The sequence below is a fragment of the Armigeres subalbatus genome, unplaced genomic scaffold (genome assembly GCF_024139115.2).
Source record: "Armigeres subalbatus isolate Guangzhou_Male unplaced genomic scaffold, GZ_Asu_2 Contig1293, whole genome shotgun sequence".
Classification (NCBI taxonomy): Eukaryota; Metazoa; Arthropoda; class Insecta; order Diptera; family Culicidae; genus Armigeres; species Armigeres subalbatus.
This window is the reverse complement of record NW_026942060.1, coordinates 88,629-160,717: the sequence shown is the minus strand read 5'-3', so window position 1 is coordinate 160,717 and position 72,089 is coordinate 88,629. Positions and strand designations below refer to the sequence as shown.

The 72,089-nt window shown below is 41.3% G+C and overlaps 1 protein-coding gene and 1 long non-coding RNA gene across 2 annotated transcripts; one reads left to right on the top strand and one right to left on the bottom strand.

Moving 5' to 3' along the window:
• The first annotated feature begins 29,348 nt into the window (after positions 1–29,348).
• LOC134202589 (putative uncharacterized protein DDB_G0271606) lies at positions 29,349–57,891 on the top strand. Its single transcript, XM_062677606.1, has 6 exons — positions 29,349–29,397; positions 29,590–29,685; positions 30,043–30,151; positions 30,274–30,284; positions 31,813–33,789; positions 55,409–57,891. Exons 1-6 carry the CDS (start codon positions 29,349–29,351, stop codon positions 55,411–55,413), a joined length of 2,247 nt encoding a protein of 748 aa, XP_062533590.1. The 3' UTR covers positions 55,414–57,891.
• Positions 50,473–51,296, bottom strand: LOC134202593 (uncharacterized). The gene is made up of 4 exons (XR_009977272.1): positions 51,148–51,296; positions 50,933–51,038; positions 50,737–50,834; positions 50,473–50,649 (listed from the first exon to the last, which is right to left on the bottom strand). It is a non-coding gene; the product is annotated as an uncharacterized LOC134202593 (long non-coding RNA).
• Positions 57,892–72,089: the final 14,198 nt, after the last annotated feature.

Genomic DNA, 72,089 nt, shown 5'->3' with positions numbered 1-72,089 from the left:
GCAAAAAATAGTTTCAAGAGATAATTTCAAAAGACAAATGCGAAAAAGCGATGGAGTGGGATTATTGATTTCCCATGCAAGGGATTTTATGAATACAAGTGGGAAATAATCTGCAATAACAAGAATCTGAACAAGGAAAGAACATTAATAAAATGTAATTTTCATTATTTCCAATATGGTTGGCGCATGAGAAGAAATGTCAAATTTTATCAATTCGCAGTCCTTTTTCGATCAAAATTGTGTTTAATGACGCTAAAAGTAGCATCACACCTCGGGAAACTTTTCCATTGATTTTGCTCCCATGTGCTCATGTCTGTTGTACAGGTCGGACGCTTGGGGATCTCCGCCGGATTGTATTTTAAAACTGGTCGAATTGCTTTTTATATACATAAAAATGAATTTCTGTCTGTCTGAACCTTATAGGCTCGGAAACTACTGAACCGATCGGCATGAAAATTTGTATGCAGAGGTTCTTGGGGCCGGGAAAGGTTCTTAAGATGGTTCGAGACCCCTCCCCGCTTTGGAAAGGAAGGCTCTAATACAAATGAAACTGAAATTTCTGCATAACTAGAGAACTAATCAGAGAATAAATCGCTTTTAGGCGAAACGAAGTTCGTCGGGTCGGCTAGTTTTTCATATAGGAGTCACATAAATCTCGTCTACACACATGGAAGCGAAATTTGCAGTTCTCCCTCGGTTTGAAACTGTCGTGAACTCGATTTTGTTCAGTATAAATTATTTTTTCATGCGGTCGTTTTTTTTACAGTGGATGATTTCGTAACATTCAGAATAATTCAGAAAGACTTCGGAAAGAATCAAATGATTAAAAAATGTGTGTGTGTTTGTAGATTGTTGTTTGGTACGGCGGCGAACTCTATTCGATCCGAGCGTCTTGTGGAGTCCAAAGTACGTATGATGTCCAGCCACTATGCATCTCCGAATTTCTCTGCTGGTATCATTTTCGGCAGTCACCAGTGAGCCCAAGTACACAAATTCTTCTACCACCTCGATTTCGTCACCACCGATGCAAACTCGCGGTGGGCGGCTCACATTGTCTTCTCTTGAACCTCTTCCTATCATGTACTTCGTCTTCGACGTGTTGATGACTAGTCCGATCCGCTTGGCTTCCCTCTTCAATCTGATGTAGGCTTCCTCCATCTTCTCAAAGTTACGTGCCATAATATCTTGACGGACTTCGTGAAAATTTTACCACTCGTGTTAATCGCTGCTCTTCGTATTACCCCGTCCAAAGCGATGTTGAATAGCAGACACGAAAGACCATTACCTTGCCGTAACCCTCAGCGGGTTTCGAAGGGACTCGAGAATGCCCCTGAAACTCGAACTACGCACATCACCCGATCCATCGTCGCTTTGATCAACCGTGTCAGTTTATCCGGAAATCCGTGTTCGTGCATTAGCTGCCATAGCTGGTCCCGATCGATTGTATCATATGCGGCTTTGAAGTCGATGAATAGATGATGTGTGGGTACGTTGTATTCGCGGCATTTCTGCAGTACTTGGCGAATGGCGAACACCTGGACCGTGGTGGAGCGTTCGCCCATAAAACCCGCCTGGTGCTGCCCCACAAACTCCATTGCAATTGGTGCTAGTCGACGGCATAAAATTTCGGAGAGTACCTTGTAGGCGGCGTTCAGCAATGTGATTGCGCGGTAGTTGCTACAATCCGGCTTATCGCCCTTTTTGTAGATGGGACACACGACACCTTCCATCCACTACTACGGCAAAACTTCCTCCTCCCAAATCTTGGTAATGACCCAGTGCAGCGCTCTAGTCAGTGCCTCACCACCGTGTTTAAATAGCTCTCCTGGTAGTTGGTCAACCCCAGGGGCTTTGTTGTTCTTCAGCCGGCCAATCTCCTCCTGAATTTCGTGGAGATCCGAAGCCGGTAAAATTATGCCCTGCGCCCGTTCTCCCACCATCAGGGCACGTGGCCCTTACGTGAACGGTTCAACTTCTCATAGAACTTTCGTGTGTTATTAGCGCGGTACAGTTGCTCCGTCTCTTCAGGTGCACGTACTGTTGGTACGTCTGTGAAGCGTTGCACAGACCGTGCTGCGACTGTGTTTGTTATGTCGTCGTCTTGAACCAGTACTTCATGGTAGGCGCGTTCCAGATCGATCGAGGTGAAAATTCGTTTCCCCTGAAACGCAGGGACTACGTGCCTTAGAAGCGACTGGAGGACCCTTGGTAACTGTGTGATGTTTTACCACGCGTTCTTTCACTGCTGCTTCCAGACATCGATTCTTGAGGTCAACTGCAATGCCCCAAAGATTTCAAGGAAATCGGCATTCATAATTGCTGTACATTCTTCAGCAATCCCAAAACTCCAACAGTAGCGAAGTCACAAACCTAAATCTGTGGCTACGAGCCGAGATTCGTATGTTTTGATGCTTGTTCCATTTACAGCGTGAAGCTGGTAGGAATAATAGAGACATCGTATCCGGTGTCAATCGAGAACTGCCAATTACTGGTGTGGTCATAGATGTGTAGATGGCGACTGTCATAAGGTATCCACTGTGGCCAGTTTAGATGGATGTTTCTTCGCGCGTTTCTTCCGTATACTGGTGATACTAGCAAAACGATTCATTTCATTCTCGACAAATCTGGTAAGCCAAACGGCTACGTGATCCACTAGGCTGCAAACGTCGAACTTCGGCAGTAAGCGGAGTATTCTGATCTTAAAGGGAGCTTAGTTTTCTTCTTCTTCTTATTGGCATTACATCCCTCACTGGGACATTGCCGCCTCGCTGTTTAGTGTTCATTCAGCACTTCCACAGTTATTAACTGTGAGGCTTCTAAGCTAAGTTACCATTTTTGCATTGGTATATCATGAGCCTAGCACGATGATACTATTATGCCCAGGGAAGTCGAGACCATTTCCAAAACCGAAAATTGTCTAGACCGGCACCGAGAATCGAACCCAGCCACCCTCAGCATGGTCTTGCTTTATAGCCGCGCATCTTACCGCTAGGCTAAGGAGCTTAGTTCCAGTCCTGGTATGAGGGCCCAGCAGTCGAAACAGAGACGATTGTGCCAGAATTGGACGAGTCCAACATTTTGTCTGCCATTTCTGCAACTTCCACAAACAGGGGCATCCTCGCTTGCATTCGTGCCAACAGATGTGTTGCGCGCATGTCCCCCGAATCGCAAGCATTCGGTAAGCGTTCCAATTTCCAATCATCCTTGGGTGGAGATTTCAGAACGAGCGATGAAACGATTCTTAACTGTTTCATATTTATTCGCTGCCGGAGAGTTTTGAACCAATGTGGCATATTACGGACTGGTCAGTTTTGCTGACAATATGATATTTTTTTGTTTCATCTGGAACCACTCTGGCTAGCAATAACTGCGCTTCGGTTTGTCCAAACAGGTGCAAATTACATAACCCGATCCTATCGCCAAAAATCTGGAAACCAAAACAGCTATCCCAAGTAACAATTTCAAGACTTCATGGATTTGTTTAGGTTTTTTAACAGTTTTATCACAGCTTTGCTCAATGCTACAGGATTAGCTTCATTGATGCACATAATGGCTATCACCAAAACAGCGCAAAAAAACACAAAATGTCAAATGCCTCATAGGATTATTAGTGGTCTTATAATTATCCTGAGGAGTCTTATGACCAAAATATTTGGCAATATGACGGTTTGACGCGGTTTTCTATAGTTTTACAATGATATTGCGCAAGAACATAATGTTTATTTTTATATTTATGGACTATAGCCGATTAAGTGGCTAAAAATACATTTTCTATGTTATAATGTTTCTACTGATTGTATCCAGAATAATAAAAAACAGAAATCAAGAGAATCATAGACATTCCTAATCGTGCATTCAAATGTTTATTTACACAAAAAAGCATTTTTTTTTTCAATCTCAAACTTCGAACGAAATAAACAAAAATCCGACTTTATAATTTCATAAACCTGATCGACGGTAACAGATTCCAGTAAACATAATTAATTATTTACCACCGCTTTATTACAAATGAATTATATTTATAGTTATGCAGCCATTGATTGTGGCCGTCAGTTGAGACGAAAACTGCCCATAGTGGAGTAGCAGCCATGGTGGTTAAATAAAATTATTTTCAGGCCGCCAATTTTTTTGCGGATTCCACTATTATGTGTTGTCAAAGATGCCGTTTAAAATATTTTTCCGAATATATGAGCACTGGAAATATTTTGAGGATAATCGAAGTTCAACTTATCAGAAAATAAAGCATATCGATCGATATTGCGAACGATATGGCCCAGTCTGACGGCTGTAAAACACAATATTTCGACCGCGCACTGAAAAGAATAGTTTTTCCCACTTGATTTTACCGGAAATTCAGACGCGCACGAAAATTTGATGTATGATTTTTGATGATTTTTTACAATTCTATAAAAAATAAACTCCAGGAATATTTTGCGGGGTCCATAATAGGAAAGAAGAACCTTCCGAAACGGGACATGAAAATCAAATAAAGTGTCGACTATAGGGAAGCAATTTCCTATTATGGACCCCCAGGGGGTCTACTATAGGGCGAATTCAGTTAGACTTTAAAATGTTAATTTCAACGAATAACGTCGTGTATATGAGTGTTTTATGTATGTATCGTGAAGAGGGGATACAGAGCTTGTTGTTAGATATCAAGCAGAATTAATATGTTGAAAATTTCCACTCCTTATGACAGGAAGAGCAAAATTTCGCTACTAGGGGGTCCACTATTGGGCATTTTACCCTACGATAAAACTCAAAATGTTACTTGGGATAGACCGGAACGAGAATCGAACCTGCCATCTCTGGTTTAGCAATCCTACGCCTTTATTCGCAAGCACAACTGGATACTTGTGGATTATTCAATCAAAAATCCAATGACTAATTGTCCATTTTACTAAATTACCTGTTACCGACTAATTATTCTAAAATTATCTTTTCAGCATTCGACTGAATTTTCATCTGACTAAAGGTTAATTTGACCAAATGTCCCTTCGATCAAATGCCTTTCGACTAAACGTCATTAGACGAGCAGTCCCAAATCTATGCCCTCTTGAAACATGTACGTCTGCTAATGACAGATACGATGTCGAGATGAGGATTGAATTGGGAAGCGGTTGAAGGACTGTTGACACTGATCGGACGATCGAAAACAGACTCCTTATTTAACGCATGAAGAAACGGCATTTTTCAAACATCACTAAGAGCTTCGAGGTCTTCGAGGCGTTCTAACACTTTGTAAAAGGTTCTGCGTATGTTTGTCCTCTGTAGAGCCTCCAACAAGGACGTCGTCAAGATATAAACACGTACAGTTCAGTTCGACTAGCATCACATTCAATATTCATCCATCGCATTATATTATTTTTTTTTCAAACTGGTAGGGGCTCTTGTGTGTATAATGTTGATCAGCTTCCGACTTTCTTCATCTACTCGGAGCTGAAAGTAGGTATCCAATGAACCTATGTATATGACCAAATACGGCGCCCAATGCTATCCGATCACCTATTCAGTGTACGTAATAGGAGTAATAATTTCTTCATCCAGCAGCCGGTTCAACTTGTCGTCCATGACGTTTCTGGCGAAACAATTTTGAACCAGTTCTTCTTACATATAATTGCGATGTTGCAGCCGGAATCAAGTTGGAGGTCCCCTGCAACACCATTGTTGATGGTTGTCTCGACATATCGTTTCACATTTTTAGTGTTCCGTCTAAAAACAATTTCTCAATTTCAAACTATAGCTTGTTGTTCATCTTGTAAAAGCCATGGTTGGGCTGAGGTTTCTTCTTTTAACTTTTCGCCCAATGGCGCCTGGCGTTTACCTGCGTTTTAATTGGGCCCAATTAAGGAGCGTCCGTTCAACCGATAACCACCCAAGAGTAAAATTCGACTGTTTCATCCCAGGTGATTGCACTTGAACGGAACTGGAGTGAGCCAATAATTGTGCTCAGCTTACGTCAAGAAAAAAAAAATTCACGTTTGTGTATTGTAGAGGGTGTATCTCGAAAAATGGCACAAACAAAAATCTTCAGATTCTTTTGAAACTTGTATTCAACTATCAACAACTATATTTTTGCAATCGTCGTATCTCCAAAAAGAGAGGCTTTCTATTTCTACTCTCTCTTTTGCCAATAGCTCATCTGTTTTAGCATTTTCAGAAATCCGTAAAAATTAGTACGGCTTGATAAAAATTGAACGAGAAAGCAAACATTCAAAAAAGAGAGTCTCGCTTTTGGACATACGAAGTTTACTTCTCCAGACTTGGGCAAGACATCAATTTTTAATTAACTTTATGACCACGTAACATGTTAGTTCTGCTTCAGAGAGGTTTTAAGCATATTTTGAAAAACACTTTTAGTATGCAGTTTTGCTGCTGGGTATATCCCCATATCCTGGCGCGATGTCAATGTAAAGTTTATCCAAAAAAGCAGGACCTGCTTCGTATTCGGAAGCGAAGAGTTTAAGACCCATCAGTCTTCTGAAATGCTTAGAACGTATTATCGATCATCACATTCTTGACGACTGTTTGGCAAACATACCTCTTCGAGTTAATCATAGGACACTTACCAGTCTGGAAAGTCCCAGCGACTCTTCTACACCAAGGTTGTCTATGACATCGGGAAAGCATTTGCTCGAAAGCAATCGTGCTCGAGGTCGAGGCATTCCACGGGGGCATGTCAGTCGATCCTGAGCGACCATTTCGAAAATATTTGAAACTCTGCACAGTTTTTCAATTTCATCTAAATCGTCATTTTTCGATATCAAATCTTCATATTGAGTCACGACTAACTTTTCAAAAGGGTGTATGTGAAAATGGTTCAAAAATATTTAAAAGCTGCACAGCAAAAACGGAATGTTCGATTGTTATGATTTTTCAGCAAAGTTAGACAACTAAATGGTGATTCTTAAGAAAATGCGCACAGTAAAAAAAAATTTTTTTGCCTTTAAAAATATCATTTTGTCACAAAACTCAAATATCTCAAAACCCTATCTTTTTCGAACGTAAGTTTTTAGGGAAAACGGTCCATTATATTAGCTATCTACCATAAAAATTTGGTGATGGTAAACTAATAAACAAAAAAGTTATGACATTTCAAACATTTCACAATTTTCACATTTAGTAAAAAAAAATTTTTCTGTGTAAGTTATTTCGAGAATTGCAGTTTGATGCAGATTTTATTGTTAAGGGACGTGATTTAAACAAGTTGTTTTCATGATATTTTGATTTAATTATTCATAGCATCTATAAGAAACTTAGACACGATCCAGTGTTGTGATCAAAAGTATTGATAGTGTCATAATTTTCATTGCACGTGACTGGCGAAAATTCTTTTAATAGTGTTGAAACCTGTTGATAATAACGTTGATAGAAACATATCAGAAATGTTATTTTAAGACAAAAGCTGCAAAATCAAAGATTTATATACACGTGTACGTCTATAGTTTACCTGCAAAAAATATACCTCTTAGAGAATAGACTTTATGATCGTTATGATCGGGAGGAAACGGGTATCTTCAACAACAACAAATGCATGATAGGTACATACCATGACAATGCTCACGAAAAAGCAAAAAAATTACTACTACTAAGGTTGTTAAAGATCTTATGGTAATTTTTTTCTTCAGTCAAGCAGATGACACCAAACTAGTCAGTAAAAACTTAAAAGTGATTTTGTTTATTGAAATATTACGAATAACATGAGTAGCCGCTTTCTCAACTGTTGTAGGCCGTTTGATGGAAAAAAGTGTTCAAAAGAGTTACGAAATCTCACCGAAAGCACCATAGATAAACTGAAAGCGACTGGTTATGCTCCAATGTCCACATTGAATACAAATTTACGCATTTGCACGTCCTGCCGTCTAAACGTTGACAAAAGAGCAATCTGTATATCATCGGTTGAGCAGAGCGCAGGAAGTTCGAAAACGACAGCAACTGAGGAATTGCCAGATGTATCGACAACAACTGAGGAATTACCAGAAGTATTAAGTGCTGAGAGCCTTGCCACCGTACCATCAGCGAAATCTGTTTCAACAAATCAATCGGAAGATGAGTGTATCCAAAAGATCAACATCGAACGCTTTAACGAGGGCATAGCTGGGATAAAGTGACTCCGATTAAATGGAGTAAGATGGACTACGTTTATTACCCGGAGAAAAATACCGTGAAATAAACGAAGCTGTACGAAGAAACCTCTTCAAATTAGGGACCTGATGATGTGGAAAATACAGACTACGATGAGGTAATTATAAATATGAAGGAAAGGTTCTCGAATGCAGCCACGACAAGGAAAGAAAAATTATTGATTTTGTCGATGCTGCCAAGTTCGTGGTCTATTCAGGATGCCATTGATGAGTTCAAAACCAATAGAAATACAGTAAAAGAGGCAAAACAATTGAAGAATAACTGTCTTTCAACCAAAAATACTAGGTCTAGTACTGCATTAACAGATGAGACAAAAGAAATAGTAGTTCAATATTTTGAAGATGATGAAGTAAGTCGAGCTATGCCTGGTCAAAAAGATTATGTATCAGTAAAAAAAGAAAAAGTCGAAAGAAAGCGTCAAGCAATCCAAAAACGATTAATGATGACGACTTTGAAAGAAGCGTACACACGCTTCAAGGAAATTCACGATAATATTAAAATAGGTTTTTCCTCATTTGCAAGCCTTCGGCCAAGGCAATGTAAGCTTCTTTCCAATTCAGGAACACATAATGTGTGTGTGCACAACCCATGAGAATATTAATCTTATTTTACATAGTTTGAAAAGAATCAATTTAACAAAGGATATTAAAATGTTAACTGGTAGTCTTTTGTGTGAAAATACAACATCAAATTGCTATCTACGATCTTGTTCGGATTGTCCAGATTCTTCATCATTGGAAAATACTTTATTCGCTGAGTTTGAAGAAAAATATATTGATCAGTTATCATTTGAGCAATGGGTGACCACGGATAGGTGTGACATAGAAACTATTGTAAAACCTGTAGATGAGTTTGTGTCATATTTTTGCTTGAAATTAGAAAGTTTAATCCCTCACGATTTCATTAAAACAGAACAATCCAGCTTTTAAAAATACGAAAAATACATTACAAAATGGTGAATTTTAGTCATTTGTGATTTTTCTGAAAATTACAGCTTTGTATTGCAAGATGAAGTGCAGTCCCATCACTGGAACGTACAACAAGCTACAATTCATCCATTCGTTATTTATTTTAATGGAAGTACGCAAATTGAACACTTAAGTTTTATTATAATTTTCGAAGATTTAAGACACGATTCAGTATCCGTAAACTTGTTCATTGAAAAAATGATTAACTTTTTACGCGTTGATAAGCATAAAGAAGTCAAAAAGATATATTTCATGTCTGATGGAGCAGCGTCGCAGTACAAAAATCGTAAGAATTTTTCGAGCCTATGTCAATTTAAATCAATGTACGGAATTGATGCAGAATGGCATTTTTTTTGCTACATCACATGGCAAAGGTCCTTGTGATGCTATTGAGGAACAATAAAGCGCATGGCCACAAGAGCAAGTTTAGCCAAAGAACGTGAGCATCCAATTAAAACTGCGAAAGAACTGATTGGGCAAATCGTAGAAAAGAAAAAGATTTAACCAAATTATCATTTTGTTTTACTACTACTGAAGAGTACGAAATAAAGGCTTCAGAGCTCAGCGAGCAATTTAATAACGCGAAAACGATCCAAGGAACCCAAAAATTTCACTGTTTCATTCCATTGTCGGAAAATAAAATTAAAGCAAAACTATACTCAAACTGTGCTGATAATAATTCAAAAGTGTTCGATATTTTAAAAATTTGAATAAAATAAATAAAAAATAAGTATTAATAAACTGTTTTCATGATATCATAACCCATACCAAAATTCAAACCCAAAACTCTTAGAGTTTCTATAACAACATTGTGTAACTGCCACATTTAATTTAATACTTAGGATAATATTAATTCATTTTATTTATTTATACATATAATATTTATACATATAATATACATAATATCGATGAATACATAAATATGGAATATCATACAAACAACTTGTTTAACTCACGCAAGGCCCTTAATAATAAAATCAGCATCAAACTATGATTCTTGAAAAAAAAAACACGGAAATTTTTTTGTTTACTATATGTGAAAATTGTGAAATGTTTGAAATGTCATAACTTTTTTGTTTATTAGTTTACCATCACCAAATTTTATGGTAGATAGCTAATATAATGGACCGTTTTCCCTAAAAAATTACGTTTCGAAAAAGATAGGGTTTGAGATATTTGAGTTTTTGTGACAAAATGATATTTTTAAAGGCAAAAATTTTTTTTTACTGTGCACATTTTCTTAAGAATCACCATTTAGTTGTCTAACTTTGCTGAAAAAATCATAACAATCGAACATTCCGTTTTGCTGTGCAGCTTTTAAATATTTTTGAACCATTTTCACATACACCCTTTTGAAAAGTTAGTCGTGACTCAATATGAAGATTTGATATCGAAAAATGACGATTTAGATGAAATTGAAAAACTGTGCAAAGTTTCAACTCAATAGAAAATCATGAATTAAAAATTTTCTTAAATTTTGATGCTGTTGCTTGGAATCGCTCTGGCTTTCTTAGATATTGAGGGTCCTTCTACAACGTGTCTTTCGATGACATATTGGAAGCCGCAAGTTGTCATGGGCTATCTAATATATTAACCAAATAGATTCACCAGATGCTTAAAAACCGAAATCTCTATTCGACATTACGTCAAGCAGCTATTAGGAAATTAAGTGTCTGCAGATGCCCCCAAGGGGGAGTTTTATCTTCACTTTTGTGGAATCTCGTTGCAAATACGCTATTGAAACTACTCAATAATGACGGTTTTCCTAGCTATAGATTTTCCGACGACTATCTAACATTGATAGTGGGTCCGTGTATTACTACTTTATTCGACCTGGTGCAAAATGCTTTTTAAGGTAGAGTTACTACTCCTGGACTTCATATCATAGCTCCGATATTCATCCCACGGAAAACAAAGCAATAAAAACGTATTTGATTTGTTTCTTATTTTTGTGATTTTTTTTTTCAGCAGTGATGAGCACACATGTTAGCAAAAAGCAGCGACAAAATTGGTGTCGTATTTCTTTGTTTCGCGATGAGATGAATATTTGTTCAGTGAGATGGAAAACGGAGCAGTTCCCCTAGAATCCTAGATGAAAGTTGGTGCGTGTTCTTCGACGTGGCCCCACATCTCAAACAAGAAGCCTTTTTTCGTACTTACTGATTATGGGCACTTGATCACTTAGAATCCAGTTATGCAGGAAGGTATCCGCTACTACGCTTACCAAATACTTACTCGAGCAAGGTGTTTGAATAGGAGAAAATTAACCTTAGCCATACTGATTTCAGAAAGTTAAATCCTAGTGTGCCCACTGTAAGCACGCTCAAAGTGGGTGATTCATTGATACTTTACACATTATGTGGGTCCCTGGCCAGTGGCCATTCCTCTATAGGCGAATTCGAGAAGGATCCAGTGGTAGAGTGCGCTGCGAAAGTTTGGGAGAAAAGTCGTCAGAAGCGATTATTTACAAAAGATATTTTAGTTACTAGATAAAGATTGTCGCTGTCGTCGCTGTCCGGAACATCTTTTGCTGGCGAGGATAGGGGAGCTAAATGTCAAAGAAGGAAAATCCATACGATTTGACAGGTATGTACCACACATGTTTCGGACAGCAGAACAAAGGGAACCGAAGCGACAATCTTTATCTAGTAACTAAAATATCTTTTTTATTTACATTCAAAATCAAATTTTCTCCATAAAATTTACTTCACTTTTTGGTATATTGTCTCATGTTTTCCACTGGCAATGGCTTCTTACAGTCTTTAAGCATCTGTTGAAGACAAATCCCACCCAAATAAGCCGCGAATTCAAAATCCGGGAATTCATAACCAAGATTGTGCGGTGGAGGCACTGCAAGCGATGTGTTGTTTAGTCGGAAAAATCATATGCAAGCACCCACCGGATGGAAGCTCATCCCAAAGAAAACAAAATTTTCTTCCAATTTGCGACTATTTCAGCATTCATAAATGATTGGATTAACCAGAAAACGCGAAAACCGTACTCCCTCCGTATGCTGCCAATTTACTTTTTTGACCAACGACACTTTTTTCGTGGTGCCTGTGACGACCACCAGATGTCAAAATGATCGATGAGCTTTACTCAAATTCGCCTATAGCTGGACGAGTTAGCTCGCACTGGAGCATCACATGACTTCATTGGTCCTGAGCCTACTATTCCAATGTCTAAGTGTTGGGTGAAGCTTTCGATTAACTCTTGGGCTGCCACTCAGTACAAACGGTATTGGAGTGGTTTGGATTCATGTCGTCAAATAAAGTAATTTTTCGTCAGGTGTGTGATGAAAATGGGGCTGTGAAAGCAATGGCACAAATCTCCCAAGTTGAGATTAACGTGCCCCTGGAGGCCGAGGTTCTGATATCTGATACTTGTTACTTGAACTGATCCAAACGATAGTTTCGCTGCTCCCACGTGATTTATTGACTAGCTACGGAGATTCACAATGAACGCTTATTCTTATTCGTTGTACAGTGTTGGAAATAAAAAAGTGAAAAAAGCCGTTTCAAATAAATTACGCAGTACAAATTGTAGATTCTACACGTCTAAAACAGTTTCGAGCATCTATATATAAGAACAATCTATTATTTGTATCTCACAACTACTAGTTTACAGTCTATCTAATTTTATTTTTGTGTCTTCGACGTGTATCTGAGATCATGCTGTTGAGGACTTGGAAATAAAATAGTGAACAACACCAGGGATGCCAGACATTTATACAGACATTTGGTCTTGCATACAGACATTATACAGACTTTTGATTGAAGTTACAGATTTTTACAGACATTCGAAAACTTTGGGCTGCCAATAGTTTCCTGTTGTGCTTTCCAATTAAACCATTTTTGGGTTTCAAACAAAATTGTTATGGGGATTTCGTAAGGATTTCTATAAGGTTTCCAAACCGTTTCATTTTGAAATTCCAAGCGGAGCCTTTTAGGCTTCTGAACGGGGTCCCTTTTGTGTTCCAAACAGAATCCTTTTAGAACTCCAAACGGATTTTTTTTTTATTCCTTTCGAAAACCTAGAAAGATTCTATTCAGAAATCCAAATTCAATCCATTCTGAAACCCAAAATGATCCCGTTCGAAAGCCTAAAAGGATTTCATTAAGGTGGCCAAAAGATATCCGTTCGTAGAGATTTTTTGATTTTTTGCGAACTGTGTACGACATCTCTGCCTACTAGGTTTACTAACAGAATCCCTTCGAGTTTCCGAGCGAAATTATTTTGAACTTTCGAAAGGAATTACACTTGGCTTCTCAAAGATATCCTTTTGGGCTTCCAAACAGAATTCTGATGGTATTCTGAACATAGTCATTCTACGATCCCGAACGGAATACTTTTGGTCTTTCGAATGGAATCCTTTTGGACTTTACTTCTAGACTTTCGATTGGAGCGTTCTTGGCTTCTGAGCGGTATCTTTTTCTTCTTATGGACAAGGGATTTCCTACCGAAGCCGTAAAAGGATTTTGCTCGGAACTGCAGAAGGAATCGATTCGAAAACCCAGAAGAGTTCTTTCCGAAAGCCAAAAAGAACTCCGTTCAGAAAACAAAAAAAAAATCACAATTCTTAAATCCAAATAAGTCCTTTCTCTGGGTTTCCGAACGAAATTATTTGGGATTCTGCACGCAAAAAAAAGCGTTCATGAATTCGTGAACTAACAGCCACGGATTCGGGAACATAGTCACGTTCTCTGGAACGTTCTGGAAAACGTGACTGGTGTTCCCGACCCGAATCTATGAATTAAACCACGGTGTATTTTTGCTGGTTTACGAATTCGGGGGTTAGGGGCAAAAGGTCGAAAGACAAAAGGTCGAAAGACAAAAGGTCGAAGGGACAAAAGGTCGAAAAGGACAAAAGGTCGAAAGGGGCAAATGGTCGAAAAGATAAAACGTCGAACGGGACAAAATGTCGAAAGAAAAAAATATCAATAAAATCAAAAAGACGATAGGGACAAACGGGAGTTAGCCTACACAGTTGGCAAAAAATCTGCTCTTTTTTTTCACAATTTTTAACAATTAGATAAAATTCATTCAGTGAGTACAACTAATAGATGGATGTTTGAGTTTTCTAAATGTCACTTCGATTTGTCAAAATGGCGCACGCCGCAAATCAAATACACTGGCGTGTATTTTTAATGCACGCGTCTGCATGGCTGAGGCGTGCACTATTTTGACAGATCAAAGTAACATTTAGGAAACCTAGACATCAATCTATTATTTGCACTCATTGAATGAATTTTATTTAATTGTTAAAAATGATGAACAATAAAAGAGCTTTTTTTTTTGCAAACTGTATAGGACAACTCTGTCTTGTGCAATACAGGTTTTATTTCAACAATCTTTTTTATCTCTAACAGAACCATCTAGATATTCATAAAATTGTTTCATAGTCTGCTGAACGAAATTATTTTGGACTTTACTTCAAAACGGATTCTTTTTAGACTTTTGAAAGGAATTCCGAGTGAATTAGAGTTTTGTTGCTCATTCTGTACAAGGGATTCTTTTGGGATTCCGAAGTTTTGAAAAATTCCGTTTTATTTAGAAGCCAAAAGTATTTTGTTCGAAAGCGCAAAAAGAGCTCCGCTCGGAAGCCCAAAAAAGTTTGAAAGACCCAATGTTCTCCGTTTGTAAACCCAAAAGATGTCCGTTCCAAACGGATTTGTTCCTTATGTGCCTCTCTTTCAAACCAAACTCTTTCGAACTTTCAAACGGAAGTTAGGAAATTGCGTAAATATTATCAGTTTTTTCGACCGTTCGAGTAAGTTGAACAGGAAATTAGTCCAAAAGATCGATATGAGGCTGTTATAAATTGCAAAAACGAGTAAAACCTCTTATCCTTATTTTCTTATTTTTAATTTCATTAACATTAAAAAAAACAGGTCACCAAAAGCCAAAACATCCATAAATCGACTATTAATGATGTTAGAAGAAAATAAACATACACCCGATTCAGTTTTTACACGGATTTTTTTTACACGGTCGTGTAAAAAAAATTCCACACGAAATTTTCGCAAAGTTGCTCCATTTTGCATGATTCGTCGAGAAATCATAAAACTTTTTTTACACGGATTTTCAAATTTTGAACTGAAAACTTTTTTTACACGGAACGCATCCCCCGTGTAAAAAAAGAATCGGGTGTACACAAATATTGCAGAATGATTCAAAGATTCAACTGGGGTCATCACAAAAATAGTAACAACAAATATAACCAAGGGTATCGTGCTGCATTAATCAAATTAAAAGACAAATGTGAACAGGTGTTCGAACAGATTGCTGAATGCATCGCTTAGTATGTGCATATCCTAATTATTCCCGTGGGATGATAAAAGGGGCGCTTATCCTGAGCGTAAGTAGAAAAATTGTACCCAATTGTCCTCGTAAAGTTGGCCTTCAAAGGTGCTTCGAAAAGTAGAAGACTTTGCTCAGGAAGGAAAATATCAATGAAAGCCTAGATGTTACATGAAAGTGTATTCCCAGCCAATTATTAGTTCTGAATAAGTTTTGTTGGGACAGAGCAAGTATGAACTATAAATCCCAAGTGGATGGCAAATACCTCGTTTTTATTAAGCTAAGCGACTGTGGCGAAATATTATTCAAGCAACCGCTAAGCTTGAAGGTGTGGATCCTTTCTGGTGTGGGGATGATTTTACCGCTAAGGAGATAGTAATATCGACAGAATCGATGGTAAAATAATTGGGGAGTCCAAAGCGGAGTTCTACTTCCAAATAAGAACGAGAATTTGGCAGCAATGATCAAATGGATGAATGGGGATGTTCATTTTTCAATATAAAACGACCCAAAACAATATTAAATAACCCAAAAACACACTTTCAAAGTGGCAAAACAATATTTTCACTTCAAAATGACTACAAGTATTCAAAGGGCATCTCCATCACCGGTCCATAACTCCATCGGAAATCCCTGAGCCACGCTGGATGACAGTCTCCTAAAAAAAATAAGGATAACTTTTAATAAGCAGTTCAAACGGCTTAAAACTCTATTCCTGAGGAAATTTTGTGGAACATTTTCCAAAACTATAGATGGCAGAACTGGAGAATCACGGTGGTCGTACAAAGTATTGAGATTTTTCCGATTAATGGGTCGTATGAATAAAAAGTAGTAAGTTTGAGCTTACTACATTTTGAGTAGTAAACGTCACTTGTGAAACATGTTCGTATGAATAAAAGAGATACTCAGGGTGGCCACTCTATTTCCGTTTTCAAATTCCCGGGTTTTTCCCGGTTCAAATTTTGAAACTCTCCCGACTGAGGTATATCGATATGGAAAATGATCCTAGAAGAGTGCATGTTAAGATTTATTCAACAAATTCATCACAGTGTAAAAAAATAGCAGAAACACAGCTGCCATCAAATATCTATCTCAATATTGCCATGATGGCGCATATAAAACATTCTAATAATGCTCTGTAAATGACATAGCTATTCGTTCTAGATTAAATTCCAGAGCTTCAAAAAATTGGAAGGATCAGTACAAGACGAGAAATGTTGAACACAAAATTATTTAACCTTCTTCGGATATTAGAAAAAACTTACGAATAAGATGTTGGGGTCATATTGACCCAGAAATGTAAATGCTTATAAAACAGTCAAATTATAACCGAATTGCAAAGTTTATATACCGTTCGAAAGATAAACTCATCAATTTTGTGGCTATGTGGTGATATGCTGGTTCTGGAGACAATGGCCACCGGGAAACGACTTCCACGGGGACCTTGTCGGTCATATAAGGGGAACATAAAAATCGCTCCATATATGCCATTCGATCGCTAATTCTTCATAGATTCTCTTAAAACGGTAATGTATGGTCCATGAGAGGGCTTCCGATGAAAGTGGCCACTCCTGGTACATGCAAGGTGCCTCCGGGGAATCCGCAGGAGGGGACATTTCCGTTTTAGCATCAAAATATGCCGTGCGGCGGCTCTTTCGTCATGATTTTCTACCAAACAGATGGTTATGCGCTTGAAATCGATAAGTGACCATATTGGCCACTCCTGGTACATGTAAGGTTCCCCCGGGGAACCCGCAGGAAGGGACATTTCCGTTTTAACACCAAAATATACCGTGCGGCGGCTATGTCGTCATGATTTTCCACAAAATATATGATAATGCGCTTGAAATCGCTAAGTGACCACATTGGCCACTCTTGGAGCCTATGAGGTGCTCCCGTGGAACCCGTAAAATGGGACATTTCCGTTTTAACACCAAAATATGTCGTGTGGCGGCTCTTTTATCATGATTTTCCACCAAACAGCGCTTGAAATCGATAAATGATCACATTGGCCACTCCTTGTATATGCAAAGTGCCCCCGGGGAACCCGTAGGAGAGGACATTTCCGTTCTGTCAACAAAATGTGCGGTGCTGCGGCTCTTTCATCATGATTTTCCACAAAATAGATGATTATGCGCTCGAAATCGGTAAGTGACCACATTGCCCACTCTTGGAGCCTATGAGGTGCCCTCGGGGAATCCGTAAAAGAGGACATTTCCGTTTTAACACCAAAATATGCCGTGCGGCAGCTCTTTCGTCATGATTTTCCACAAAATAGATGATTATGCGCTTGAAATCGATAATTGACCACATTGGCCGCTCTGGGAGTCTACCAGGGGCCCCCAGGGAACCCGTAGAATGGGATATCACCGTTTTAACACCGAAATATGCCGAGCGGCGACACTTTCGGTGTGCTTTCCCACCAAAGAGATGGTTATTCGCTCGAAATCAATAAGTGATCACATTGACCACTCTTGAACCACATTGGCTACATTTGAAACCTATGAGGCTCCTTCGGAGAGCACGTAGAAGATGACATTTCCGTTTAACACCGAAATATGTCGTGCGGCGGCTCTTTCGTCATGATTTTCCACAAAATAGATGATTATGCGCTTGAAATCGATGAGTGACCACATTGGCCACTCTTGGAACCAATGAGATGCCCACGGGGAACCCGTAGATGGTGACATTTCCGTTTTTATACAGAAATGAATAAGTGACCAAATACACGTAAACGTGTGCATTACTCCATTTGATGCTGGGTACCTTGCGTGAAAGCGGCGTGCAAGCAGCGTGAAAAAACTTTACGTGGACATCGGCCCTTAAAGACATGCCGTGCAGCGGCTCTTTCACTATAATTTTCCATCAAATAGTTGGTAATGCTCTTGAAATCTAATATCAACCCGGGGGAACCCCAGGCCCAATTTCGGTAATTGTGGAGTGCTTCCACACTGATATTCTTCCCTCCCCCTTTATACGGGAGCTTGGCAGAAGGAAGGTCGTGTGATATGTGCCATCACAAATATTGCCCTCCGCTCGCTTTCAAATCGACTTCTATAAAAAACATTCTTCATGCCTGCCGTATCCTAACGGAACTATCAATTCTATACTTTCGCCTCTAATTCTATCATGAACATGTACGTCCAAGTTTGGAAGATGATATTAGCATTTCCATATCAGATTAATCTTGTTTTTTTCTATCAAATAGGTCATTCATTCTGAACTTAATATCTACAACCTACAAGGTACCCGCAGGAGTCTCACAGAAAGAGAGATTTTTTTATATCAAAATGTTGCGTTTTCATATCATTGTCCACGGCGATCGGTGAAAACCTCAAACTTCTATGAGTCGATATTGAAGGGACCATCGACTAATGGTAATATCGAGATGCGGAATAGAAAATCCTTGGAGAGCTGTTCGAAGGAATCATCACAGTAGCCCAGAACCTATTTTTTTATTTGACTCAGTATACTCAATTTCAAATGAAGAACAATTTCAAGCGCATAACCAACTTTTTGAAGACTTGTGGCCAGGGTAGACAATGATAGACGAAGATAGAGCTGCCACAAGCGGCACAGTACATTTAATATAAGCATGAAAATGTCCTCTCCTACGGGTTCGCAGGGCATCTCAAAGGTTCCAAGAGTAGACAATATCACTAATCAACTCCAAGCACATGACCATCTGTTTGGTAGAAAATAACAAAGAAAGAGCCACCGCACGGCATATTTTGGTCTTAAAATGGAAATGTACTCTTCTACCCAGGGCTCCTGGGGCACCTCATAGGTCTCTAAGGGTGGACAATATGTCAATAATCGATTTCGAGGGCACCTATTTGGAGGAAAATCACGACGAAAGAGCCGCCGCATGACATATGTTGATGTAAAAATGGAAATGCCATCTTCTACATGTTCTTCGAGGGAGCCTCATAGGTTTCAAATGTAGCCAATGTGGTCACTTATCGATTTCGAGCGCACGTCCATCTGTTCGTTGGGAAAACACCAAAAGAGCCGCCGCACGGCTTATATTGGTGTAAAAATGGAAATGTCCCCTTCTACGGGTTCCCTGGGGCCCCCTCATAGGTTCCAGGCGTTGCCAATGTGGTCACTTATCGATTTCAAGCGCATAATCATCTATTTTGTGGAAAATCATGACGAAAGAGACGCCGCACGGCATATTTTGGTGCTAAAACGGAAATGTCCTCTCATACGGAATACCCGGGGGCACCTTGCTTGTACCAGGAGTGGCCAATGTGGTCATTTATCGATTTCAAGCGCAATATCATCTATTTGGTGGAGAATCATGACAAAAGAGCCGCCGCACGGCATATTTTGGTGCTAAAACGGAAATGTCCCCTCCTGCGGGTTTCCCTGGGGGCACCTTGTATGTACCAGGAGTGGCCAATGTGGTCTTTCATCGATTTCAAGCGCATTATCATCTATTTTGTGGAAAATCATGACGACAGAGCTGCCGCACGGTATATTTTGGTGCAAAAAAGGGAATGTCCCCTCCTGCGGGTTCCCCGGGGGCACCATGCATGTACCAGGAGTGGCCAATGTGGTCACTTATCGATTTCAAGCGCATAACCATCTGTTTGGTGGAAAATCCTGATAAAAGAGCCGCCGCACGGCATATTTTGGTGTTAAAACGGAAATGTCCCGTCCTGCGGGTTCCCCGGGGGCACCTTGCATGTACCAGGAGTGGCCAATGTGGTCTTTTATCGATTTCAAGCGCATTATCATCTATTTGGTGGAGAATAATGACAAAAGAGCCGCCGCACGGCATATTTTGGTCCTAAAACGGAAATGTCCCCTCCTGCGGGTTCCCCGGGGCACCTTGCATGTACCAGGAGTGGCCAATGTGGTCTTTCATCGATTTTAAGCGCATTATCATCTATTTTGTGGAATATCATGACAAAAGAGCCGCCGCACGGCATATTTTGGTGCTAAAACGGAAATGTCCCCTCCTGCGGGTTCCCCGGAGGCACCTTGCATGTACCAGGAGTGGCCAATGTGGTCTTTCATCGATTTCAAGCGCATTATCATCTATTTTGTGGAATATCATGACGACAGAGCCGCCGCACGGTATATTTTGGTGCTACCACGGAAATGTCCCCTCCTGCGGATTCCCCGGAGGCACCTTGCATGTACCAGGAGTGGCCAATGTGGTCACTTATCGATTTCAAGCGCAGAACCATCTGATTGGTGGAAAATCATGACAAAAGAGCCGCCGCACGGCATATTTTGGTGCTAAAACGGAAATGTCCCCTCCTGCGGGTTCCCCGGGGGCACCTTGCATGTACCAGGAGTGGCCAATGTGGTCTTTTATCGATTTCAAGCGCAATATCATCTATTTGGTGGAGAATCATGACAAAAGAGCCACCGCGCGGCATATTTTGGTGCTAAAACGGAAATGTCCCCTCCTGCGGGTTCCCCGGAGGCACCTTGCATGTACCAGGAGTGGCCAATGTGGTCTTTCATCGATTTCAAGCGCATTATCATCTATTTTGTGGAATATCATGACGACAGAGCCGCCGCACGGTATATTTTGGTGCTACCACGGAAATGTCCCCTCCTGCGGATTCCCCGGAGGCACCTTGCATGTACCAGGAGTGGCCAATGTGGTCACTTATCGATTTCAAGCGCAGAACCATCTGATTGGTGGAAAATCATGACAAAAGAGCCGCCGCACGGCATATTTTGGTGCTAAAACGGAAATGTCCCCTCCTGCGGGTTCCCCGGGGGCACCTTGCATGTACCAGGAGTGGCCAATGTGGTCTTTTATCGATTTCAAGCGCAATATCATCTATTTGGTGGAGAATCATGACAAAAGAGCCACCGCGCGGCATATTTTGGTGCTAAAACGGAAATGTCCTCTCCTGCGGGTTCCCCGGGGGCACCTTGCATGTACCAGGAGTGGCCAATGTGGTCTTTCATCGATTTCAAGCGCATTATCATCTATTTTGTGGAATATCATGACGACAAAGCCGCCGCACGGTATATTTTGGTGCTACCACGGAAATGTCCCCTCCTGCGGATTCCCCGGAGGCACCTTGCATGTATCAGGAATGGCCAATGTGGTCTTTTATCGATTTCAAGCGCATTATCATCTATTTGGTGGAAAATCATGACAAAAGAGCCGCCACACGGCATCTTTTGGTGCTAAAACGGAAATGTTCCCTCCTGCGGGTTCCCCGGGGGCACCTTGCATGTATCAGGAATGGCCAATGTGGTCTTTTATCGATTTCAAGCGCATAACCATCTGATTGGTGGAAAATCATGACAAAAGAGCCGCCGCACGGCATATTTTGGTGCTAAAACGGAAATGTCCCCTCCTGCGGGTTCCCCGGGGGCACCTTGCATGTACCAGGAGTGGCCAATGTGGTCTTTTATCGATTTCAAGCGCAATATCATCTATTTGGTGGAGAATCATGACAAAAGAGCCGCCGCACGGCATATTTTGGTGTTAAAACGGAAATGTCCCCTCCTGCGGGTTCCCCGGGGGCACCTTGCATGTACCAGGAGTGGCCAATGTGGTCTTTTATCGATTTCAAGCGCAATATCATCTATTTGGTGGAGAATCATGACAAAAGAGCCGTCGCACGGCATATTTTGGTGCTAAAACGGAAATGTCCCCTCCTGCGGGTTCCCCGGGGGCACCTTGCATGTACCAGGAGTGGCCACTTTCGTCGGAAGCCCTCTCATGGACCAAACATTACCGTTTTAAGAGAATCTATGAAGAATTAGCGATCGAATGGCATATATGGAGCGATTTTTATGCTCCCCTTATATGACCGACAAGGTCCCCGTGGAAGTCGTTTCCCGGTGGCCATTGTCTCCAGAACCAGCATATCACCACATAGCCACAAAATTGATGAGTTTATCTTTCGAACGGTATATAAACTTTGCAATTCGGTTATAATTTGACTGTTTTATAAGCATTTACATTTCTGGGTCAATATGACCCCAACATCTTATTCGTAACTTTTTTTGTGGGGTCGTTCCTGTTGCACCTTAAAATACTTTTTTCATGTCAGATGCTTCATTTCCACAAAATATTAAAAGTCAAGAAATTTCAGAACGATCGGAATATCAGGTAAAAAGTTATTCTACTTCGAAGTTTCGTTTTGGGTCATATTGACCCCAACATCTTACTAAGGTTAAGCTCGTTTCACGAAATCCGAGTAAAAACCAACCCCAGGTTGTATACATTCCTCCACTTGAGCTTACATTCCTTCTATCGCATTATTAAACCCTGTTCTAAATGGTATCCTTGAATTTAGCAGCCTGCCATTACAGCTGCTAGTTTAAAGCAATAAAATGATTTTAATATGGTTTGTACAATAGCGGTTTTTTTTCCAAAGTCTCTGACGTCCACTTTTTCAATTCGATTGAGATTATTATGAAGGAGCATATTCTTGAAAAATGACAAATCACGAAACAGAAAACGATAGACAGGTTTACCCTTAAAAAGAGCGAACCTAAAGGCCCAAATGCGAGCCAAAAATTACCGATTTACTGCGGATTTCAATCATATCGTTCATTAAATCACTTCCCATTTTTCGTGGAACTGAAAACATTTATTTTCTGGTACTCGACCATGCACCATGCTTTCATAATACTCTACCATACATAGATTATTACAAATCAAGAATCTTTTGAAACCATCAGAAAAATCCAGGGATTTCCCCCATTCATCATCTTCTTCTTCTTCTTATTGGCATTACATCCCCACACTTGGACAGAGCCGCCTCGCAGCTTAGTGTTCATTAAGCACTTCCACAGTTATTAACTGCGAGGTTTCTAAGCCAAGTTACCATTTTTGCATTCGTATATCATGAGGCTTACACGATGATACTTTTATGCCCAGGGAAGTCGAGACAATTTCCAATCCGAAAATTGCCTAGACCGGCACCGGGAATCGAACCCAGCCACCCTCAGCATGGTCTTGCTTTGTAGCCGCGCATCTTACCGCACGGCTGAAGAGGGGCTCCATTCATACATTTCGCCAATTTTGCTATTTTACGGAAGTGTTTAAATTGGCACGCTGAACATTTTGATTAATAATTTTAATTTCAACTGAATTGCCGGTTACAGTCAAACCTCCATGAGTCGATGTTCTATGACTCGATATCGACTTATGGAAGCAAATTATTCCATATCAAAAAAAAAAATTCTGGGTTACTGTGATGGTCCCTCCAAAGAGCTTTCCTAGAATTTCCTGTTCCACATCTCGATATTTCCATGAGTCGATGGTCCCTTCAATATCGACTCATGGAGGTTTGACTGTATTTTCCGGTTTTTCTCGGTTCTAACAAACTCCCGGTTAATTCCCCGTTCTCCCGGTTTTCGCGGTTCAGTGGCCACCCTGGATACTACATTACACATTTTGAACACACTACAAACAACTGATTCGGTATGAATAAAAGTAGTGTTCACTGCTGATTTATTGTAGTCTTGTTAGACCTGAGGCACGCTGCTTGCAGCCCCCTTTCCTGCCAGTTACATCCTTCACTGGTAAGTGAAGAGCTGAATTCATTTAAAATTTCAAGGAAATAATGAGGAAAAAATAGTGCCAAAACTTTTAGGAAAAACTCAAACTAAAAATTATCCCCCAAAATGCTGTTGAACTTGCTTCGAAATAGTTTTAATTTTAAACATAATGTTGTGTAACAACTTGAGTAACAGTAATAACTGTCGTTTCTGTAGCATGGAATATGACACATCGGAGCATCTACTTTGCAGTTGTGCTGCATTACATAAACGAAGATCCAAATTCTCAAATGGTGCATACATGTTACCTGAAGAGGGTTGGACTGCAAACTCCAAAAGGGTAGTTGATTAATTATATCAATGCCATCTCACCTCACTGGACAAGGACGCGTCAAGATGTCTATAGTTGATTATCATTAATTATTGATTTTCCACCTGATTTGATGCGACATATTAAATAGGGGTTCACCACAAAAGTTTAACTTAGTGGTTTCTTGTTCCAAAAACTTGCCACGAGCTTTTACGAGGTATTTGACATAAATATGAAATGAAAATAAGGTGAGGGAACATTGACATCAAAATACCAAGCGCTGTCCTATGAGCAGCTCCAAGTAGCTCGAAGTTATTCCCATTCCTCTCATGTCCGTTTGTTGACAAAAAATAACGGGCAGGACGGGAACTACTTCGAGCTGCTCATTGGACAGCATTACTCTTTATCGTGCCATTAACCTTGTAATCTGAATAGATTATAACTCACTGCCTAGTAATGAACTTTGAATAAACGATCGTTTTTGTCACTTTTATACTACTGAAAGCAATGACAAAATCATTTCAAATCTAATCCATCGAGTCCCCTCGAGCTCGATGAAACTGATTCGCGATTTTGAAAGAAAGCATCGTGCTTGAGTTTTTCATGCGGAATCGCCTAAATTCTTTCATTTACATAAAAATCCTACGGTGAGTCAATTAGGTGATTTGAAAATGCAAGATTTCGCGCTTGCTTTAAATCGTACTGGGATTTGAGATTTTGAATTTTTGTCAACACTGACTGAAAGTCACTACTTTTTCTGCAACTGAAAGTCACTATTTGGGCTATTTGGTCTCTTTTCTTGTTAAAGTTGGCCACTAAAGTCACTATATTGGGCAACACTGCTTGCTACCAGCTTGTTTATGAGTTTGATACAATCATTGATCCGGACCGCAAAAGAAACGCTTGATTGATTATTTGTAACGAAAGCGATTTGCAAATCCATATTGCCATGATTACCATCTGTAAAATCCATATTGCTATGACCTGCAGTTATTTTTGCGCAAAGAATTTCCCATGGAAATGGAAAAAAGCTGGTTCTCACTTCTTGTGAATCAGAGACTAATTAACTCCAGCATTTATACGATTTCACGAAAGAATAGGAGCAAAAAAATCTGGTTGAAAATGTTAGCGTTGACTCGAACTTGACCAAAAATACGATCGTCGGCAGCCTTACTTCCAAGGAAAATAACATTTAAACTTATAAGAATTGAACAAAAGAGAGTAGGACTCGTTCACCCGCTTGAATAGTTGCGGTTGAGCGTGTTCTTCAGTCATGCTGGAGCTACAAGAATGCTAGCACCGTTAGCACAGACACGAACTTTTGGTAGTCCGTTAGATATTCTTGTGTCGGCAATCCAACCAGAAACCTATTCAATTTTCATTCGAATGGAAAGTTACCGGAGTGGAAAATTCCTTTGCCTAGTGGCTTTCTTCATGACAGTGATGTCATTGTTGGGTGCGTGGAAAACTACTGGGATGGGGTCCTCCCTTCGGGACGAGGTACAGTTGTGAAATCCAATGTAGAGTTCAGTGGAGCGATTGAAAATTTGACTTTTTTCGCTCCCATATTGTAATGTAATGTTATTTTTTTTAAATCCTCATTCGTTCAAGGGATAATTTAGTTGTATTTTGACTCCAGGTAAAGATAAAGCATTGACCTGCTGAATTAAATCATAGCAAATTTAGCACACTAATTAATTTTTCTGAGCATCCCTCCAAAGTATGATTTTTATCATGCATCCCCATGTAGGAAGAAGGCAGACTCCCTTCCCCATCCCCATAAACCTTAATTAGTTAATAAGTTTTGTTTCTATCTTTCCCGTGATTGTCTATTAGGAGCAACATGTGGCATCAAATTACAACAATAGATTACAACATACAATAATTTATTGCAATTTTGGATTTTTATGTAAACAACAATTGTCGTCGTTTGGGCATATCGACTCAAAAAAGTTAAATCCAAATCGATCAATCAATTGTTCATCTAAGTTCCTTATGTACTTGCAATTAGTGACATTATTGCCAAGTTAGTTTTGTTTAGGCTTATAATTTATTCTCAAAAGCCCTAATTGATGTACCTTTCCAAAAATACACTGTGGTCGCGTTTTATGCGGATGGATTTTATCAAATCCACGATCGACCTCTTACTAGTTCCAAAAGTTGCTTAATAGCACCACAACTCAAGGTTTCATTGGATCTAATCATCTAATGGCCAAACACAAGCAAGAACAAGCCGCTTAAAAAGCGATACCATTATATTGTTTATTCTTAGCCAATCATGCAATGCTATTGACTCACAAATTGTCTACGGCTTTTATTTTACGATAAATACTGAATATGGAACAAAATACGTCGATGGTTTAATTACAATTGGACAACCACAAATAAATTAGAACGAGCCTAAATGTTCATTACGACTTTTATTTGCTTCTATCTGTATGAATTGAAATCACTGGAAACATGCAATCTATTTATTTGAAAATTGTATCACCACCAAACACTTTGCAACACTTTTGATATCGATTATAATTATTCACCTTTACCTTTATTTAAGATGTCTTCCATAGTCAAAAATCGTTCTGGAGCACAACCCGCAACGCGCAGTACCCAATCAACTTTTGGGTCTGCCTTGAAACTGAAATACGACCTGACAAGTTGCACCACTGCGATTGAGCAAATCGCGCCACAGAATAAGAAATAATTCACACAACTGGATATCAGAATACTACTTCTTCATTCAGAATTATTCGGCTTTCTATACCAGAATTCGTTCGGATCGGGTGATGGAAATTCGCCTGCAGCTAGGCACCACCTACGTGCGATGACGGTGTTTTCTAGCAGCTTGCAGTTTGTGGGTGGGTGTTTTTGCTTCCTGCCTGCAGGGAAATTCGATGCCGGGTTTGATTCACGAAACTACCTGGAATGTAATAGAAAAAGAGCGTTGTTAAAATATGATTTGAAATTTTATCGTCATCATGCAATTTTAATATTAGTTTTGAAAAACTTTATGCTTCACAAACAGTGTAATTTGAACGCACCCACATTTTTTCACTGGTTTGAGATTATTAACGGAAGCTGTGATCTGCTTCAGACAATAGAAAATGAATCAATCAATCTTCATTTGATACCGCTATCAGAAGATTGCAACGGAAACCCCAATTAGATTTCAAAAATAAGACTATCTGAACGTATTCTTATAGACATCTGTTTGATAGCTAGTCAAGATTCATAACATGAAGCTGTTGGATGATTATTCTCCAATTAAGTTGTCCATTCAATCAGCTTCCATGGCATGCTTCTTGCTGCTGATATATTTGATAAACCACTCAAAAACGCATCCCACTGTCTGACTGTTGAAAATTCAAGTCGTTTGGATCTAAGTTTGCCATGAGAGCGTTAGCTCTTGTATCAATCATACGACCGGTTTATTCCCCAAAAACATGTTTTACACGAATCCAACAAAATAGGAGATAGGATTAGTCTGCCTATTTATATAGCTTCAAAATATAGCAACTTGCACTGCAAGCATGTTTTCTCTGCAAACGTTCACTTCCATTAATTACCACGTCGCCTTCATGATTGCGATGGTGTCCTCTGCGTAATATCCAAGCATACGGAAACTGGTTTTGTAACAAATTGTGAGAAAATTATTAAGCTCTTCTAGTGGAATCTCTTCTGCACTCGTCATAAGACGAGTTAGGTACTGTTCCATTTAATTGAACCACGTTACAGATACTGAATACTGCCTTACATATGAAGTCGAAATAAGTAACTGTTAAAGTTTCAATCAAGTGGTGGAATTAAATGGGATAGTACTAACTCGTCCTACACGTAAAAAAAAACTTTTGTTTATTATGAATATTTTTTGCCAAAGCAGAGTATAAATGATTTGTATAAGAAAAAAACTTATACATTAGCCACATACATTTCAAAACGTATTCTTTTTACTAACTTATGAAATTCATTAGCTTTTTAGTATGGCATCATTCACTAGGTGACCTAATGAAAGGTATTGGCATTTTCGAATGAATTTTTGCCAAAACTTAAAAGATTTTTTTGTTACGTTTATGGCAAATGAACAAATAGTGCTTGTTATCATCAAACCGTTATCCCGGTTATTCCTTATCAATATTAATGAAATATTGGAACAAAGTGTGATTAAAACCGCCGCTTAAACGTCACTTTAATGCTTGCGTTGATAATCGCATGATTCTGGAATCGAAGTAGGCACAGAACAGATGTGCTCCGTATTTCCTTGGAGATCCATTTTCGCGTCATTGGAGCACAACGGACCTTCGTATGGCACAAGTCGACGTAAACAACATTCTATTTTGAGCTTTTTTTCACTTATGGCATTCGCGTGAGAAAAAAAAACAATATTAGCAGATAGAAACCAGTAGGCCACCGCCTTTTGGGAACCCGAGTGCTAATCGTCGCTTCAGACGGCGTCTGTCTGATTGCATCTAACCTTTGTTTATCAGAATTGGGTAACGGTCGACCGAAGCTGTTCTTGGCTCAAAAATAAACATTGAGCCCTTGCGCTAATTGCTTTGTTCACGCGCAACGTTCCTTGGACAACTACCCGTATCGTAGATGTTTTTCTTTTCGGTGCCGACTCTCTTGAAACCGAGAATTGACCTCGTTCCCCGAAATGGAACGTTTTCATGGGGCGATGACCCTGCCTCTGTGCCTGAGCCCCAAATATATCATTATTCTGTCTGAGTTGCACTGGGGGAGACCGGTTTAGGGCACCACACACGGTGCATGGACGCCGTCCTTAATTCAGTCGCTAAGCACGTTTGCAAAGCCACAAAAAGGCTTGTAGACCATTTGATTGTACCTTTATGGAGGCCAATGAAGTAACTCGCGCGTAAAAACCATAATTTGAAAAAATCAACAAAACCATCAAAAACAGTCATCAAGCAAGATAGATAAGACTAACCAAACTGAATCCGCCTTTAAACTGGTTTGCATCGGTAACCATGGTTGCTTGACATGTACCTACCTGGTCTGCCTAAGGCTACTGAGACACGAGCCTTAAAGATCCAGTCCACTGCGCTCTATGCGATACTATTTATGGACTACTGCGCGTAGAGCGGTTTTATTAATAGCTGCTGCCTCTCGGATCGGTAATGAATGTCAATCACAAGTTTTTCATCCACATGTCACGTTCACTCATGGGTTTGTGTAATACTTAAATAGATCTAATATTTTTAAGCTTCAGCTCTCTCCGTTGGTTGAGTTCGTTTAATGTAGTTAGTTTCAAATCCAACTGACCCAATCCCAGTTCAAGGAATGCGATGTATAATTAATGTAGTCAATCGTTATTTTCACTTCCTGCCCTTAAATCTTTTTCTCTGTATCTTCCCTCAGGTAATGAAACTGCGTGCTCCTCGTCAATTGCCGTAATTATGCCGCTCGTGTTTGTGAAATTTGTTAATCATAATCACTGCCGAATGTTAGTGCATGGTATGTCGGGTACTTGAAACTGGGCTTCACAATCCAGTCAAAAAAAAAACATAATAAGCTGCTCTCTGGTCCTAATCCAGATTATGAAGCTTACACCTCCGAGAGAAACTAATCCTCATTTGCCGTCTTATCTCTCTCGTCTTGCACAGCATTCAAGAAAACGAAAGTTGACTCAATCACTGCTCTGTTTCCGGACATTATTTCGATGCATTCCACCTGCCATCACTTATCCATGGCTATCTGGATTGCTCACAACATCATAATCCGAAACAAGCACGTGGAAAGGCGCCCCTCAACCGATGCTGCTGCCGTACCGATTGCTACCCTGCTCGATCTATCACATACTCGCACACACAGCAATCCGTCTGATCGGTTGCCTGTGTCGAATAAGCCGGGAACAAGCTGCTGCTCTGCGTGCCTCTACTCTCATCCTCCCGTGGCCACCCCACCAGCCGGATCACCAAGGGTACTGATAAAAACATGTCAACACCATGAATTTTGTTTATTATCTTCCCGCACAGCCCGATTCCTCCGTTTTTTTGTTTTATTGTATCATTATAACCGAATCTCTCCAATTTTCTCTTATAGCCCGTACTTGAGTGAGTGTTGAAGCTCCCGCCACCGCCTCCCTTCCATCCCTGTCCATTCCAGATATTCGACCAATTAATTACGCCCCTCCCAACCCAACCAACACGCGCACCTCGCGTGGTGCCATTTTCTAATCCTATGCTCACATTATGTTCATTTGCACTATTGTTTGCCCCTCTTATCCGTATCCCGAGAACACCTTTCAATCTCAGTATGCTTTGCGAAAATAAGATTACGGCACACTGGTCGGCTCCGCCTACCTTGCTCATGTCCCGCAGCTTTCATGCGTACCCCCCACACCCTTTATCTCGATAGCTCACTCACCTCCAACACGTGGCTGCATTTCATAACCGAGAGATGAGATTCGTCTTCGTGCCGTGTGTTTATAGAGAAGCAACATAATACGACGAAGTAGCTGCACCCGTTACAGAGACGATGCGGGGACGACCGCAATGACGAAACCTGACCCATATCTCGCGCTGATAACCGTTCGTAACCAGAAAGAAGAAAAAAAAAACAAAAGCGTGCGTGCTGCCATCTATCGAGCACTGAGCATCTACTCAACGTTTCGGCTTTCATAATCATTGATGGACAAAAATTACGCTTTATTGGAATGGTGGAGTGGCACAAGCAAAAACACCATTTGATTCGGCTCCATCTCGCTCCATTTATTGTCATTCGAGTTGAATTTCAGCTGATGCGAGTCAATTTATTGCCCCATCCGGGACAACAGCATATAGTGTGTTTTTTTTGTGTGCGTTGATGGGGAAGAATGCATGGACACGTGTGTGCTTGTTGTTTGTTGCGCTTCTTTCACGGCCCGGGTGGACAACCGAAAAGGGGGGACTTCCGGTCGAGTAAGGGCGCGGCACGAAATGCTTGTCGATGTGAGAGAGAAATGCTACGACCTTTTACCGCTATTACTATGAGAAACGGTACCGGAATCGGCAGCGCTTGAGGTGTTGTTAGGATTCTAATGTTTTCCCGCAAACAATTGAAAATTATATTTTTTTCATTAGATTTCCTGCCTCTTTTATATGATTGGACTTTTAAAGAATCACTAAAGTACGCAAATAACAAGTAACCAACTTAGTATAGAACATAAAATAATTGTTGTTACTTTTGGAGGTCGTTTCGTCGGTGATAACTGAAAACACGTGATTTTGATTGAGGAATGAATGCTGTAAGTGCGCGCACACTGCTGTTTCAATAGTTCAGTGCTGAGCCAAATCTTATTTCTCTTGTGTCAATTAAAAAAATATTCGGAGATTTTATTAAAAAAACAACGATTTGGTACAGCACCTTCAGTAGAGTACAATTAGAACGCTTTATGAGGCTAAAAAAATCGCAAACCAGCATTTGCGGAACTTTTGTTCCACTATTGGCGTTGTATTGGTTTTGTCTATAAATTGGGGTACTTACCTTTAATGGCAATGACTCGTTTGCCTTGCGTTTATATCATAAAACAATTGTTTATTGAGGATAAAAACTTCTTTTTCAGTTTAATACGTTCTTATTTTAGGATTAATCTATGAACAGTCCTACTCCGCCCAGTAATTAATACCTTTCCTTATCTGTTCTTCTTTCTCCTTTTCTATGCTCTTTATCTTCATACCTTAGATCCTTCATCGGTGGGTGACGTCTCTGCTATGCGGAGATCGATGTTCTTCTGGGGTTCACAACAGCAGGCGCAAGCCGTTCAGGATAAGCTAGACACGGGTATGATGCCCCCGCCTGTCCACATCTTGTCGCTTCCAGGGACTCCAAACAGCAGTACGGGTCGTCGGTCTTCGTTGTTAGCCGACCAACTGACCATGTCGTCGCCACCTAGCTTTAAATCCGAACTGCTTGACGAAAGCAGCCGAAGCCCGCTCAATGACGACTCCCTCGAGCGGTTTCCCACGGCGGGTGAAAATACTATGGAAAATAATCAGATAATGTACCGAAGACGAAGCGTTCGGCAACCGAGCATGGACCTGATGGAAGACAGTTCCAGTATGTCTTTGCTCATAAACGAGAACAGTGCAATGGATGTGGGGAACGTGCAGAGCGCGATTGTAGGTTTCCGAAGCGGATTGAATACTCTGATGGAAACGAACGAGATGAGCAACTCATCGACATCCCCGTCGGCATCCGAATTGAAGGTCATGGACCTGTGCATCAAGCAGGACGCACACAAGCTTTCTTCCGCGAGGAATCAAATCGAACATATGATAACCGCATCTAGTGCCCCGCTGGACACTCTAAACCAAGTCGACGGCATGAAGTCTCCTTACAAAGTGGAAGACATGCTGACGGCTTCGATTCAACCGACTGGTCAACAAGTGATAGAATCCACTTTGGCAAGCATCGTCAACAGTCAGCAAGCTGCTGCAGCCATCATGGAACTTGGTGCAGTACTATCGCATCCCAGTAGTAATCCGCCCTCAATGACAACTTCACCTCCAATGATGCAAACCGATATTGTTAGTCCAGGCAATCCCGCCAATCGGACGCCCCCATCCCAGGACGTTATGCTAAACGCCCAACCCCCGATAGCCATCACATCACAAGCTAATCTTGTTCTCGCACCCAGTCCAGGATCCAACGAAGCTAGTCCACATCCTCATTCATCGTTGTCGCCGGAACTCATACTCAACCCAACTGTTTCGCCTACTTCGATGATCTGCTCACCTGTTAACGCAACCGTAGCGGCCACCGCAGCGGCCGCCGTTGCCGCAGCTGCAGCCGTCTCTGAAGGCAAAAACATGTTTACGAACCAAGTTCTAAACAACATGGCCGCCGTAGCTGCCAACATAATCGAATCCCAACCCAAGCAAACCACCCAAGCCGTGCAGGACATCATTCTCAATGCCGCCGCCGAAATCCTAACTTCTCAGGAGCCATCGGTCACCACGCAAAACACCATCAATGCGTTAATTACGATGAATGCGCAGGAAATGATGACCACCTCGTGTCAACCACAAACCCAACACAACCTACTACCTCAGTGCCAACCTACGCCAATGGTTTCGGAATCAATGGCGGAAGCCTTACAACAGCAGCAGCAACACCAAATGGTACAAAACCTCATAACAGAAAGCCTCCAGCAACAACAACAGCAAACCACCGAATCTCTCATGGCAAACTTGGTAAACCAACAACAACAACAACAACAACAGAATCAATCGCAGCAACCGCCATCCGAACAGATGGACATCGGAGGTGCGATTCTACCGCTAACCGTACAACAACCCCTGCAGCAACCGATGGACACCACCGGACCTCTTATGGGCATCAACCCGATGCTCCAACAACAACAACAGACCCAACAGCAGCAACAAACACCGATGATTACGGGTGTGATCATGCAACAACAGCAGCAACAACAAATGCAAACCAATGCACCACCAACGCAACAGGAACAAACGCAACAGCAGCAGCAGCAGCAGCCACCGGCCAACATACCGCAAGAGCTCACCATCATGTCGGACAACGATCTCATCAGCTACATCAACCCGAACGCCTTCGACGGAGGTAAGCGATTGACAATCCCCTTTTGCATAATATTTTAAGTGTATTTTAATATGCATACGGGTGTTACACTTGTCTTGATTCTTATGAAGATGAAAGTGCTTCCAAAAATTAAAACTGCTGTAAAAACAACATTTTTTGACCGATTCTTTCGCAACAACTTGCTTTCCATCCGGATGGATCCCAGTTCTCGATTCGTGCTGGTCAACCCCATTCATTCATTTATTTCGACTCAATGCTAAGCACGGTTACAGAATTATTCCAGATTCCGTTGGGGTCAGTTGCCTTTGGAAAATAGTGATCAATTACAAATTTTAGTCAAAACAGGTCGTGTGACAACTTCATGATTTTACATGTCAATGATAGGGATGATATTCGTAGAGGTCCTGGACCACTTGGGGTTAATACAGTCACATCCGCCACAATCGGGGGGACCTATGGAATGTCCATTTCCTAAATTGAATCAAAACAGGTCGACACCTCAAACTTCATTAGTTTACAAACCAATGCTGGAAATTTTATTTAAGGTTTCCTGGGTTACATTCGGCTATAATCCGGAGGCCCACGGAATGGCCAGTTTGCCAAATTCCGTCAAAACATTCATGATTTCACAAAGCAATGATGAGAATAATATTTTAAGGGTGTTTGAGTCACTTGGGTGCAATCCGGCTATAATCCGGAGAACCTACGGAATGGTCACTTTCCATCTTCTTCTTCAATGGCTCTACCTTCCAACTGGAACTTGGCCTGCTTTTTTTCAGTATTCTATTCACGCAGAGAAATGTTTTTTAAACTCAATGATATTATGTATCCAGTTTTCCGCGAGCGGTAATGGCCGCCACCTTGCCTGCGGGTTAGTCTCTGATTTGACGTTTCTGGAGGTCAACTGCACCCACCATTCAAGCATTTTGATCAATGTGGTATATGAGAAGGCTTGAATTCACTGAATCAGCACCTTCTTATATGCAACATTGGTCAAAATGCTCGGAGCGGTGGGTGCAGTTGACCTCCAGAAAAGTCAAATCAGAGACTGACCCGCAGGCAGGCTGGCGGCCATTACCGCTCGCGGAAAACTGGATAAAAACAACAAAAATAATTATTGTTCCCCCGGCTAATAATTTTATTTGTTGAATTCAACAAAAAATCAGATATGATTAGACGAAAAATATTGTTGTTTCTACAATGTTCCAAAACAGCACACAAAATAAAAATTGTTGAATTTACAATATATTTTTTTGTTTGTACAAAAAAATATTTTTAATTCAAAAAGAAAAATTTTTGCTTTCAACAATATTTTTCTTAAATTCAAAAAAAAATAAATAGTTATAATATATAACTATTATAATCAAAAATTTATTTTCAATGTTATATAAAATTTCTTGTGATTATCATTTATTTTATTTTTGGGTAGGTTTCGTGTGGAAAATAAAATGAGTGCGTGTTGGCTCTTGTTTCGGACGGCAGAACAATCGCGCGATTTGCCGAAATTTTGTGTTTTGCATTGCGCGGCCGGTAATAAAGTTAATTAGTGCAGTGCGAGTTGGCTCTTGTTTCGGACGGCGGAACGATCGCGCGATTTGCCGAAATTTTGAGTTTTGCATTGCGCGGCCGGTAATAAAGTTAATTAGTGCAGTGCGAGTTGGCTCTTGTTTCGGACGGCGGAACGATCGCGCGGTTTGCCGAAATTTTGTGTTTTGCATTGCGCGGCCGGTAATAAAGTTAATTAGTGCAGTGCGAGTTGGCTCTTGTTTCGGACGGCGGAACGATCGCGCGATTTGCCGAAATTTTGTGTTTTGTTTTGTTTTTCCTTAGGACGGTTCGTAAGTATATTGATGAATATATTTTATTATTTTTACAGCATATACTGTTATTGACAAACGCTCTATATTGTCGAATAGAGCTCCCTATTATTCACCTTTCCCACTAACACAAATTTTCCTTCCCGAGACATCTATGAAGGTAGTATGGGTTCCCTGCATCTTCACTAGTAGATGTTGAACTAACATTCCTTCCCTTCCTTCCGTGATTGTAAGGACGTGGCCAGGTATACAACTGCTACTGTATAGGAAAAGGTACTAATCCCAAGTACCAATTTGCGACAATATACAGTAGATTGCTCAATTGAGCATTGTATAGCCACCCACGATTTGTACAATCACATATGCTATGCTATGCTATGCTAGGTTTCGTGTGGAAAATAAAATCACAATAATTATATTTGTATTTTTTTCAAATATTTACTCCACAAACTAGTTACACTGGATTACAGTAGAAACAACAATGAAAATTTTTGAATTGAATATATTTCAGTTTTGATTTTAAAAATAAAATATTTGGGTTTAAAAAATATTTCAATAATTTTATTTTTTAGTTCAAAAAGGTAGATTTTCTCTGCGTGTTAGCATGGGGTTTCCTGTAGCCTTGCGAGCAAATGCGTAGGATTGCCAATCTGGAGATGGCGAGTTCGATTCTCGGTCCGATCTAGAATGTTATGTCCGATCTAGATGTTATATACCAATCGACTCAGCCCGTCGAGCTGAACAAATGTCTGTCTGTCCGTGTGTATGTGTGTGTACAGACGAAAACCGAAAAACATTAGCCACTTTTACATATAGTAATTCTTAACCAATTTTCTCGCAACAAGTTGCATTCGACAGGGGACAAAGCCTTATTGATCGCTATTGATTTGATAGCGATCGACCATTGCGTTCAAAAGCTATTAAGAAAATTGAACCTAACTATATAAGCGCCATATAAGGTTGGTGTCTTGGTTAAATGCGAGAACTCGATTATCCGTAGTGTTGAAAAAAATTTCACTCCGGATAATCGAACCCTCCGGATAATCGAGCCATTTTTTTTGTTGTTGCTGAAAATTTAACTTTTGCTCAAATAATCTTTATTTTGGTTATATGACATCTAATAAAATATCCCGTCATGGATTCTAACTAGAGATCAGCGCCGATCCGAAAATCGTCGGCGGCAACGTTTGTCATAATTTTGGTCGGCGATGGCTTGGCGATTTTTTTATGACGTTCGTAACGTAAATTTTTTTTCAGATTATTTTAAGACATTAACGAGAGAATCCTTTTAATTTCCCCGGAAAAATCTAATGAGCTGTCCCAGATTCTTCCAAGTTTTTCGAATTTTCAACAGGAATTGCTTAAGTTTTCACGGGAATTTCTTTGAAATTTTCACGGTTTAGGAGTTTGCCTATGTCACCGAGCATGCATGCTTCGAAAATTCCAATGGAATTTCAACTGGATTTTTCACGGAATTTCTTTGGATTTCTGCGTGAAATTCCTTATGTTTTTACTTACTTACTTACGGATCCTGTACACCTCCGGTGGTGCAAAGGGCCGACTTGAAAGATCTCCATCCTGAGCGTTGCCCGGCTATCGCTTTAACCTGTTGCCAGGTTAGATTTCGGTCGACTTCTTTTATTTCTTTATTGAGGCTTCGCCGCCATGAGCCTCTGGGTCTGCCTCTGCTGCGATGTCTTGCTGGGTTCCAGTCTAATGCTTGTTTACAGATTTCGTTTCCGCCTCTACGTAGAGTGTGGCCGACCCAGCCCCACTTCCGATCCCGAATTTCTGTTGCTATCGGCCTCTGGTGACAACGACGATGGAGCTCATTGTTTGAGATCCAGTTGTGAGGCCACCAGGCCCGAATTATATACCGCAGGCATCTGTTAATGAACACCTGCAGCCGTTGAGTGTTCTCCACTGATACACACCATGTTTCGCTAGCGTATAACAGCACAGATTTCACGTTAGAGTTGAAAATTCGTATTTTGGTGCGTTCACTTATCTGCCTGTTTTTCCAGATATTTCTTAAACTCGCAAAGGCAGCCCTTGCTTTCTTGATCCGTGCGCCTATGTCGATCTTGGTACCGCCGTCCGACGCCATTTGGCTACCAAGATATTGGAAGCTTTCAACATTCTCCACTGGTTGCCCGGCTACTGTGAAACTGGAAGGAGTCGCCGTGTTTACATCCAACGATTTGGTTTTGTTGACGTTGATGACTAAACCTGCCGAAGAGGAGCGCTCGGCAAGGTCGTTGAGCTTACTCTGCATATCAGAGCGCCGTTGCGCGAGGAGTGCAACGTCATCAGCCAATTCGAAGTCGTTTAGATGCTCCATGGTTATAGGCTGCCATAACAGCCCGCGATTTGGTTCACGGTCAATCGCACCTACCAGAATCTCATCGATTACGATGAAGAACAGTAACGGTGATAGGATACATCCTTGCCTCACACCAGCTACGACCCGGATAGGGTCGGACAGGACCCCATTGTGCAGCACTCTACACGAAAAGGCCTCGTACTGTGCTTCGATGAGGCCGATGATTTTCTCAGGAACTCCCTTGCGTCTCAGGGCGCCCCACATATTCTCGTGATTGAGACGGTCGAAAGCTTTTTCGTAGTCAATGAATACCAAGTAAAGGGACTCTTGGAATTCGTTGACCTGCTCCAGAATGATGCGGAGCGTGACAATATGGTCCACACAGGATCTTCCGGCACGGAATCCGACTTGCTGCCGCCGGAGAGTCGCATCGATCTTCTCCTGAATCCGGGCTAGGATAATTTTGCACAGAACTTTGAGAACGGTACACAGCAACATAATGCCTCGCCAGTTATCGCATACAGTCAGGTCACCCTTTTTGGGCACCTTTACTAAGATACCTTGCATCCAGTCGACCGGGAAAGTTGCGATGAAAGATGTGGTCGATTTGATTTTCTGTAAAGCCGTCACGGGAGACCCACGTGACCTTGTGAACCGGTCGATGAGGGAAGAGCGATCCCCCGATCACCATGTCGTTATTACCACAAAATTCTGCGAACAGCTCTCCGTTTTCGCTCATTTCTCCGAGACCATGGCGTCCCATAATGCGCTCATGGTTCGAGTTGTCGGATCCGATCTTCGCATTGAAGTCGCCCAAACAGATCTTGATATCACCCTTCGGAATTCTATCTACGACGGCATTGAGTTGACTGTAAAAGTTCTCTTTGTCTTGCAGATCGGCAGCATCGGTTGGCGCATAACATTGGATTATAGTAAGGTTTCGGACCCGTGTTCTAAATCTGGCAACGATTATCCTTTCACTTATAGGTTCCCACTTCATAAGCGCAGAGTGTGCCTGAGCGCTTAGTAGGAAGCCAACTCCGCGTTGCCGGGGAGCGTGTTCACCTCGTAAACCAGGAGTATAGCAGAAGTTGTCCCGACGGCGTTCTGTGTTCTCCAAAGTTTGGCCAACGGACTTCACTCAGTCCCAGGATCTCAAGCTTCATGCGGCGTGCCTCATTGGCAAGTTGTGCCAATTTACCCTGCTGGGCTAGGGTTAAAACGTTCCATGTTCCTATTCGTGTCCGTTGTTTCGCGCTAAGAGTCGTCGCCGTAAAATCAGTCCGTATTCTTTCATTATCGGATTCTCGAACAAATTGATGTTTCGGGAACAGTAGGTTGTTGGCCCAAGGTTCCCTATCCACCGGGATGGGGCTGCCATCTTAGGTATAGCTTCCGGGGAATAGCATTTCATACTCAGCCGCTGGATGCCAGAACAGACGCTGTTGGAGCCGCACCTCCTTGGTGGACAGACGCTCGATCAGTCGGGTCAAATTTGTTTAAAGTCCTACCCAACACCAGGACTAGGCTAGTGCGCTTTGAGCGGCACACGGTCGCTTTGATAGGGCCTGCTTGGGGACACATGCAGCTTTTTATAGAAGTTCAACAGAGCCCACTGTCGAACCCCACCACATCCTAGGCAGACCCCATCCTTATGTTGTCTATTAGTAATTCTTCGGAATTTCTACGAGAAATTTTTCCAAAGACGAAGGGTCGTTTAGTTGAAGGTCATTTGACCGAATACAACATGGCCGAATAATACCTTAAGCCGAAAGTTATCTAGCCGAATTCCTTTTGTCCGATACGGTTATTATGTGAAAAATGTTTTGGCGGTACTACCATTTTTTATTTATCATCAGACTAAGGCTGGAGTGGCCTGTGCTGCACATAAAAGACTTCTCCATTCAGCTCGGTTCATGGCTGCACTTCGCTAACCACGCAGTCTGCGGAGGGTCCGCAAGTCGTCCTCCACTTGATCGATCCACCTTGCCCGCTGTGCACCTCGCCTTCTTGTTCCCGTCGGATCTGGCTACGTGCTCGGCCCACCGCAGTCTTCCGATTTTTGCGGTGTGAACGATGGATGGTTCTCCCAACAGCTGATGCAACTCGTGGTTCATTCGCCTCCTCCACGTACCGTCCGCCATCTGCAACCCACCATAGATGGTACGCAACACTTTCCTTTCGAAAACTCCCAGTGCGCGTTGGTCCTCCACGAGCATCGTCCAGGTCTCGTGTCCGTAGAGAACTACCGGTTTATAAGCGTTTTGTAGATAGTCAGTTTGGTACGGCGGCGAACTCTATTCGATCGGAGCGTCTTGCGGAGTCCAAAGTACGTACGATTTCCAGCCACTATGCGTCTCCGAATTTCTCTGCTGGTATCGTTATCGGCGATCACCAGTGAGCCCAAGTACACGAATTCTTCAACCACCTCGATTTCGTCACCACCGATAGAAACTCGTGGTGGGTGGCTCACATTGACCTCTCTTGAGCCTCTTCCTATCATGTACTTCGTCTTCGACGTGTTGATGACTAGTCCAATCCGTTTAGCTTCGCTTTTCAGTCTGATGTAGGCTTCCTCCATCCTCTCAAAGTTACGTGCCATGATATCAATGTCGTCGGCGAAACCAAATAAGTGGACGGACTTCGTGAAAATCGTATCACTCGTGTCAATCCCTGCCCTTCGTATTACTCCCTCCAAAGCGATGTTGAATAGCAGACACGAAAGACCATCACCTTGCCGTAACCCTCTACGGGTTTCGAAGGGACTCGAGAATGCCCCTGAAACTCGAACTACGCACATCACCCGATCCATCGTCGCCTTGATCAACCGTATCAGTTTATCCGGAAATCCGTTTTCGTGCATTAGCTGGCATAGCTGGTCCCGATCGATTGTATCATATGCGGCTTTGAAGTCGATAAATAGATGATGTGTGGGCACGTTGTATTCGCGGCATTTCTGCAATACCTGACGTATGGCGAACACCTGGTCTGTGGTAGAGCGTTCACCCATAAATCCCGCCTGGTACTGCCCCACGAACTCTCTTGCAATTGGTGTTAGTCGACGGCATAAGAGACGGCATGGGAGAGTACCTTGTAGGCGGCGTTCAGCAATGTGATTGCGCGGTAGTTGCTACAATCCAGCTTATCGCCCTTTTTGTAGATGGGACACACGACACCTTCCATCCACTCCTGCGGCAGAACCTCATCCTCCCAAACCTTGGTAATCACCCAGTGCAGCGCTCTAGCCAGTGCTTCACCACCGTGTTTAAACAGCTCTTCTGGTAGTTGATCAACTCCAGGGGCTTTGTTGTTTTTCAGCCGGCCGATCTCCTCCTGGATTTCCTGGAGATTCGGAGCCGGAAGTCGCATGTCCTGCGCGCGTGCTCCTAGGTTCATTACCATACCGCCACCGTTGTCTGCCATATCGCCATTCAGGTGCTCTTCGTAGTGCTGCCGCCACCTTTGGATCACCTCACGCTCGTTCGTAAGAAGGTTCCCGTGGTGTCCTTACACATATCGGGCTGTGGCACGTGGCCCTCACGTGAACGGTTCAACTTCTCATAGAACTTTCGTGCGTTATTAGCGCGGTACAGTTCCTCCGTCTCTTCACGGTCTCGATCTTCCTGCTGGCGCTTTTTCCTCCGGAAAATCGAGTTTTGTCTGTTCCGCGCCCGTTTGTATCGTGCCTCGTTCGCCCTCGTGCGGTGTTGCAGCAATCTCGCCCATGATGCATTCTTCTCCTCAACTAACTGCTCACATTCGCCGTCATACCAGTCGTTTCTCTGATCCGGAGCCACCGTGCCTAGGCGGTACTACCAAACTAGTCATTTGGCCGAAAAAGCCGTATGTCCTAACAGGTCGTTTGGTCGAATAGGCCTCGTCATAGAAAATTCCATTTGACCGAAACGGTAGTTTAGCAGGAAGGTAGTTTGGCCGGTAGTTTGGCCGAAAATGTTATTTGGCTGATCGGATTATACGGCGAAAAATGTCGACCCGTTCAACCAAACGTAATTTTCGATCAAATGAGCTGTCGGAGCAAACGCCAGTCGAATTTCGGATTAATGACATATTCGGCCAAACAACAAACGGCCATTCCCCGTCAAAACATTTGATTTACGCAGGTTAATAATTCTTCGAGATTCCCAAAGGAAATTCTTTGTAACTCACCCGGGTTTTTTTTTGGAATTTGCATTGTTAGTGGCGTCAGTCGTCTGAGCGTATTTGCAAGCCATAGAGTGTGAGTTTGATTTCCGCCTTAGTAAGGAGAAAACATTTCGTGAAGCGGAAAACGATCCACTTGTTCACTAGGTGCTGTGTGAATGTCCTGTCCGTTGTCTAATGATAAGTGCTAAGTATTCAGTCTGTGCGAGCTCTGGTCAAAGATGGTGATGGTGTCGTTTTTTCTTTGAAATTCTACAAAAAGATCTTCTTAATTTTTAAGGACAGCTTTTTCGATTTTGAACGAAAAAATTGTAAGGAATTTTCAAGAAAAATAGCCTTTTTACGAGAAATCCTCTGTAGTTTCAACGGGATTACCATAAACTATCGGCGGCGACGGCGCACACCTCTAACCACCGTGTGGTCCTCCGGGAAATCTGGAGGTTCCAAAAAAAGAAAAAAAAATTTTATCGTTAAGCACCGAAATTTTTCTGATGCATTTGTTTTTATATTGTTGTGGCTTATACATGCTGTGGCCTTCTGAAAATTCCGGAACATCCGTGAAATAAAACAAAAAATAATGAATTTCATCGCGTAGCACCATTTGACATTCTAACTACGGAATTTATTTCATTTGATGTATTCAAACTAAGGCCTCTGCAGTACATAAAATTCGTCTACATTCAGCTCGGTCAGTATTTGCACGTCGCCAACTTTGAAGTCCACGGAGGGACCTCAAATCGAACCACCTTGCTCTCTGCGCACCTCACCTTCTTGCTCCCTACGGCTCCCTATCAGGAACCATTTTCACCGGGTAATTGTCCGACATTCTGAGCATGACATTGTGTATGGATCACCTTGGCCACCGAGTGATTCTTTAGAAAATGAAAATATTCATTTCATAATTAAGGGAAGATTCATTAATTACGTAACGCAAAAAATGGGCATTTTCAATCCCCCCCCCCCCATGTCACACTTTTTGTATGAGGTATCTAAAAAATGTATGGATTGTCACACTTCAGGGAACTCCCCTTTCCTGCCGTAATCTGGAAAAGTGACGTAACAGCCATTTTACGACATGCATGTTTTCCATTTTTCTGTTAAAGAGCTCGATGAGTAGTACTCGTTAACACCATTTTTGGAAAATGGCGTATACGTCACTTTTTCAGATTACGGCAGTCCCCTTCTAAGGATGTTCCCTAAACACAAAGTTTTTTTGTTGTTACTATGCGTACACCAGTTCCAGTGTTTGAACCACCGTTGGCGAAATAACCATTTTTTCATATAAATATTGAGGCTGTTCACAAATTACGAAACGCTGGAAGGATAGGCAGCCGGTCAGACCGTGGGTTACGATTCACAAAACCAATTAAACCTTCCATACAAAAAACGTTACTAGGAGGAGGATAGATGTTCAAAATCGTCAAATTTAGCGTTACGTAATTTGTGAACGATTCCATTCCGGATATTCCGGAGCACCATTTGGTTGCATGCTGTCAATGCTGTACTCAGAATGTACATTCGAATGCTTAAGAAAATATCGGTGCTTTGAATTGAAATTCATAAATTGGCCATTTTAATGAATGTTCTTGATTTCCGTTCCCTAAGGGTTCTGTCACAAAATACGTAACACTGAATTTGATAATTTTGATACCCCACTCTCCCTCTGGGTTGCGTTTTTTTTATGGAAGGTTCAATTTTTTGTACGAACCGTAACACTTGGTCTGACTTCCTCCCTCCCCCTAAAGCGTTACGTAATTTGTGAAGAGTCCCTTAGGAAAGCGAGAAAGGCACTATAATTACTAGGTGTCTTGCATATATCGGATACGTTACGGATGCATCGCTTGAGGTAGATTTGAAATTGAATTTGACGAGATCCACCTTAACAACATTTATGAACTTCCATAGGACTAGTTTAGTACTATTCCAATTAACTCTACCACGCTGTATTTTTTCGGCCGTATCTGTATTTCGACCTCAATTATCAGGCCGAGACACTGAATCTCGTGCTTGGCTCGCCTCGACTTAAGTTAATTGATTTTTTTATTACGATTAGTCACCGGCGTGGCAAGATTATGATCGGCGGCGCGCCGACCTAAAATCGTCGGCGGCGGCGGCGCGAGTAAAACCATCGGCGGCGACGGTGTGGCGCGGCGGCATACAGGTCTAAGTTAGCGGCAGTTTAGCTGTTCCATGGTTATAGGCTGCTATAGCAGCCCGCGGTTTGGTTCACGGTCCATCGCACCTACCAGAATCTCGTCGATTACGAGGAGGAACATTAACGGTGATAGAATACATCCTTGCCTCATACCAGCTACGACCCGGATAGGGTCGGACAAGACCCTATTGTGCAACAATCTACACGATGAGGCCTCGTACTGTGCCGCGATGAGGCCGATGATTTTCTCAGAAACCCCCTTGCGTCTCTGGATGCCCCACATATTCTCTTGATTGAGACGGTCGAAAGCTTTTTCGTAGTCAATGAATACCAAGTAAAGGGACTCTTGGAATTCATTGACCTGCTCCAGAATGATACGGAGCGTGACAATATGGTCCACACAGGATCTTCCGGCACCGAACCCGGCTTGCTGCCGCCGGAGAGTCGCATCGATCTTCTCCTGAATCCGGGCTAGGATAATTTTGCACAGAACTTTTAGAACGGTACACAGCAACATAATGCCTCGCCAGTTATCGCATACAGTCAGGTCACCCTTTTTGGGCACCTTCACTAAGATACCTTGCATCCAGTCGACCGGGAAAGTTGCGGTGTCCCAGATATTACGAAATAAACGATGCAGTAGTTGAGCGGATGTCATGGGGTCAGCTTTGAGCATCTCGGCTGATATGCGATCGACCCCCTGGGGCTTTATTCGATTTCATGCTTTGGATGGATTTTTGAATCTCTAGCAGTGATGGAGCTTTGGTATTGACGCGTGTTGTACGTCGGATCCTAGGCAGATCATGTCGAGGTGGTGGTGGCCTGGCTGGCACTTGAAAAAGTTGTTCGAAGTGCTCGAACCAGCGTTTCAGCTGGTCAGTTGGGTCGGTCAATAACTGATCATTCGCGTCTTTCACAGGCATCGTTGCATTCATCTTCGCCCCGATTAAGCGTCGTGAGATATCGTAGAGGAGACGAATGTCCCCGATTGCTGCGGCTCTCTCTCCGGCGGCCAGAGAGTCTGCCCACACTCGCTTGTCCCGTCGACATGAGCGTTTTACTTCCTTCTCAAGAGCCGAGTATCGTTGACGGGCTAAGACTTTGGCTCCTCTGGTTTTTGATCGCTCTATCGCGACTTTGGCTTCTCTTCGCTCCTCTATCTTCCTCCAGGTCTCTTCGGTGATCCATTGTTTTCTCTGGGTGCGCAGTTCGCCCGGGCCCGATTGTTCTCTCTGGTGGCGATGAAGGCATTCTTGATGGCGGTCCATTGGTCTTCCACGCTGCCACCTTCCGGAATATCTGCAGCACGCGTCTCCAGTTCTTCAACGAAGGACCGTTTCACCGTGGCATCTTCCAGTCGGCGTCTGTTGCTGGCGTATTTGCGTATTTTGCCGATGAAGAGGTAATGATCAGACGAGATATCGGCACTACGTTTATTCCGTACATCAAGAAGGCTCCGTTTCCATTTTCGGCTGATGCAGATGTGGTCGATTTGATTTTCTGTAAATCCGTCACGGGAGACCCACGTGAACTTGTGAACCGGTCGATGAGGGAAGAGCGATCCGCCGATCACCATGTCGTTATTACCACAAAATACCACAAACCAGAGTATAGCAGAACTTTCCCCGACGGCGTTCTGTGTTCTCCAAAGTTTGGCCAACGGACTTCACTCAACATCATGACTAGGGTAGTGCGCTTTGAGCAGCACACGGTCGTTTTGAACTGCTCATGCAAAATTTCCATACTAACCTTAATTTTTGTATTTCACGATTTACTCAAATTTACTCGTGATTTTCGTATGACAAAATATCATATAAACCCGTCGGAAACCGACTGTTGTTCAATTCTGATACACATAGTTGGGTAGAGAGAACAGGGTGTGAAATGTTGCCAAAGCAGATTCGATAGATACGGGGAATTGACTAATATCCCATCGTTATTAGCTGGTTATGGAACAACTTCTCTCAGGGGCAGCTGTTGTATAATTGCCCGGATAAAAAATATGATTAAAATATCATAAATTTTACTGTTACATCACCAATTAAAACATAATAATTACCATTGAATGTAATGGAATTTTAACAACTAAATCACATCAGAGACAATGGTTTTCCACGATAAAGTGAATGGTAAATGGGACTTTTACAATAAAAAAGGGGGGTTGTTATGTATCTTTACAATAAAAAAATCGAAAAATTTTCATACAAAATTCAGAGCAAAACAATTGATTTAACGGTTCTTTAATGGGATGATTTCGAAGGCCGAAACAATAGAAAACAATGTGTTTCAAATGTTTTTCTCGCATTTTTTCTATTGTTTTACAGTAAAAATACAATGGGATTTTAAATACATTTTACTTCAATCTCGACTTCAATATTACAATAAAAATACAATTCAATTTAATGTTGTTCAATTTGTTTTAATGGTACTATTTTATTTAGTTTTAATTAAGTTTTAAACTTTATTTGTAATCAGTCAATTTAAATTTCGTTTAATTTAATATATTAAAATATATTAATTTTTAAGATAAGTCTACTTCAATTTTGATTAAGTTCAATTTAACTTTAATTTAGTTTCAATTTAATTTTAATATAATTTGATTTTTGTTTCAAAACGATTTCAATTTGATTTTAGTTCATTTTTAGTTCGAATTTAAATTAGATTCCATTTAATTTAAATTTGAATTATTAGTGGTATTGTTCAGTGTGTTACTGCTATTCAGACCGGGATGCATAAACGTAGATTTCAGTCGCCGACGATGCAACCGGCTATACTCACTGAAGACGCTGTAACTGATGCTGCTCGCATTTGTTTTTCTGTGGAAGACGGAAATTATAAAATCATGACAGGTTTTTTACAAAAGTATAAGCCGAGAAGAAAAGAAAAGTTACCTGTTTAATTTTTATTGTATCCCGTTGGTGATGTAGCTCGATGATAGTCGCCGAACGATATTGAATCATAAGTGATGGTGGCAAGCAGCAGTGTTTTATCATTAACTCAATTTCTGAAAAGGAATAAGGATACATGCTAACAAAAATTTTGCGAATTGCTTCGGCGGTGTAAATCAAGGGACCCCTTCCTAAAGGTCTTTCACGTAAATAAATTAATGTTATTTAGATTTCTAATACTTTTTTTGTGCTTAATGATATGTATAAGAAAAAACTTATACATTGCACTAGGTACATACATTCCAAACTTATACTTTTCATTAACTTATGAATGTTATTAGCTTTTTGGTATGGGATCATTCATTAGATGACATAATGAAATGTATTGATATTTTCGAATATGTTGTTATTGCTTATAATGTTTTAATTTATAAGTTTTTTTTTTCTTTAAGTGTTGAAAGATTTCTCCCACATCAAAGTGGTCCAGTATCATGATAATAACACTATAAATACTCACCACGGTACAGCGGCCAATGATCCGCTGACGCTTGCTCGCAGAATCAGTATTTAAATAAATAAAAGGAACACTTCGTTTACTTAAGTATTCGAATTCGTCTTTCCACATATCACAAACAAAATTGTACACGCTCATCTAAATCAAGTCATTCTCCAAGTAAAATTATAAGTGAAAGATTTTGTTCCTTTGAATTTTTTAAATTTAAATTGATCAGAACATGAATATTTTAAGACCTGCAATTAAAATATATATTTGAAAATCGGTAGAACGTTTTTTCATGTAATAATGAAAGTTATTGTTATTTTATTGTTTTCAATTGTTATTTCATCAACATAATGAATCAATGGAATATTCTAAAATTTTATTTTTATTTCTCTTAAAACGGATTAGCTGAACACCGAGATGGAATACCTTTATAGTTTGTTTAATTTTTGGATGAGCAATATAAAACATAAGCGAACAACTAAAATATTATAGAATGTATCGGTCACATTTAAATGTATTGTACTTTTAAAGTAAGTACAATACAAGATTTTTACAACCGTTGAAAATCTACAATAAAAGTACAATTGATTGTATTATTTACCAAATAACCAATTGTATTCCAATGGAACATACCATACAAGGTACTGTAAATTTTTATCCGGGTGATCCGTGTACTTGATGGAATAGTGTGGGTTCAAGTCCCACCGACAGCCGAATCTTTTTTCGCAATATCTCATAAAAACACCCTAAAATGGCAAACTTAACTATGTGTATCAAAATTAAACATCTTTTCAAAAAAAAAAATAAAGAAGTAATTTCTTCAGATATTCCTTGTTTTTCAGTGGAAAATTTCTTCGGATATTCTTTGCCTTCTAAAATTTCACTGGAAATTCATTCCAAAATTACTTTAAAACCCCATTGAAAATTCATTCATGATTTCCTTCAAAAATTTCACCTGAAATATTTTTTGAAGAGTTTCCTAAAACAATTTCCAAAGGAATTCCGGAAGTAAATATTCCTAAAGGAATTTTTGAACGAAAAAAAAGTTTTCAGTTCAAATTTTTTTTACGATTTCTCGATGAATCATGCAAAATAGAGCAACTTTGCAAAAAATTTGTATGGGTTTTTTTTCCACGGCCGTGTAAAAACAGAATCGGGTGTATTTGATGGGGCTTTGGGACAGTTCGTCGAATGACATTTCGTCGAATGACGTTTAGTCGAATGATATTTAGTCGAAAGTACATTTGGTCGAAGGGACATTTAGTCGAATGGACATTTAGTCGAATGGAAATTTAGTCAAATGGACATTTAGTCGAATGGACATTTAGTCGAAATGACATTTAGTCGAACGGACATTTAGTCGAATGGAAATTTAGTCGAATGTTGAAAGTGTTTAATCGGTAATAGGTAACCCGAGCAGCACAAGTCACGTAAATCTGGTTGCAGCAACTTGATTGCGACTAAATCTGGTCACATATGAGTTATAGTAACCTATGTGGAATATGTGTGTTGCTAGGGAATTAGTTAAATGGATAATTCGTCAATAGATTTTTGGTTTAATTTGAATAAATAATCCACAAGATTCATGGATAAACTGATAAGAGGAATTCAGTCGACGTGAGGAAGTTCAGCGGAAGTGCGGAAGAGCGGAAAAAACGAATATGTATGTCAATGAGGAATTTTCACCTGGGCTAAAGAAACTTATGGAGACTCTGGTGTATTATAGAAAAATTGAAAACCTACAGAAATAGCAAAATATTAGGTACTGATGGTGAAATACCCTCTATTTTTTCGGCACATTATCAAAAACCAATGTTATCAATGTCACTTCTTCATCGTAGTCGGCTTTGGAGCATTTCGTTGATTGACATTTAGTCTAATGACATTTGGTCAAATGACATTTCGTCGAAAGGACGTTTAGTCAAAAGGACATTTGGTCGAATGAAATGTCTTATTCTTTTCATTGAAACTCTTTCTTTCACTCAATATTTATACAATAATTAGTTCAGAATGAAATTGTCTTCCAACCATAATTCGTTTATTATTGGCCGAAAATTTAATTCCGACCAAATGGTAATATGAATTTCTGGTGAAATGGTGAATGAATTTCTTTTGACCAGGTGGTATAGATTCATCGTAGTCGGTTACAGGGGTTCGCCAAAGTCAATATCCAGTCGGAAATATTCTCGGGATATTCACCGTTTTCGTATTATTTATTGTTTTTATGGACCCATCATTCTTTGGACAATATTGGAGCAAAATTTATGTGACTTTTAGAAAACCCGAATAAATCATTTAATTTTTTTTTGTTATTGACTAAAGTTCTTTTCTTTCAAATAGCCATTCGCCGGAACATTGTTAGACTAAATTTACCAAGATTTTTAATTCGAAAACTCGCTTTCGGCCAAACGTCATTCGACCAAATGTACGAAGATTTTTTATACTTAAATCAGATTTCGACTAAATGTCAATTCGACCAAATGTCCTTTCGACGTAGTGTCCTTTCGACCAAACGTCATTCGACACAATGTCCTGTATCTACACAGAAAGAAAAAACACTAATAAAATTAAAAAAACCATTGGTAAATTTAAAAAGTTGCGTTGGTTCTTTTTCGTAGAGAGTCTCATATGTTCATTGCAAAAGTTGCTAAACTTTTATTTTCAAAGCGTTTCAAAGTTAATCACCCGTGCCAAAACTAAAAGTTTAAACTTTTAGAAATGAAACTGTAGAACTGTCGAACCGAAATTGTTACACTGTTAAAAATAAAAGTTGTTTTCCCCTCCTAAAACTAAAATTTTAGCACATTTTATTTTACTTTCAAATTTTTCATTTCATTTAATCAAGTCAATTCTTTTTTGAAACATGTTTTATTTAATATCGATTTGGGTTTACTTGTTTATTTAAAACAATATTTAAACACTGTTTAATAAAAATACATCGATACCAGGGTAGTTTTATCGGGAAACGGTGAAGCTGTTTGCATCTGCTGAACCAGGCATTCCCTCGGGTATTTCATTTTATTCGTCGTTTTCATCTATCCAAGGAATAAATTATATATTTAGAATTATAAGCTCATAGGTCAATAAATTTTGCTGTGGCTGTGAACTGCCCGTAAACGTACCTTGAGTTGTAGGCTTATTTACTTAGTACATCTTTTGTGATTACGTTCGGCTCACTGCTGACCAACTGGCCTTCTCATCCGCCATCAACCGTTCCGTTCTGAAAACATAAGAAAAAAAACAAGCATATTGGAATTCATATACCTATTACAATTTTCCTTTTCACTGCCTGAATAAGGTTTTTCACCTGTGACTCACCTTGTTTTGAGTTTTTCCCTATTCCAATCGATTGATCGCCGCCGGAATGCATTGACTTTGCAGCGAAGCAAACGAGCCGGGAATAAGCTCCCTCGGGATGACATATCTGAAAAAAAAATGAAAACAGAAATACATTATTTATTTTGGCTGCATGGGTTTACTCGTGAGCATTTTTGAGAGCCTCACGTAAAAACTTTTATAAAACTAAAACGTACCTTCGGATTATAACGATGGCGGGAATTTAGTAATTATTTTGCAACCATCAGCATCTCAGCGAGAGCGACCACCAAAGACACAAATGCGACGCACACCAGCAACGATTTTGTGTTTGCGGATTTGACAATTTCATTATTTGCTGCACTGAAAGAAACGCCTTTTAAATTTACAGCTTAACTTGAAGAAAAACACTTTTAAAATAAAAAGATAACTTTCACTGTAAAAAAAATACTTTCATTTTAAAGAAAATAGAGCACTTTTTAAATATAAAGTTCAAAATATTTATTAAAATAATTTTTGTTTTTTGTGTGTAGTGAATTAAAAAAACATTTTCGACTAAATGTCCTTTCGACTAAATGTACATTCGACGTAATGTCTTTTCGACCAAATGTCATTCGACTAGATGTCATTCGACTAAATGTCTTTCGACGAAATGGTATAGATTCATTTGATGGAATTCCTGGAGGAATTTTCCCAAGAATTACTGGAAAAATTTCAGAATGTCAGAAATTTCTTCTAAAGAAACAAGGAAGAAAATAAAAAGGAGTAAGGAAGATCAAGGAAGAAATAAGAAGGAAAAAGGAAAGTGAAAAAAGTAAAGTAAGAAAGAGTAAAGAAGAAGATTTAAGGAAAAATTAAAAGGAAGGAAAATGAAGTTAAAAAATAAAGAAGGAGAAAGAAAAAAAGAAAATGGAAAAGGAAGAAGAAAAAATAAAAATTGATAAAGGATGATGATAAAAGCAAGAAGAAGGAATCAAAATCAATCATGTAATATAACGTTCAAATTTTGGTTCTAATAAAATGCCAATCAATTTGCTCGGCTATAAAGCAAGACCAGGCTGAGGGTGGCTGGCTTCGATTCCCGGTGCCGGTCTAGGCAGTTTTCGGTTTGGAAATTGTCTCGATTTCCCTGGGCATAAATGTATCATCGTGTTAGCCTCATGATATACGAATGCAAAAAAAGGTAACTTGGCATAGTCGCAGTTAATAACTGTGGAAGTGCTGAATGAACGCTAAGCTGCGAGGCAGGAATGTCCCAGTGAGATATGCAATGCCAATAAAAAGAAGAAGAAGTCCAAGGTAAAAGTTCCGCCAACAAAGATCTTGTCGTAACCCTTTCATTAGGTCATAAGGCCAAATGGCCATGAAACCTATTTATTTATTTATTTATGCCATGAGACCTAATGATATGTAAAAGGTGAAAAATGAGAAGTCAGTTTTTCCTCTTTTCTTCTTTCTATTTCCTTCTTCTTTCCTCTTTCTTAATTCTTTAGTCTTTCTTCCTTCCTCCTTACTTTTTTTCATCATTTTCCAATTCAAAATTCATTTTTCTTCCTTCTTGTTTTAATTTTAAATTTTTCCTACTTTTCTATTATTTATCACTTCTTTCTTCTTCCTTTTTCGTTTTAATTATTGATTCGTTTTTCTTCTTTACTTTTTCTTACTTATTCACTTCCACTTCTTTTCTTTCATCTTTCTTAGTTTTTCTTCTTTATTCTTCCTTCCTCTTCTATTTTCTTGCTTCTTCCTTCTTCTTTCTTCTCTTTTCCTTCTTCATAATTCCTTCTTCTTTCCCCCTTCTTTTATCCATATCTCTTTTCCTTCTCCCTTCTTTCCTCTGGCTCTTCCTTCTTTCTTTCTTCCTTCATCCTTCACTCCTTCTCACTTCCCACTCCTCACTTCTTAATTCTCGTATTACACCTCTCACTTCTCGCTTCAGACTCTTCACCTTATTCATTCATTTCCCACTTCTCACTTTTTTTACCCTCGCTTCTTACTTTTTACTTGTCATTCGGCCTAATGACACAGCATCAGCACTATATCGCCTCCACTTTCGCATCTTATAAAACATCATATACGATCTTGTGCTAACTGGGTAACTACGCACATCACATCCCCTTGACCCCCCGTGTTAGTTTATCCGGCAATCCGTGTTCGTGCATTAGTTGCCATCTCTCTCGATTGTATTTAATATGAATTTGCTGTCGATGCGTAGATGATCCTTTGACCGTGTGGACACGCTGTATTCGCTATATTTCTACAATAACTGACGTACGGTTAACATCTGCTCAACGAACTCTTTTGCAATTGTTGCTAGTCATCGCCATAAAAATGGGAGAATACCTTTAAGGTAATGTTCAGCAATGTTATTGCTCGTTATTTGCTACAATCCAGCTTGTTGTTCTTTTGGATAGGATAGGATCCTCCCAAACTGAGTATTGCTTGATTGCTTCGATTGTGCAGTTCCGGTATCTCAACAATGCAACAATGATACTTATTAAATAGGCATGATTTGTTTGTGGTTGACAGGCCTGCTTTCAAGATTGTTTTCAACAGTAAAAGCAGATTATGTTTGAGAGTTCAGTGCGAGATTTCTCTTGTTTCGGACAGCAGAACGATGGCGCGATCGGCCGAAATATTGTGTTCTGCTTTGCGCGGCCGGTAATAAAAATCAGTTCAGTGCGAGATTTCTCTTGTTTCGGACAGCAGAACGATGGCGCGATCGGATGAAATATTGTGTTCTGCTTTGCGCGGCCGGTAATAAAAATCAGTTGCGAGATTTCTCTTGTTTCGGACAGCAGAACGATGGCGCGATCGGCCGAAATATTGTGTTCTGCTTTGCGCGGCCGGTAATAAAAATCAGTTCAGTGCGAGATTTCTCTTGTTTCGGACAGCAGATCGATGGCGCGATCGGATGAAATATTGTGTTCTGCCTTGCGTGGCCGGTAATAAAAATCAGTTCAGTGCGAGATTTCTCTTGTTTCGGACAGCAGAACGATGGCGCGATCGGCCGAAATATTGTGTTCTGCTTTGCGCGGCCGGTAATAAAAATCAGTTCAGTGCGAGATTTCTCTTGTTTCGGACAGCAGAACGATGGCGCGATCGGATGAAATATTGTGTTCTGCTTTGCGCGGCCGGTAATAAAAATCAGTTCAGTGCGAGATTTCTCTTGTTTCGGACAGCAGAACGATGGCGCGATCGGCCAAAATATTGTGTTCTGCTTTGCGCGGCCGGTAATAAAAATCAGTTCAGTGCGAGATTTCTCTTGTTTCGGGCAGCTGAACGATGGCGCGATCGGCCAAAATATTGTGTTCTGCTTTGCGCGGCCGGTAATAAAAATCAGTTCAGTGCGAGATTTCTCTTGTTTCGGACAGCAGAACGATGGCGCGATCGGATGAAATATTGTGTTCTGCTTTGCGCGGCCGGTAATAAAAATCAGTTCAGTGCGAGATTTCTCTTGTTTCGGACAGCAGAACGATGGCGCGATCGGCCAAAATATTGTGTTCTGCTTTGCGCGGCCGGTAATAAAAATCAGTTCAGTGCGAGATTTCTCTTGTTTCGGGCAGCTGAACGATGGCGCGATCGGATGAAATATTGTGTCCTGCTTTGCGCGGCCGGTAATAAAAATCAGTTCAGTGCTAGATTTCTCTTGATTCGGACAGCAGAACGATGGCGCGATCGGCCGAAATATTGTGTTCTGTTTGCGCGGCCGGTAATAAAAATCAGTTCAGTGCGAGATTTCTCTTGATTCGGACAGCAGAACGATGGCACGATCGGATGAAATATTGTGTTCTGCATAGCGCGGCCGGTGATAAAAATCAGTTCAGTGCATGATTTCTCTTGTTTCGGACAGCAGAACGACGATCGCGCGATCGGTCGAAATATTGTGTTCTGCATTGCGCGCCCGGTAGGCCGGTAGTTAGTTTGTACTACTTTTCGCGCCCGATTCATGGCTAGGTAAAATTACTGTGTATAAAGAATGACACGGTCGTATCGCTTATCAGAGTGAATCCAGATCCAACGATGCCTACCAATTAACTGATAATCCTTCCTGTGGTTTTTGTGGAGACGCAGAGGTAAACACGGTCTTCAAATAGCAAAAACCACCTACTAATATTCCTTCCTTCTTCCTAACTGACTACAAGGACGTGGCCGGCGCCGTTATTGATCATTTGAATTTTAGAGTCACTGAAACTTGCACACTGAGAATGCTTGAACAATCCCAGTCAATCATTCAGTTGATTCTTTGTGCAATTTCACTGATTCTGGTCAATCACGGAGTAGCAACCATAGATATGTGTAGTCAGTCAAAGCTAAGCTAAGCTAAGCTAAGTAAAAGCAGATTATGTTTGACTGCAATTGTGCCATCATCTAATTTTACTTCTTTATTTATAATACTACCTAGTATAATTTGCTACAACTCATATCGCCTCCGGCATTGCACTAACAAGCAAACGGTTTATCTTCTTTTCTTAACAGTTTAGTCGACGTGGGACCTTCCTTAAACAACACGTTGTGGTAGGCGTGGAAGGACGACGACCGGTCGCTAACGGTGACGGCACTAACCAGAGGCGATTTGCCAGACGATCAGCATTTCGCCCCATGCAGCCACCAGTCAGTCAGCGAGACTACTACGTTTCCCGTTAATCGTCATCCAGCGACTGTGCGCGCCACACCCGCTACGCACCGTGTACGCTCCTGCCCATGGGGGAAAAGCTATTTCCGACATATTCTATCGGATGGCTATTTCCTGGTGAGAAATAGCTTTCAACCACCGGTGGGAAGCATCGAAGTTGGTAAGTAAAACGAGTTTGGGTAGGTTTTTAAAGATGAAAATCGGAGCGATCCACAATACTTTTGGAAATCGAATGTCGAAACATTTTAAGTCGTTTAGGAAAAAGGAAGAAAATTTTCAATGTTCGTAAATGCTGTGCAATATTTTGCACACGAAGATCAAGATTTATATTTGTTGAATCAACATTCTTAGGCAAAACAATTTATATGAAAATAGAACAAAAACGTAGATGATCACGGTACTAAATAACGTTTAACGAAATTTTTATATACTAAAAGTATGTATTGTAATCTGTCAATATTCAGGATACTATTTCTCTCAGTGTTTCGTCGATGAATTGCACATTAAAAACTGTTTTATCAATCGGTACTATTATCTTGTTATGATCCGGTATTATACATCAATACTATAAATGAGAAGATCAGCCCTCCTCTTAGTTCTGTAGCATTTTGTTTGTCAGGAAAAGGAAACTGGCGATGATGTGAGTTTTGAGAACATTGATTGCTTAATTTTTGTCCCTGGAGTAGGTATCATTTTTTTACTATTTTATTCCTCAATTTTTTTATGCTGGTACAATTGCCTTGAGTGTAAATGTTTACTGCACATTCAGTATAATAACATACGTTTTTATTCTTAGTCTTCATGTCCTGAACTAAAATTTAAGGCTACAAACCGGAAAGTATTTTAGATCGTGACAATTGCTTGCATGAAAAAGAAATTCCAAAAGATAAAACTGTAAGTGCTGTATGTCCGTGTTCGATTTTCTTTCCGTTCATTACCTTATAAAATGCTCGTTCAAAAAATACAAAACATCTGATTGTACAGCGCAATGCAACTATCATTGATTGTGACATTGTTTAGAAGTTTAGTGTAACTCATTGTTCATCTAAATTATGTCAGTAACCTAAGCATTATACTTTCTAGTCGATGTCAAGCTTTTAGCTTGCATAACAAAGTCGTACATAGCACCGATTGTAGAACATTTTAAAACATCATATGTATACCTATCTTCTATCTGGATTTCTCAAGATTTCATAACTTTCATCAAAAAACGCATACGTATTATATGAAGAAGTCAGCTGGTTGATAGGAAAAAAGCCTTATCCTAGTGTCCAGAAAGCCTTATAAATGTTTATTACAAGTATTTGATTGACTGATGTTTTTCGAGAATAATATGTCAAAAATCATTCGTCTAACCAGGCCTGATAGAAATGTTAGCTTTGAACCCGTATAACCAGTTTAAGCGAAAACATTAAACATACTACACAGACTGCCATTCAGAATTTAGGTAAAACACAATTAGACAAACACATATTTACGTGTGTAGATCGATACATACTAAAAACTGGGAAACAGTGTGATAAGAACAATAGAAAGAAGGCATCAAATTATCAAATATATCAGTCAGCACACAGAGATAACCTGAACAAAACTAGCAGTAGATGTTGTGCAACTTGTTGAACTTTTCGTGGAACACAGTTTCTTAGAGAGATAGAGAACCTGAGGTATGCCTATTACAGAGTACGGCCTTCCACATTGTAGTGGAAGGCAGCACCCTATTCAGGGAATAAACAATAGAAAACCGAAGTGAGCCCAGGAGTATAATTAGTGAAGCTATTTTTAGGATTAGTTATTACATTTAATGATTTTGTTACATTGTTGTCTTACTGTGAAAAAAGTCTATATGTTATATCTTATAAAAAACAAATGTTTAACGAAAAAAAAACACTAGTTTACCACTAATTTACCTACATACATACATATTAATTGTAAAAGAAAATACATTAAACGAGTGCAAGCTCAAACGTTTCACAAAGACATAATGGTAGAGAAGAAGGCGCACGGTTCTCAGGTACAGTGCCGAAACGAAGTGATTTCTAGTTGGCCCTGATGACTTTTTTGGCCGACTCATTGGCAGGTCCTGTTGGTTAAGTCGAAGCACCTAAGTAAGACACAAACTAACGAATACAAAGACTGCATAAAGTACGCCATAGATGTATAGGAACCACTTTTGAGAATACGTCGGGTTTTCCCTTTCATTCGGTATTGTGCTCGGTATTCGTTCGGAATGACAGGGCGTTACATTACAATTGATGTATCTATTGTGACGTTTTTAAAACCTTACTGCAGGAAGTAAAATAAACTATTTTGTCTATTTTTGTGTTAAGTGTGGCGAGTTTCCTGTTCAGGCATATTGAATTGTGAAATATTTCCTTATGGGAGGATATTACCTAACTGGATACCTGGTCGGCTACAGCGTCGATACACATTCATTCATTTATTTAACTTACCTACATCTATACAGATAACACTGAATCAACGATTTGACGCCACAATACACGGTTCGAGGCCGAATCTCTCCATCCACGCTCGCCAAGTCGTTCTATACCTTATCAGCCCACCTCGCTCGCTGCGCTACCCGGCTTCTTGTATTTGCAGGAACTGAAGCGAACACCTTTTTTGCAAGGTTGCTGTCCGGAATTCTTCCAACATGCCCTGCTCATCGTACCCTTCCGGCCTTAGCTACCTTCTGTGTTCGCCGTAGAGCTGGGCGAGCTGGTGATTCATACCGGTACCGGTCTAATGAGCGTTTTGTACATGACACATTTGGTGCGGGTGTGAATCTTTTTTGACCGCAATTTCTTCGCCGAGTTCCCCCCACAAGCATGTGCTTTGTCTTTGATGCTTTCACCACCTGTTCAACTTTTGTTGCTTCACGTTTCAGGTGAGTGTAGAGTTCTGCCACCTTTGCAAATGTTCGGCCGACAAACAAATACTGTATGTAGCTAAACAAATAAATTGACTGGATCTGTTGAAAATCGTACCCCGGTTGTTACACCCGGCTCTCCGCATGACACCTTCTAGCGCAATGTTTGAACAACAGGCACGAAACTCCATCATCTTATCTTAGTCCCCGGCGCGATTCGAACGAACTGGAGCGTTCGCCCGAAATCTTCACATAGTTGTACACCATCCACCGTTGCTTCAATCAATCTAGTAAGCTTCCTATTCCCAGGAAAGCTGTTCTCGTCCATAATTTTCGTTCGTTCGTGCGTTGGGACCTGGTATTCACGGCATTTTTGAAAGATCTGGTCCCTTGTCGAGCGGCCGCCAACGAAGCCGACTTGATAATTTCCCACGAACTCATTCACTAATGGTGAATGGGGTATCCCTTTGTATGCGGCATTAAGGAAGGTTATCGCTCGAAAGTTCTCACACTTCAGCCTTGCTTGTAGATTGGGCATATAACCCCTTCCTTCCACTCCACCGGTAGCTTTTCAGTTACCCAGATTCTGACTATCAGTTTGTGCAGGCAAGTGACCAGCTTTTCGGGGCCCATCTTAAGGGTGCTTGGTGGCCTTGTGTCACTGCTTCTGCCTCATAAGCAGGAGATTAAGGGTTTGATCCCTGGCCCTTTCCAATTTCCTATTAGATAATTTCGTTAATCATATAACTCAATCTCTTTGCAAAACAAATTCTCATTGCTAGCAAGTATGATTCTAAATATAGAATTGTTATAAAAAGCTGCCTGTTACTTAGTAGCAGTAAATAAAATGTAAAAATAGATTGGTATTCATTTGTACCCGCATACGAATGCTATATACGGTCGCTATGCTCGTGCAGGCCTCATACAAGTAAGAATGTGTGAGGTTGATGTGCGGGTAGCGATGGTGTGGTAGACGTGTGCGTGGTATTAGAATCCAATAGCATTCAAATTCTAATTGTGAAAAATGAATCCCATTAGAATTCACTTTAATACTTTCTCATTACTCTAGTACTTCTAATTCTCATTCATATATTCCTATCCCATAGATCGCATCACTTACCAAAGTGAATCCAGATAATATATCCCTTCATACTAACACAATATCCTATCCTAAGTCTATCGTGGAGATGCAGAGGTATACTCGGTCTCTATTAGCAACGAGAGATGAACTAATAATCCTTCCTTCCCTTGATGACCGTAAGGACGTGGCCGGCGCCGTAATTGACTTAGTAAAATGCATTGAATTTCCGAAATTTGCACATTGAGAATGATAGCTAAACCCAAGCTCCATTCAATTGGTTCCCTGTCCAATTTCGCAAGTTCTAGTCAATCACGGAGTAGCAACTACGAATTGTACGGTTATCCTGCTCATGCTCATGCTCATGCTCATGCAAGTGACCAGCTTTTCGGGGCCCATCTTGGTGAGCTCAGCTCCGATACCATCCTTTTTTTTATTTAGTCTACATCTAAACAGATAACACTGAATCAACAATTTGACGTCACAATACACGGTTCGAGGCCGCATCTCTCCATCCTCGAATACGCCCCACGCTCGCCAAGTCGTTCTGCACCTGGTCTGCCCATCTCGCTCGCTGCGCTCCACGTCGTCTCGTACCTGCCGGATCGGAAGCGAACACCATCTTTGCAGTGTTACTGTCCGGCATTCTTGCAACATGCCCTGCCCATCGTACCCTTCCGGCTTTAGCTACCTTCTGGATACTGGGTTCGCCGTAGAGCTAGGCGAGCTCATGGTTCATTGTTCGCCGCCAAACACCGTCTTCTTGCACACCGCCAAAGATGGTCCTAAGCACCCGTCTCTCGAATACTCCGAGTGCTTGCAAGTCCTCCTCGAGCATTGTCCATGTTTCATGTCCGTAGATTACAACCGGTCTTATTAGCGTCTTGTACATGACACATTTGGTGCGGTGGCGAATCTTTTTTGACCGCAGTTTCTTCTGGAGCCAGTAGTAGGCCCGGCTTCCACAGATGATGCGCCTTCGTATTTCACGACTGACATTGTTATCAGCCGTTAGCAAGGATCCGAGGTAGACGAATTCCCCGACCACCTCGAAGGTATCCCCGTCTATCGTAACACTGCTTCCCAGGCGGGCCCTGTCGCGCTCTGTTCGCCCACAAGCATGTACCTTGTCTTTGAGGCATTCACCACAAGTCCAACTTTTGTTGCTTCACGTTTCAGGCGGGTGTACAGTTCTGCCACCTTTGCAAATGTTCGGCCGACAATGTCCATGTCATCCGCCAAACAAATAAATTGACTGGATCTGTTGAAAATCGTACCCCGGCTGTTACACCCGGCTCTCCGCATGACACCGTCTAGCGCAATGTTGAACAACAGGCACGAAAGTCCATCACCTTGTCTTAGTGCCCGGCGCGATTCGAACGAACTGGAGTGTTCGCCCGAAATCTTCACACAGTTTTGCACACCATCCACCGTTGCTTTGATCAGTCTGGTAAGCTTCCCAGGGAAGCTGTTCTCGTCCATAATTTTCCATAGCTCTACGCGGTCTATACTGTGTATGCCGCCTTGAAATGAACAAACAGATGATGCGTTGGGACCTGGTATTCACGGCATTTTTGAAGGATTTGCCGTACAGTAAAGATCTGGTCCGTTGTCGAGCAGCCGTCAACGAAGCCGGCTTGATAGCTTCCCACGAACTCATTCACTAATGGTGACAGACGACGGAAGATGATCTGGGATATCACTTTGTAGGCGGCATTAAGGATGGTGATCGCTCGAAAGTTCTCACACTCCAGCTTGTCGCCTTTCTTGTAGATGGGGCATATAACCTCTTCCTTCCTCCCCTCCGATAGCTGTTCAGTTTCCCAGATTCTGACTATCAATTTGTGCAGGCAAGTGGCTAGCTTTTCCGGGCCTATCATGATGAGCTCAGCTCCGATTCCATCCTTACCAGCTGCTTCATTGGTCTTTAGCTGTTGGATGGCATCCGTAACTACCCTCAAGGTGGGGGTTGGTTGGCTTACATCGTCCGCTAAACTGACGTAGTCATCTCCTCCGCTGCCTTGACTTTCACTGCCTGTACTCTCAGCGCCATTCAAATGTTTCTCGTAGTGCTGCTTCCACCTTTCGATCACCACACGTTCGTCCGTCAAGATGCTCCCATCCTTATCCCGGCACATTTCGGCTCGCGGCACGAAGCCTTTGCGGGATGCGTTGAGCTTCTGGTAGAGCTTGCGTGTTTCTTGAGAACGGCACAGCTGTTCCATCTCCTCGCACTCCGCTTCTTCCAGGCGGCGTTTCTTCTCCTGAAAAAGGTGGGTCTGCTGTCTCCGCTTCCGTCTATAACGTTCCACGTTCTGCCGGGTACCTTGCTGCAGCGCGACCGCCCGCGCTGCTTCCTTCTTCTCCAGAATCTGTCTGCACTCTTCATCGAACCAATCATTCCGTCAATTTCGTCCCATATACCCGACGTTGTTCTCCGCTGCGTCGTTAATGGCTGCTTTAACTGTATTCCAGCAGTCCTCAAGAGGGGCCCCATCGAGCTCACCCTCTTCCGGCAACGCTGCCTCGAGATGCTGCGCGTATGCAGTGGCGACATCAGGTTGCTTCAGTCGCTCTAGGTCGTACCGCGGCGGTCGTCGGGGTACGATTTGTTGATGACGGATAGTTTTGGGCGCAGTTTAACCATCACCAGATAGTGGTCAGAGTCTATGTTAGCGCCACGATATGTCCTGACGTCGATAATGCCGGAGAAGTGCCGTCCATCAATCAGAACGTGGTCGATTTGTGATTCTGTCTGCAGTGGTGATCTCCAGGTGTACCGATACGGGAGGCTGTGTTGGAAGTAGGTGCTGCGAATGGCCATATTCTTGGAGGCAGCGAAATCAATTAGTCGTAGGCCGTTTTCGTTCGTCAGCCGGTGAGCGCTGAACTTCCCAATAGTCGGTCCTCCTCCTCTTGGCCAACCTGAGCGTTCAAATCTCCTATGATGATTTTGACGTCGTGGCTTGGGCAGCTATCGTACTCACGTTCCAGCTGCGCGTAGAATGCGTCCTTATTATCATCAGTGCTTCCGGGGTGTGGGCTATGGACGTTGATTATGCTTAAGTTGAAGAACCGGCCTTTGATCCTCAACCTGCACATTCTCTCGTTGACCGGCCAACACCCGATCACGCGCCTTTGCATGTCGCCCATCACTATGAAAGCTGTTCCCAGCTCGTGTGTGTTGCCGCAGCTGATGGTATGATTACTTCTAAAACGTTCGCACCATTGATCCCTTCAAACAAACCTCCTGCAGCGCTACAGTGCCGAATCCACGGTCCTTGAGCACATCGGCGAGTATGCGTGTGCTCCCGATGAAGTTGAGAGATTTGCAGTTCCACGAACCGAGTTTCCAATCGCTAGTCCCTTTTCGTCGCAGTGGTCTTCGTCGATGGTTCCGGTCCGTACTCTCTTGTTGATTGTTCGTTGGACCATTCCTCCTTATTTCCGGTGGACCATGGTGCACAGTTTCACTTAGATTCCCTCGCTGGCACTCGGACGATGATCAGCCGCCCCTAAAATGGAGACGATACCATCCTTACCAGCTACATTATTGGTCTTTAGCTATCGGATAGCATCCTTAACTTCTTTCAATTTGCGGGCTGGTTGGCATCCATCGTCCGCTGAACTAACGTAGTCATCTTCTCCGCTGCCTTGATTACCATGTAATAATTGGGTAAGTATGGCCTGAGCTATGCTGAGACTCCCTGAATCAATGGCCTCAGAGTCGGCACGCTCACCTCAAGCTACTCGCGGGCAGGAAACTCTCGCAATCAAAATGTAGGGAAAACCACAGAGCTTCACAATGCGACGCTTTATTCTCTCCACTCTTTCACTTTCTTAACCCTATCTAACCTGTCTTCCTTGGGGCCCCTCTTCCTGGCAGCACTCTACCACTTCTCTTTTTCCTTTTCCAACTCCTGTCCTTCCTCGTCCTCTAACTAGCTCTCCTTCCGTCCTTCCTTGTCTTTAACCTTCATTGCAAGGCATTCACGACGGCGGCTTTCTTCCTCCTCGGTACGGAATCTTCACTTCCTTCGCCCTTCAACGGCCTACTTAGCGTCGGTGACTGACACTTTCTTCCCTCTGTGGCCGAAGGCTCGGCTCGCTGCGGCTTACCGGTGGTAACGTCGGAGTGGCTTGGGGCTCTTCCTCGCTCCTTGCTACTGGCTGCGGTCCAAAACGACCAATAAGATGGCCGAACGACTATCGGCGGAACAACGCCGAATCAGGCCGACAATGAAACCTGGGTACGATGGTGGTTCTCGATGGGGTTTTAACCAGAAAAACGGCGGGGTTCTGAGAAGGAGAAAATGATGGGATCAGCTTCTGTCTCCGGAAGCAGCCACTTCAAGTTACCTGACGTCATCTACGCCTGGTCTTCTTCCACAAACTCTCTAACTTCAACTTTTTCAAACTCGGTAACTTTCGCTAGCTTTCAATCTTTTATCCGTTCACTTCGAAATGCGTTGAATAAGTGACCGGTTTTGGGCTTGTTTCCCGCATCCTAGGGTCATGACCTCCTTTTTCAGGTCAGTCACCTCGCATCATTGCATCAACCCAATTACGTCACCCCTTCATGGCTGCTCGACGATGGTGCTTCTGGCCCTCTGGGGTGGGGTTGGAGGACTATGTGAGTGGTTGGCTGCGGTCTTCTAGGGTGGTGGAGGCTAATCACACCCTGCTCTGCTGCAGTCGCTAGTGTACATGGATAACCTACCCATAAAGACGAGTTTTACCTGCCATTCACAAACAATTCACGCATAACACTAAAATTCCACGAATTTCTCGGCAACACTCATCACATAACAACCAACACAACCATTTAAATACTCCTCGTAATGCTGCTTCCACCTTTCGATCACCACACGTTCGTCCATCAGAATGTCAGAATGCTCCCATCTTTATCCCTGCACATTTCGGCTCGCGGCACAAAGCCTTTGCGGGATGCGTTGAGCTTCTGATAGAACTTGCATGTTTTGTGAACGGCACAGCTGTTCCATCTCCTCGTACTCCGCTTATTCCAGCCGGCGTTTCTTCTTCTGGAAAAGGCGGGTCTGCTGTTTCCGCTTCCATTTATAACGTTACACGTTACACGTTCTGCCGGATACCTTGCTTCAGCGCGACCACCCGCGCTGCGTCCTTCTCCTCCAGAATCTGTATGCACTCTTCGTCTAACAAATCGTTCCGCCAACTTCTTCCCACATACCTGACTTTGTTCTCCGTTGCGTTGGTAATGGCTGATTTAAGTGTATTCCAGCAGTCCTCAAGTCCTCAAACCCAATATATCGCCGATACCGATCTATCACCAAATGAATATCGTCGGTATCGATAAACCTCCATGGTGCACAGTCCTAGTTTCATTATCGTCAGATAGTGGTCAGAGTCGATGTTAGCGCCACGATTTGTCCTGGCGTCGGTAATGTCGGAGAAGTGCCGTCCATCAATCAGAACGTGGTCGATTTGTGATTCTGTCTGCAGTGGTGATCTCCAGGTTGTTCCGATACGGAAGGTTGTGTTGGAAGTAGATGCTGCGAATGGCCATATTATTGGAGGCGGCGAAATCAATTAGTCGTAAGCAGTTTTCGTTCGTCAGCCGGTGGGCACTGAACTTTCCAATAGTCAGTCTAAACTTCTCATCTTGGTCAACCTGAGCGTTAAAATCTCCTATGATTATTTTGACGTCGTGCCACATTCTCTCATTGATCGGCCACCACCCGATCACGCGCCTTTGCATATGGCCCATCACTATGAAAGCTGTTCCCAACTCGCGTGTGTTTCCGCTGCCCTGGTAGATGGTATGATTCCTTCTAATCGTTCACACAATTGATCTTATCCAACGAACCACCTGCAGCGCCACGATGCCGAATCCACGGTTTCTGAGCACATCGGCGAGTATTCGTGTGCTCCCGATGAAGTTGAGAGATTTGCAGTTCCACGAACCGAGTTTCCAATCGCTACCTGCTTTTCGTCGATGTGGTCTTTGCCGATTGTTCCGGTCCGTATTCTCTCGCTGATTATTCGTTGCTATTTTTTCAAAGCTGGCTTGCAGGGCCTGACACCAAACTCCCACAATTTCCGGAGAACCTACCTACCAGGATACCTGGTTGCCCACAGCTTCGATACACATATGCCTGGCGTATTGTAGAGCTCCATAATCGTCGGTCTTGGGCGATGTTCCTCCAGTTTCCCAGAACGTTGAGGGTCCCTAGGTCCGATTCCACCGCGTGCAACCAGCGTGTTCGTGGGCTTCCACGAAGTCGCCGGCCCCTATCTGGTTCTCTGTTGATTATTGTTTTCGCTATTCTTTCTTCCGACATTCGCACTAAGTGACCAGCCCACTGAAGTCTGCCGTATTTTATATAATTCACAATATTTTGTTCTTTGTATACTTGATACAGCTCACGATTCATGCGTCTGTGCCACATACCATTTTCTAGTTTCATTCTGAGTATTGTAAGCAGCACTTTTTGCTCGGAAACCCCGAAAGCTCTCCGGTCCGCCTCCTTTAACGTCCATGCTTCATGTCCATAAAGGGCCACTGTATAGAGCAAATTTCGTTTCCGTCTGCATGTTGCGGGACCTAAGCTGGTTACGTAATCCGTAAAAGGCCCTATTCGCAACAGCAATACGTCTTTTCACTTCACGGGAAACGTCATTGTCACAAGTCACAAGCGTTCCAAGGTAAACACATTCTTCAACAGCTTCAAACACATCCCCATCACGTACTACCTCAGCACCAACACCACTAGATCTTCCTCTATCTCTACCTGCCACCATGTACTTTGTCTTGGTAAAGTTAATGGTTAAGCCTATCCTCGCCGTCAGCCTCTTCAGTGGAACAAAAGCCTCCACTACTGCTCTGCGATCGATTCCAATGAGGTTGATGTCGTCCGCAAAGCCCAGGAGCATATGCGACCGTGTGATGATAGTTCCGTTCCTCTGCACGCCAGATCTCCTAATAGCGCCTCCGAGTGCAATGTTGAACAATAAATTCGAAAGTGCTTCAATCCGTCTAAGGTCATAAACAAGGTTGACACTTCGTCTGCAGTCCGAATACTTGATTTCGAGCCATCCAGCGTTGCACGTATCAGTCTAATCAGTTTCGCCGGAAAACCATGTTCGGACATTATCTGCCACAGCTCATTTATTTTCACTGAATCGTACGCTTCTTTGAAATCAATAAACAGATGGTGATTCTGCAAGTTGTATTCCCGGAATATATCAAAAATCATCCGCAGGCTAAACATCTGATCCGTCGTTGATCGGCCCTCACGAGAACCTGCCTGGTATTTGTGTGGCATTGGACAGGCCTATAAACATGAACAAGTCTAATATACTGTTCTTTAGTCACATGACAGATCGCAGCAGCCGTCACATGCAAGAGACACATTCGCAGTCAGTCAATTCCTCCTTCATCACGAGGTGAGTCGCGAGTGCAAGCAATGTAAACATGATGGGTGATTCATATGTGCGATGTTGAATTGCACATTTGGCGATCCTGCCAGGAGTGTGTGCTGGCGTTGCTTGAGGAATCACCCATCATGTTATGTACAGATGTGTGCTTTGAACGAACTTCACGGGAAGCCGAAAAGAGGTTGGAGCGGCGAAGCTTCTTTTGCATAGGTAAGGAGTAATGGTTTCATAATATTTGTGTGGATGCCGCTCTCGGGCTGGGAGCCGCGGACTCGAGAGATTCTAATTTTCAAAATGTTTTGCTTCAGACACGCAACTCTCCTCTCAGTGCACACATTGCTATTTTTTTTTTCACGTGGAATTGTCATTGTGTTGTCTTTTTACCCTTCTTACACCCTAAGAAGGGTATAAAGATCGCTTGAAAAACCGACTTTTTATCCGAGGCTCGGAGACCCAAGTCGTATATACCAATCAACACAGCTCGACGAACTGAGCACATGTATGTATGTGTGTGTGTGTGTGCGTGTGTGCGTATGTGTGTGCGTTACAAAAATCTCACATCAAGATCTCAGCCGTCCGTGGACCGATTTGCACGATTTTAACACTAAACGAAAGCTATGACTTTGTCATTGTACGAGTTCATTTTTTTTGCAATCGGACATTTGGTTCCAGAGATATGTGAGAAATATGAACATGAAGTGCATTTTCAGAAAACTAACAAAATAATGTCACATGAATATCTCAGCCGTCTGTAAACCAATTTGCATGATTTTATCTTTAAACGAAAGCTATGACTTTGTCATTGAACCCATTGTATTTTGTTTTTGCAATTAGACATTGGGTTCCGGAGATATCTCTGAAATACGAACATAAAGCATTAGACGTATCAACTTCACACATTGGTAAAATATGTCCCATCAAGATCTCAGTCGTCCTTGGACCGATTTGTGCGATTTTATCTTTAAACGAAAGCTATGTTTTTGTCATTGGACCCATTCTTTTTTTTCTGCAATTGGAAATTCGGTTTCAGAGATATCTGTGAAATACGAATATGAGACATATTTTCAGACTACTAATGAAGAATTGTCACACCAATATCTCAGCCGTCTATGACCCGATTTGAACTCTTTTGGGCTTAAACAGAAGCTGTAATATTGCCATTTAAGGCGGCAAATCAAATCTGCAGTCTTTTTGTTTTTTTTTTAATTTGTAAATTTCCAGAAATATCCCTTTTTACCCTTCTTACACCCTAAGAAGGGTATAAAGATCGCTTGAAAAACCGACTTTTCATCCGAGGCTCGGAGACCCAAGTCGTATATACTAATCAACTAAGCTCGACGAACTGAGCACATGTATGTATGTGTGTGTGTGTGTGCGTATGTGTGTGCGTTACAAAAATCTCACATCAAGATCTCAGCCGTCCATGGACCGATTTGCACGACTTTAACACTAAACGAAAGCTATGACTTTGTCATTGTACGAGTTCATTTTTTTTGCAATCGGACATTTGGTTCCAGAGATATGTGAGAAATACGAACATGAAGTGCATTTTCAGAAAACTAACAAAATAATGTCACATGAATATCTCAGCCGTCTGTAAACCAATTTGCATGATTTTATCTTTAAACGAAAGCTATGACTTTGTCATTGAACCCATTGTATTTTGTTTTTGCAATTAGACATTGGGTTCCGGAGATATCTCTGAAATACGAACATAAAGCATTAGACGTATCAACTTCACACATTGGTAAAATATGTCCCATCAAGATCTCAGTCGTCCTTGGACCGATTTGTGCGATTTTATCTTTAAACGAAAGCTATGTTTTTGTCATTGGACTCATTAATTTTTTTCTGCAATCGGAAATTCGGTTTCAGAGATATCTGTGAAATACGAATATGAGACATATTTTCAGACTACTAATGAAAAATTGTCACACCAATATCTCAGCCGTCTATGACCCGATTTGAACTCTTTCGAGCTTAAACAGAAGCTGTAATATTGCCATTTAAGGCGGCAAATCAAATCTGCAGCCTTTTGTATTTTTTAAAATTGTTAAATTTTCAGAAATATCCCTTTTACCCTTCTTACACCCTAAGAAGGGTATAAAGATCGCTTGAAAACCGACTTTTTATCCGAGGCTCGAGACCCAAGTCGTATATACCAATCAACTCAGCTCGACGAACTGAGCACATGTATGTATGTGTGTGTGTGCGTGTGTGCGTATGTGTGTGCGTTACAAAATCTCACATCAAGATCTCAGCCGTCCGTGGACCGATTTGCACGATTTTAACACTAAACGAAAGCTATGACTTTGTCATTGTACGAGTTCATTTTTTTGCAATCGGACATTTGGTTCCAGAGATATGTGAGAAATACGAACATGAAGTGCATTTTCAGAAAACTAACAAAATAATGTCACATGAATATCTCAGCCGTCTGTAAACCAATTTGCATGATTTTATCTTTAAACGAAAGCTATGACTTTGCCATTGAACCCATTGTATTTTGTTTTTGCAATTAGACATTGGGTTCCGGAGATATCTCTGAAATACGAACATAAAGCATTAGACGTATCAACTTCACACATTGGTAAAATATGTCCCATCAAGATCTCAGTCGTCCTTGGACCGATTTGTGCGATTTTATCTTTAAACGAAAGCTATGTCTTTGTCATTAGACCCATTCATTTTTTTCTGCAATTGGAAATTCGGTTTCAGAGATATCTGTGAAATACGAATATGAGACATATTTTCAGACTACTAATGAAGAATTGTCACACCAATATCTCAGCCGTCTATGACCCGATTTGAACTCTTTTGGGCTTAAACAGAAGCTGTAATATTGCCATTTAAGGCGGAAAATCAAATCTGCAGTCTTTTTGTATTTTTTAAAAATTGTTAAATTTCCAGAAATATCCCTTTTTACCCTTCTTACACCCTAAGAAGGGTATAAAGATCGCTTGAAAAACCGACTTTTTATCCGAGGCTCGGAGACCCAAGTCGTATATACCAATCAACTCAGCTCGACGAACTGAGCACATGTATGTATGTGTGTGTGTGTGTGTGCGTGTGTGCGTGTGTGTGTGTGTGTGCGTGTGTGCGTGTGTGCGTATGTGTGTCCTTACCTTATGGATCCTGTACACCTCCGGTGGTGCAAAGGGCCGACTTGAAAGATCTCCATCCTGAGCGATGCCCGGCTATCGCTTTAACCTGTTGCCAGGTTAGATTTCGGTCGACTTCTTTTAATTCTTTATTGAGGCTTCTCCGCCATGAGCCTCTGGGTCTGCCTCTGCTGCGATGTCCCGCGTATGTGTGTGCGTTACAAAAATCTCACATCAAGATCTCAGCCGTCCGTGGACCGATTTGCACGATTTTAACACTAAACGAAAGCTATGACTTTGTCATTGTACGAGTTCATTTTTTTTGCAATCGGACATTTGGTTCCAGAGATATGTGAGAAATACGAACATGAAGTGCATTTTCAGAAAACTAACAAAATAATGTCACATGAATATCTCAGCCGTCTGTAAACCAATTTGCATGATTTTATCTTTAAACGAAAGCTATGACTTTGCCATTGAACCCACTGTATTTTGTTATATATTGAGACATATTTTCAGACTACTAATGAAGAATTGTCACACCAATATCTCAGCCGTCTATGACCCGATTTGAACTCTTTTGGGCTTAAACAGAAGCTGTAATATTGCCATTTAAGGCGGCAAATCAAATCTGCAGTCTTTTTGTATTTTTTAAAAATTGTTAAATTTCCAGAAATATCCCTTTTTTTATTTTGAAATCATTAAAAGCATGATAATATCAGTTATTTTACATTAAATTGAAGGTCATATGCATAGAAATTGTAATATGCACTGGGCACACACAACCATTCAAAAGTGTAAGAAGGGTTGCGTTCACTGTAGGTGGATTAAGTCGGGTTTTAAATTACTTACAACTATTTATTCGATTTGCTGCATTGCATAAGTGATTGTGCAGAATGTAAAATTAATTCATACCGTTCACTTATTGAGTTTTGTTGGTAGTTAGCTATAAGATGTTTTATGAGACGTATAGCGGCAGCCCGATTATTTACATTTAAGGTTTTGTTTTGATAAGATTCTGCTTGAACATTCCGGTAGATCCGAACACAAAATGATGTTTGTAACGTTTTACTTTTTATAAATGTTTTCTTCAGCATTTTATGCCTAGAATGTAATGACATGAATAATCTAGCAGCAAACAGGCAAGACTGACATTTCTAACAGAAAACAAAGAAATGCTTTGTTAGCAATGATAATGATAAAAACCTCAATAGTATGAGTTTATTTTCACGTGTACTCTCTCAACTGCGCTCAGAATGCTCACATCTTGGTGAAGAATACTAATACTTTTTTACAGCTTACTATGGAGATTTTCTAACAATCTTTTTGATTTTATCAATCGACCCAGCTTTTGGGTGCAGTTCTTGGAAATTTGAAAAACATCGGATGTTTGGGACATTTATGTGCTGGAATTTTATGGTTCATACTCTTTGATTGGTATGTAAAACAGAGTAACTTTCGTAAGGCTTTCTTTAGATTAGTTAAATAGAGTAGTTTATTGAATCTGATCCCGCCGGTAGGATTTGTTTGTTGATGGATTATTCCAAGTGTGCGATGAGTGAAAGATGATTAACTTCGGAGCAAGGCGATATGCACCGGTTTCAGTAAGAAAGTTTAAATTAAAGTATGATTATCAATACACACAATAAAATTATTGATAAAATTGAAAGTAACATTGAAAATGTATAGGAGTGATTTTCAGTAAGACGTATGCAAATTTGAAATTTACTTATGAGAACGAGTTGTTCCATAAATAACTATTTAAAAGTTCCATTTTCAAAACTATGTGTTATGTTTGAAGTTTTTGTTTTCAGACATTTTCTTCTTGATTGCAATAGTTGAATTTATCGAAAACATGCAATCGCAATGCTCCTTGTATCTGAGTGTTGTGAAATCGGATGATACTGTAACATAAAATATCTGCAATACCACGTGGATTAGATGTATCGTACTTAGAAAGCAATATTTCGATTAGGTGAATTTTGTTGGTGGCCTGTGTTGCTAAAATTTAGAAAAAGTACTTTTTGAATGTTGTTGATTTATTTATTTAATCAGACTAAGGC

Bases quoted from the DNA above. Each gene is read 5' to 3' on its own strand.
- LOC134202589 (XM_062677606.1), top strand. From the start codon at position 29,349: ATGAATGTCAATCACAAGTTTTTCATCCACATGTCACGTTCACTCATG. The intron at 29,398-29,589 runs GTTTGTGTAATA...ATCTTCCCTCAG, and splicing joins CATGTCACGTTCACTCATGG to GTAATGAAACTGCGTGCTCC. The intron at 29,686-30,042 runs GTATGTCGGGTA...TCGCACACACAG, and splicing joins CTGCCGAATGTTAGTGCATG to CAATCCGTCTGATCGGTTGC.